At 39.1% G+C, this 72,089-nt stretch overlaps 2 protein-coding genes across 2 annotated transcripts; both read right to left on the bottom strand.

The window, feature by feature from the left end:
- Window positions 1-24,532: 24,532 nt before the first annotated feature.
- On the bottom strand, window positions 24,533-25,264 carry LOC138909935 (uncharacterized). The gene has a single exon (XM_070201151.1). It carries the CDS (start codon window positions 25,262-25,264, stop codon window positions 24,533-24,535), a length of 732 nt encoding a protein of 243 aa, XP_070057252.1.
- A 25,120-nt stretch (window positions 25,265-50,384) lies between these two features.
- LOC138909934 (uncharacterized) lies at window positions 50,385-54,731 on the bottom strand. The gene is made up of 7 exons (XM_070201150.1): window positions 54,591-54,731; window positions 53,420-53,804; window positions 53,144-53,318; window positions 51,874-51,958; window positions 51,501-51,738; window positions 50,686-51,149; window positions 50,385-50,612 (listed from the first exon to the last, which is right to left on the bottom strand). The coding sequence occupies exons 1-7, from the start codon at window positions 54,729-54,731 to the stop codon at window positions 50,385-50,387; spliced, it is 1,716 nt and encodes a 571-aa protein (XP_070057251.1).
- Between the last annotated feature and the right edge of the window lie 17,358 nt (window positions 54,732-72,089).

Here is a 72,089-nt window from a genome sequence, read left to right as displayed (position 1 = left end):
CCATGTGATGGGAGTAGTTGACTTTGAATTTAAAATCTCCGCACGATGAGAGTATTCCCATGCGATGAGATTATTTTACTTTGAATGTAAAATGCCTATAAGCTGCACAAATAAAATGTTAAAACATTCAAGATAAAGCAGAGAAGTAAATGAGCATGCCCAAGAGATACTCTTGACTGTAGAACTAATTTATGGTCGTCAACCGGTGGAACGTGTAGAGAAATTGAATGGTCCATTCTTCAAATGGCGAAGTTGGCGACAAGGTTTGCAACTATCTACTAGGAATATCTAATGTGGCAGAGTGACAGTGATTTATGTACAAAGTGCTCCAATTGGCGGGGCGACCAATGCAATCTATACAAAGTGCTCCAGTTAGCGAAGCGGATGGTTTGCCATATATAGGGCTTTGATTGGCGAAGTTGATAATTTTCTATATACAAGGCTCTGATCGGTGGGGCCGACAACTTAACATGTACAAGATGCTGCGATTGGCACAACACGCGATTTAATATGTACAGGGCGCTTCGATTGCGTCGAAGACTTGACTCCGGAATACCATCAAAGAGTTCGAAGTTAGTCCTTAACTATTTGAGAAAACTGAATTGAATAATAAAGGTGAGATAGGGGCTCATGAAATTGTAGTGGGGCCATTATTGACTCCGGTATGCTCTGGTATCCTTTGGTTCCTGTCAATCCTGTGCTCAAAGAAAACTCATAGTGTGGGAGGCATTGATTTTTGTTGATCATAGACCTGGCCTTGCCCCGGATCTAGTGGGTTATACCACGAAGTTCGGTAGGTGGAAGAGTAGAATTTCTAAAAAGCTATTTTTAAAAATTGTTTATGCTTATGGCAAACATCGTTGTTCTTGATTATGACATGTTAAGAAGTCCTTTCTGATGCGAGTATCATTTCTGGATGGCTCTGTCCTGTTGATGACGATTTCCTAGCTATTCCCCTAATGATGTAGCTTCTTGCCATCGAAATCAAGTCCTAATCTAAACAATGCATTACAAAGGCTTTCCTATGGTTATAACCGAACCTTTTCAGGTTGCCTACGTATTTAAGAGAAATCGGGTCTGAACATAGTTCGGGGATAATAAAATGAGGAGATGAAATGGGATGGAATGAAAAGAAATGACCGATCCTGACTCAAGAAGCCTACGTATCCAAATGTAATCAGGTCAAAACATAGTTCGATTACAATAGATACAAAGTGGTAAATTTTGAAATGATATGGATGAGTCTCTCTCGGACTACCTACGTATCCAAATGGAATCAAGCCAAAATATAGTTTTATTATAATGGATGACTGAATCCGATGTGATTTCCTACGTATTCCTACCAAAGGAAATCTAGTCGTGGCGTAGTTCCAAATACATGTAAAATGACATTTGGATTTTCTATTACAAGAGGGGGATCGGACCCTATGTGGGTTGCTTACGTATCCCACTATGGGAATTTAGGTCAGGCGTAGTTCTGTTACAACAAAACCCTAATTCTATTGTCTTTAAATGTAGTATCTCTTGACTGCGTCTGATTTGATAGGCTTCGTGCTGACTCTGTCATCCATTTCTACTAGGATTAATTCTTCTCCCGATAATACTCGATGGACCACATAAGTACCTTTCCAATTTGGCGCGAACTTCCCTTTGGCCTCTTCTTGATGGGGGAATATCTTTTTCAAATCCAGTTGCCCCGGTGTGAACTGCCGAGGTTTCACCTTTCTATTGAATGCGTTAGCCATCCTATTTTAATATAGTTGACCATGGCACACTGTGTTCATTCTATTTTCATCAATGAGCATGAGTTGTTCTTGCCTGACACGTATTCATTCTGCATCATCTATCTTCTTGGATAATTCTCATAGATGGTATCTTGACTTATGTGGGTATCACAACTTCTGTGACATATAATAACATGTATGGTATTTTCCGAGTAGATGTCCTTATGGTAATGTTGTAACCAAGTAAGGCAAATGATAGCTTCTCGTGCAATTGCATGTGATTGTCCACTATGTTCTGCAAGATCCTCTTGATGTTTTTGTTGGCTGCTTCAACTGCTCCATTCAATTGTGGCCTATAGACTGTGGAATTACGGTGGAAGATTTTTAACTTCTCACAAATATCCCTCATGACATCGCTATTGAGATTGGTTGCATTGTCAATTATGATCGACTCTGGAATCCCGAATCTGCAGACTATGATGTTACGGACGAAATCAGCCACACATTCTTTATGACAGCCTTGTATGTGGAAGCCTCGACCCATTTGGTGAAGTAATCGATAGCTACCAAGGTGAAGCGATACTCATTCGATGTAGCGGGTTCTATAGGTTCAATCATATCCATACCCCAAGCGGCAAACGGTCAAGGAGAACCCATTACGTTTAACTCATTCGGCAGAACGCAGGTGAAATCCTTGTGAATCTGACACTGGTGACACTTCTGCACATAGCGAATGCTATCACTTTCCATGGTCATCAAAAAGTATCCGGCGCTCAATATCTTCTTGGCTAAGGTGAAACCGTTCATGTGAGGCCCACACGTTCCTGTATGTATTTCTTCTAATAACCTAGTTGCTTCAGCAGTATCTACACAGCTTAACAGATCCAAATCCGGGGTCCTCCTATATAGTACATCCCCGTTAAGGAAAAAGTGATTGGCTAGTCTTCTTAATGCTCACTTCTAACCATTAGTGGCACTTTTTGGGTATTTTCTTATTTCGAGGAACCTTTTGATGTTATGGTATCAAGGCTTACCATCTAGCTCTTCATCCACATGGAAACAATATGCATGTTGATCTTGAATCTCTATCTCAAAATGGTTGATGTAATTCTTGTCCTAGTGCGGAATCATGGATTACAAGGTTGTGAGAGCATCGAAAAACTCATTCTAGATTATGGGAACATATTTGTACTCGATCTTGGTGAACTGCTTACACAAATCTTTCATGCAATGTAAGTATTGAAAGATCTTGACATTATTAATGGTCCATTCACCCTGAACTTGGTGTATCAGCAAATCAGAGTCTCCTATGACCAAAAGTTCCTTGAAGTTCATGTAGACTTCCATTCTAATCCCGAGAATGCATGCCTCATACTCAGACATATTATTTGTGCAAGGGAACCTTATCTTAGCTGAAGTCGGATAATGTTGTAACGACTCAGAAAGTAGGGCTGCCCCAATTCCTACTCCCTTGATATTTGCCGCTCAACCGAAAAACACTCTCCACCCTGGATATGACTCTGAAATGTCCTCCCCAGCAAACACACTTCTTCATCTGGGAAATATGTGGTAAGTGGCTCGTAATCCTTGTCCACCGAGTTTTCTGCAAGATGATCGTCCACTGCCTGTACTTTGATGGCTTTCTACATCATGTACACGATATCGAACTCACTAAGAAGAATCTTCCATTTAGCTAATTTTCCCGTAGGCATCGGCTTTTGTACGATATACTTGAGCAGGTCAAGTTGGGATATCAAATACATAGTATATGTCGATAGGTAATGTCTTTACTTCTGAGCGATCTAGGTCAAAGAGAAAATGGTTCGTTCCAACAAGGTATATCTGGCTTCATACGGTGTAAAACTTATCGCTCATGTAGTAAATAGCCTGCTTCTTCTTTCCAGTCTCATTGTGTTGTCTCAACACACATCCGAATGCATTATCCAAGATGGACAAGTATAGTAGCATCGGCTTCCCAGGTTCAGGAGGAACTAACATTGGCGGACTCGACAAATACTCCTTGATCCTATCAAAAGCTTTATGACATTCCTCTGTCCACTTCATAGCGGCATCTTTCTTCAACAACTTGAAAATGGGTTCACATATTACTGTTGATTGGGCTATGAACCTGCTGATGTAATTCAATCTTCAAAGGAAGCTCATCACGCCCTTCTTGCTTTTGGGTGAAGCTGTGAAGGCAAGTCTTGAATTGCCTTGATGTTTGAGGGGTCCAGCTCTATTCCTTTTCTACTGACGATGAAACTTAACAGTTTTCATGTGAGAATTCCAAATGCACACTTTGCAGGATTCAACTTTAAATTATACCTTCACAACCGCTCGAAGAACTTCTTTAAGCCATTCAAGTGATCCGCACTATTCTGAGACTTGATGATGACATCACCCACATATACCCCAATCTCCTTATGGGTCATGTCATGAAAGAGGGTCGTCATGGCCCTCATATAGGTAGCACCGGTGTTCTTGAGACTGAACGGCATGACCATGTAACAATAAACTCCCCATGGTGTGGTGAATGTTGTCTTTTATGCGTCCTCTTCGTGCATCAGGATCTGGTGATATCCTGTGAAACAATCCACGAATGATTGCAATTCATGTTTCACGTAGTTGTCAATAAGGATATGGATGTTTCATAGAGGAAAGTCATCCTTGGGGCTGGTTTTATTGAGATCTTGGTAGTCCACACACATCCAGATCTTCCCATCCTTCTTCGATACCGGTACGATGTTAACAACCATGTAGAATAATTGGTGACCCTCACCACATTCGCGTCTATCTATTTGGTGACTTCTTCTTTTATCCATAGACTCAAATCTGGTTTGAATTTTTTGGGTTTCTATTTGATTGGTGGTCTGGCGGGATCGGTGAGAAATCGATGCGTGATGATGTCGGTACTTAATACTGACATGTCTTCGTATGACCAAGCAAATACATCGATGTATTTTTGGAGGATCTCTACTAATTCTTCCTTCTGTTCTGCCTTTATATGGATACTGATTCGAGTCTCTTTCACATCTTATTCGCTTCCTAAATTAATCACTTTCGTCTCTTCGACGTTAGGCTTTTTCTGGATTTCTAACTGCTCGATCTCTTGCGGGTAGTTCTCAGGCATAATACTCTCATTTTACTCTTCATTGTCCGAATCGTTTTGCTCAAGAGTTTTGTTACATGTCATAATCGCGGAGCACGGGTTTTTATCAATTCGATTACTGAAAAGAAAAAATTGAGTATAAATAAAGATGAAGATGAATTCGCGATGATTTCCAAAAAATAATTCTTTTTATTTCATCAAAAGGACGTTTCAGCATTATAAAGAGGCAATTTGACAAAAAAGTATATGCATGGTTCCGGTCTCAATTGACCATGCATTTTTTAAATATTACTAAAATTCCACACTACCAAGACTCACAGCTAATCAGAGATGGACTAGTGGTCTAGTTCTGCAAGGTCTCTCCTGGTTCGGCATAACGACTGGTCGATGTCTTAGTATCAGCATTCCCGCAACATTCCTAGATCATGGCCATGAATAATCTTCCCATCTCGTCGATGATATTGTCTTCTGGTAATGAGCTTTGACCCGGGCCCAGAACACGCTCTAGTACGAAAACCTTCTTCCTAGGGATATTGTTATAGGATCTTCCGGTTGCAGGTTGATACCCTAAGCCAGCGGTACCTTTCTTCCCTCTGAGTTAAATTGGCTCTGTTATCCAATCTGATCGAGCCCCCAGCCCGGTTCTTGGTTGGTACCCATACTTCATCATTTCTCGCATTGCCATCTTTGAATGATATGCTGACTACATATTGTGATTCTGTTCATTCTTCTCCATTTTTGTTGCTTGCATGATCTTGATTTAATGGAAGGTGACCCCGTCCAATCCTTCTATAAAAGGAACCGCATGCTCCAAGTAAGCTGATCAGCTCACACTCGAATTTCATACACTGATAGAGAGTGGAAGGAACTTCCCCTGCCATATGTATCCAGGGCCTTCCCAGTAGCAGATTGCATGAAGACAAAATATCCCACACTTGAAACAATATCGGGAATTCAACTGGTCCAATCTATAAGGGTAGGTAAATCTCTCCTATGACATCCTTCTATGACCCATCAAAAGCCCTTACCCTCACATGGCTCTCTTTCACTTTCCTCAAATGAATGCCTAATTCCCGTAGGGTAGAGAATGGGAAAAGTTTTACTCCAGATCCCCCATCGACCAGTACTCGAGATACGACTTTGTTTCCACACTTGATCGTGATGTGCAGAGCCTTGTTGTGATCCATCCCCTCCACTGGAAGTTAATCTCTCCGAAAGGAAATTTTGTTTGCCTCGACCATCTTCCTAATGGTTGCTGCTAGTGTCTTACTGGTGGTATTGCTCGACACACTTACCCCGCTTAGAGATTTTACGAGAGCATCCCTCTGATTGTCCGAGCTCATCAACAAATCCATAATTGATATGTGGGAAGGGGTCTTCCTCAATTTTTCTTCTATGGTGTAATCTTTAACCGACATCCTTCTCTAAAATTCTGCTACTTCCACGTTGATTATTTTTCTCCTCTAATTCTGCTCCATATACGGATTCCCTAGGTTCACCTCTTCTTGAGCGTAACACCTTCCTGGCCTATTGTCCCATAAGAAGTTGGGTGTCTACCTTCTTTCCCTTCTCCTTCGACTCGTAAGTCCATGGAACTGTTTTATCTTTTCAACTCCTCCCATCTCTAATGGCGATGGTGGGACATTGTTGGTATGTCTGAACCATCACGGATGGTTTTAGCTGCACTGTGATTAATAGAGTTTTCCGAGGTGGTGTTCTTGCAGCTTCGGCATTTCCAATAGTAACAATAGTCCTTTTCAAGTCATAGTCCACGTCAAATGTAATCATGTTCGCTCCTTGGTTTTTGTGGTTTGGTAGTGTGCTACAGTTTACATTTGGTGGGGCTGGGGTGCATTGGCTAGCTCCACTCTTAATCAAGAGTTCGATCTCATTCTTAAATCTATAACAATCCTCGATGTCATGCCCAGGAACACCTGGATCATAGGCACAGCGAGTTGCTTGCATCGAAATACTTGGAGGGTTGTTCGGGGATTCTTCCTTCCACCGGGTATATTAGTGATGCTCTTTACAACCTTTCAAAAGATTGTTCTAAAGGCTCTGTAATTGGGGTAAAGTTTCTGGGGTTCCTTTCTACAAAGTTTGGGCATGGCCTAGGTGTATAGGAGGGTCTGTTTTGGTGGGTGGTGGTTTGGACGGGAGCATATGGTCGTGGTGGGTTTGGATGTATATTGGCTCGGGGCGGGTGGTAGTGGGGTTCATCATTGTAGTATGGTTGGGCATTATATATTGGGGTATAAGTGGGTTGGTGTGGAGGATGAGTGTTTGTGGGGTAGGAGTTGGTTCGACGATGAGGACTCGACTGATAGTAGGGGACGATCACCGTCACTTCTTCTTTTTTCTTCTTCCTACTGCCGATGCAACCAGATTGTATAGCTTTGCTAGCAACTTATAGCATGGCCATTGACTGTATCTTTCCTGACTTGATACCTTCTTCCAAGAAATCTCCCATTTTGACCAGCTCAGGAAATTTCTCATCCATTATACCCATCATCTTTTTGAAATAAGTTCCCTCTTGAGCACAGATAAAATACTTAGTCAGCTCGTTATCATACAATGGGGGTTATGCCCATAGCAGCTTCCAATCTCCAGCTATGAGTGTATTCTTAAAATGATTCAAATGGCTTCTTTTGTAGATTCACCAAAGCAAATCTGTCTGGGGTGATCTCAGTGTTAAACCTGAAGTGATTCATGAAATCTTCAGCCATGCCCTACTACTCCTTCCAGTTCCTAAGGTCTTGCCTGGTATAACAAATAAGTGCTTCCCCAGCTAGACTTCATATATACAGTTTCATTCTTCACATTTCGTTTCTCTCCACTACGACCAACTTGTCACAGTATGTCCTCAAGTGAGCGTGGAGGTCGCCTGTTCCATCAAAAAATTTGAAACTTTGGCGGTTTGTACCCTGTGGGAATGTCAACATCGGGGTGTATGCATAGGTCCTCATAATCAAAGCTCTCACTCCCTCGAGCAACTTGGAGGTTCTTCACCTATTTCCTCAATTCTTGTAGTTTTTCCGACACGGACTCCTCTTTTTTCCATGTTGCTTCTCTCTCCATTTCGGCATATTAGTCTAACTCATAGGGCGCTCTGACTGTGACAGACGCAGAACAAGTAGGCTTAGAAGCATAATATACAAGTGGAACATACCGCTCATGTTTGATGGTGAGTGCTGCAAGTATATACTGTGTGTAGTTGTTAGTAAAAGTGACATTTTCGCGAGGAGGGGTGTGAACCAAATTAGTTGTGGCTAGTGGATTTTGTGGCGCTTAGACATAGTTTGGAATATAGGGTGTGTGTATGGGAGGGTTTAATGGATTTGTGAGGATTATTGGTGGTTTGACTTGAGTTATGGTGGGGTTTATGGCGATAGTTTTTAGGGTTTTAGTAGGTAGTCAGGTTGATGAAGGGAAATGGTCTAGGATTAAATCTAGGGAAGGGAATCGGGGTGTTTGTTGAAGCGTCATCATGGCCAGATGTGCCAACTCCCGGATCTGTTGTACCTCTTCTCCCAATAAATCCATCTCATGTTCCATTCGGGCAACATGCTCGTCATTTCGGGTATCGTCCTTTCCGCCAGATCCCCCTGGGCTTTCGGCTACCACTAGAGAATTTTTGGATGGGTCGTCTATTGCAGTCATCTTACCCTTGGATCTCAAATTGTACGGTGGCTCATCCAGTTTATATACCAACACAAATCAACCTCTGTTTCGAGGAAATAAAACAATAAAGCGAGAAAATAAAGAAAAGTACAAGTCAGTTTTAGGGATTGTACAAATATAAGCACATAGAGAAGTTAGTTCACTTATTCAGACAAGTGTGTTTCCTAAGATACTTAAGTACCTCAATTTGTCAAGGTTAGGCCTATATCGCGTTCATTTGACAAGCAATCAAATTTTGACATATTTAGTTCCGGAGAAAACTTTAATTTCATTGATAGGATTTGTGGGTTACAATAAAGCTTTATCATTGATACTAGACGGGGACAAGTGTTAATGGATACAACATGATTCTCAAAGGTTTACAAAATATTGCATGGGATTATAGATCGCCCTTAGGGAATGAAAAGGTACAAGAAGGGAAAATAAACCAACAACTTAATAATTGTCCCCGGGGTCTCCTCCCAAGCTTTCTTCTTTCGGCTCTTCCTCACGGTTCTTTCAACCTCCTCCTCATCCTCGTCATTGTTGTACTCTAGTTCCTCCTCTAGTTGTGTCTTTGAATCGATCTGTATATATTCCATTACCTGGTTGTCTTTATCCAATGGTGGCAGCATGTGGTCGATCGATCCCGAAACTACTTGTTGATACATGGCAGTGGTGATGAGATAGTAGGGTAGGATCTTGTGGTATATCTGCAGAGCTACTGTTGAATCCTCCAATTCGGTTAATCCCTCTCTACTGGGACTGGCAAACTCGTCTTCTTCGTTAATCCATACAAAGCACTCAGGCGTGCACCAGGGATTTTGTCCCATTCCCAGTCGTTCCACTCATCTTGGAGCCTCCTTAGCCTCGGGATTGGAATTTACCTATTGTAATCATCCTCGTACAAAGATTTCCTTGACAAGAGAGGCCCGTCTTGAATCAAACCAAATTGCCTCTGAACCCTCAGTGAACTCAAATAGGAATGTTTCCAATTGATGAATTCTCCATCAGATAGATCAAAAGTTCACGACACTCCTCCTGGCCATGCGGTGTAGTCCAAAGCCTCATCATTTCATTATGGTTATGGATTATGTTACTAATGCCAACAAAGTAGTCAATGGTTGCCTCCCTCAAAAAGAAGTTCTTTGTAGCCCATATCTGTAGTAGCAAGTTACAGCCTCTAAAGAAATCATATCCTCTTGAGCATGCCGATGGTGCTCGAAAGGTCTTCGCCAGTATCATAGGAACGAGGGTGACCTACAAATTTCCTAGATAATTAGCCAAACCAGGGGCAGCAGGTTGATGTTGATTTGTCCCTTTCTCTATGGGAAAACCAGAAGTCTGAACAGTGCTAAAGAAAAGGTTAAGGGGCAGAGGTTCTCCCATAATTCTTGCTCACACTGAAATTCCTCAAGATGCCACTGTAGCTCTCCCGGTGCCCAAAAATGTCAAATAGCTAGTCTAGACTCACCCATCCATCCTCGATGTTTCTCATGTTTCTATTGCTTGTCAAACCCAGTGCATGAAGGAACATGTGATCTGGCATGATGACTGGCAGTATCGGTTTCCGTCCTACTAATGGTAACTCTGTGAAGCTGGTAACCTCCTTTAGTATTGGCATCAACTCACAATCAACAAATTTGAAGACCACATTGGTTGGGTCCCAAAACTCTATCAGCAACCTAGTGAGTACTTTGTCAACTTGTATATTCATCAGGGTGGTTAGTTCTCCCAAGTTTGTCCTGATCTCATTCCCGTGCTCCCATCAAATGTTCCTCCACCACTATGTGAGGTGCACCCATGACCATGTTAATCTCCAGGACGGTGCGGTTGATTTCCATCTAAAGGGGTGAAAGGTTTGGTAAGTATTTGCTCCAGATCTTTAGGGTCTTATCTAGATTGGTTCATTGTTCCATAGAAAGCATGTCGTTGGGTGCATACCCGCTGACATTAAGGTGGCTTTCTAATCATGAGTTAATACCAAGGATTAACCCACCTAAGGTTTATGTAGCATGACCTATGTTTGCCAAGAGTAGAGCGTTTCCTAGTTTTGGAGTTGGACTGAATAACTGTGAGATATTATATCAGTTGGCCTGACAAATTCATTCTATGAAACTTGAGAGTTTTGAAAGAAGGTTCGAAGAGGTGTAAAAGACAACCCTAGCATTCCATTGTGTGTGATTGTGTATGGCCAAAACTCGATAGGAAAGATGTGATGATAATGTATAAAGTAGTAACAAATAATTGTGGTAAAGAAGTAATATAAGTAAACAGGTAAGCATGTTGTAAAGTGTATACAAATAGAATAAAGAGAGTAAGCATATATTTACAGGTTAAGCATAATTAAATCAGAACATAACATCCCCCAAGTTCAAGTCTAGCCTTAGTCTGCTATGGACAGAACCTAAGTGTAAACATCCCCAGCAGAGTCGCCATGTTATTGCACCTTATTTTGTATTAGTCAAAATAAAATTCAACTAATGGTTTTTCTGAAGTTGATAAAAGAGAGTCGCCACCTAATATTTTAAGGTATATTAGGGTATCTATAGGTTTGTGAGATTATTATCCTAATAGTCTGCTAACCAGTGAGATTTGGGTAAGGGTTCTAGTATTCTAAGGGGAAGGTGTTAGGCATCCCTTAAAATCCACCTTAGATGGCTCCTCAAACTTAGGCTAGGTTTGAGGAAAGAAATGTCTATATTCTGCTTAGTTAGTGTTTACTGTCTGTGAAAATATTCTATGTCTTATCTGAAAATTCACTATTTTTAAGAAAGTTTTGTATATACTTTGAAAAGAAAAGATGTTATCTGTTTTTGAATTGACAGTTTTGGAAAATAGGAAATCATCTTTTAAAATATATGTATATTTATTTAGTGGAAGACTAGATATGCTTTTGTCTTTGAGGAAGATCTTGTATTTAAAACTCTTTGTTCTTAAAGTAGTTGAGTGTGTGCTTTAAAAGGAAAGGTTGTTACTTATTTGTAACCTAGTTGAGTAAGAGATTATTTTAAAAATATACTTTAAGTTGAAATGAGTATACCTTATTTGAAAATCAGTTGCAACAGGAATGCCTTGTGTTTTCAAAACTTATGAGGTTCATCATTTTGTAAACTTGGTTGCGTTTGTCTTTTACTTCTTGAAGACAGCTTCTTAAATTATTTTCAAAGAGAGTTCACTTTTGCTTTTGAATCTACAAAAGATTAAACTTATTGGAAATCGTTAGTGATCACAAGATAAGAACTTTTTGTTTGTTGAAAATATAAGTTTGAAATTAGTGGTAAAACATTAAAGGAACTAAAGTGAGCGAAATTACTAATTTAGCTTTTTTACCTAAGAACCTTAGTTTGCCTATGCTCCTAGACAATCAAAGTATCAACATATATCAACATCAACGTTAGTCATTTAGAGATACATATATAAAATGGCAAACAACAAAGAATATTATTTAAAATAAAGGAAAGAAAGAAGCTCGACACTTTAACAGTTGGGCTGCTAAGCTGGTCGGGCCCAACAGCAAATGCACAAGCAGTGAATTCAACAGGACAAAGCGACCCAAAATATGGAATTTGGCTTGAGCTCCAAGTGGGCTCGACGTGCCCAATTCGAATCATGCATACAAAAGAACGGAGAATAATTAGTGTCTATCAATGTAGAATGAAATAAATATAATTACAAATAATGATAACAAAGAACTAAGGAATATGGTGAGGCCAATTTTATTTGTGTCAATCCTATTTGGATTAATGAAAGTTAGTGACTAACGTCTTAGAGTAAATCCTCATTCGCATAAATAATCATCCTTTGTGAACCCCTGATACATTAGAGTTCATAAAGGTCTCATGGACTCCGAGCAGTGCTTGTGTCAAGGAGGGGTGCCATAACCATAAATAAGTTTTCACATCCAAATACCCTCAGTCCCTTACTATTAATCTTCCTCACATGTTTAAAATAAAATAAAAGGGTATACTCGATAATTTCATATAGCCAATATACAAATAGTAGGTGTAAGAGTCATAGTAAACCTTTCAGGGGTTTAGGCACAAAATAATCAACAACTTTAGGTAAAAGAATTTTGTAATCAGAACACAGAAGTAGTTCAGGGCACAACATTGACTTAAGAGGATTTATATCAAAGTACAAGGCATTATAGTAGGCATGGAGTCACTGTTGGGATATAATCAAACGAAATTATAGAGCACGGGTAATTGATTTCACATAGACATGCCTCATTACTCATATCTTTAGGCTCATAAGTGTTAACATGCAAGTATTATACAGAGATGAGCATCACGTATTAGTTTTTATTGGCTCCCTTATAAGGTTAATGCTTCATAATGTTTCTAAGTAGGTTTAGATTATAAGGACAGTTCACAGATACTTTAAAAAAGCTTCAGCACAGCCAAGAGCGGGCATATGTCTCATTAAGATCTCATCATTTTAACACTTAGGCTAATAACTTTCATTTAGAATTCCTAAATGGCATGCCAACCAATCAGGGCAACAGGGGCATCAATCAAGAAAGAGTTAATCTTAGTCTTGTTTAATCCTAATGGATAGATTATCTAGTTGAAACAACACATAAGTCATCAGAATTTCGAGTTATCGGACTCCATCAGCTTTAGGCTAAGTCCTCTATAGGTAGTGATGATAACTGGCATAAGATAAAGGGTGAGGGCATTCACTTCAACTTGATAATGAAAAAATGTCACAATATACTAACATTTGGAGATGCAAACAGGTTCACTAGCAAAACTTAGTGCATGATTTTGTGTATAAGTCATTGTACTATCATGGCTCAGCCTAACAGTTAGAGTCATTTAAGCAAGGATGGATCACTAGGAACAGTCTCTTATGGAGGATCGCTCACTGAACTTAAACCAATACAACATCATAGAAAGATCAGGATTATTATAGGTTACACACAAATACAAGTATAAATCTCTTCAAGCTAAGGTCATAAAATACTCTATGGGCACAACAGCAGTGACATAATAGGTATGAATTCAAGAATAGAAGTTAAGAAGAGTTATTTAATTAACCTAACAAAAGGAGTTCCATGTAACATTCATCACAGAACTCAAACAATCATGAGACGGCATTCATTACGGGGGTCAATCTCAACAAACCACATTCAGTCGTAAGATCAAGATTTCTAACATACTAACAGGGTTTATCATATAGTTGTTTTAGTTCCAATCATCACAAGAAGCACACAAAAATTATTATGTCGTGGTAGCATGAACAGGCTGCTAACTACAACCCAAATAAATCAACATGAGGATATAAGCAATGACATAATCATGTCCTTGGGACTAAGTCAAAACGACTTAGGATCACTGATATCAAGATGACTTAGTGTTGGCAAACATTAATAGTATTTTCATGAGAAGTTTAAAAAGTCTAATTTTATTTCATCTTTGTTCTTCACATAACCAGTTACTTGGCTATCAGATCACATACAATATTATCAGCATAGGATCTAGATCAATTAATCATGAAGCTTAATAGGGTCTAAGGGTAACAATAGTAAAGATTCATGGATCATTAAATGTGCAGAACATGCAGGTTATCAACAACCAATTTATCAGTTATGACCATCAAAGTAGACAGGTTAAATACAAGACATGCGATGCAGGGAGAACCCTTCATGAGACTAGGATATGGCAACACAATATCACACACAAGAGGGTCAAGATAATCCCATTACTGGAGGTTTACAATACCAAGAAGATTTCAAGAACATGATTCAATTAGCTTTGCTGACATGATAATGCTCAAAGGATTGTTGTTTAACTAAAAGAGGTGAGTTATGCACAAAATCAACATAAAAGTTAACTCAGCTTAATTATATAGACTTAGTGAGATTAATCATAAGAATATCAATCAATATAGAGTCATTATACTAATCAGATAATTAAAGATAGGGCTCAATATCACATATTTGATAACAGCTTTAACACAACATAACTTAATCAGAAAACTCCTAATTCGACAGTGAAAATAGCATGCAAAGAAAGGAAATAACAAATATAACCTTACATTACTAATATCTAATATAAGCAATAGACAATCAACTAGGGAATCATTAAGAACACAGAACTATATAATTAATTCAAGGTAAAGAAAGGGGTCAGTATGTACTGACCTTTTGTAGGGTAGCAAATCAAGTAGGAGTAGGACGATAGCAGTTTAGGGATCCAAACCAATAACAATCAACTCAAATAGATTGAACTCGCACATATAAGGAAGAGAAAAGAAATTAGAGTTGAATTACTAGAATATTACCAAAGGCTCGTACTTTCTTTTAGTGTTAGGTGTGTATTGATATCTACTCGTGTCTGTTAGGTATGAGCATTTAAGGCCATATGTATAGTGGCCTTCAATGCCTTAGGGTTCCGGTAAGTTCAAATTAGATAGTGGAAAGTGATGAACAATGAATGATGATAGCAACATGGTTTAAATTAGAGAAGAATAGAGGGGAACATCAGCATGGGATTTACCTGGGCACGAGGAGATGAGGAGTCGATCGTTGAAGCTCTTGGACCGATGTTCGAACCATAATATGAAGAGGTCACTGCGTTTGAACTCTGGACAATGAATAACAATGATGAAATCAGAGATACTCGCCATGCATGCTCCGATTCGACGGAATAAGGGAAGGATTGATGGATTCTCAAGTTGCATGGTTTAGGTCTATGTTCTGATTTGGGCGTTTTGAATCAAAAGTGACGAAAGGGGAAAGTTCAGGCAGGATTTGCGGCTAGAAGGGATAGAGGAGATGATTTAGATTTGATTGGGGTGACCTTGCACTAATTGTTTGTAAGGTTTTTCGGATTGATTGTATTGCAGGATTGAGAGAATAGGGAAAGAAAGAGGAAAGGGTGGTGGCGGGTCAAGCGGATGAATGATTAAGGTTGGAAGGTGTTTGGTTAGTTTAATGTGAATGGTGAAATGTGAGTTGTTGGATCTATCGATCAACGACTCCGATTTTATGGAACATAAAATGTTTTGTTATGAAAATAAGATGGCGGTTGGATCATTGTAATCCAACGGCTGAGATGAGGTCTGGCTAGAATTTTAAAGAAAAAGAAAAATGGAGATCAAATGTGGACCGTTAATGAGATAGACTAACAATCCAGATCCTTTTGTGCTTCTTTTGTGAGTGTGGATGAGGGGTGATGTGGCGCGATGCCATTGGCTCAGACGAGATGGCACGGATTGCCAACTTGGATAATAAGTGTGGGTCTGGATCGGGTCTGTGGTATTCAAGCTTGTGCATTTGGGCCAAAACAGCTAGTATTTGATTTAAAGTGTGGTCACATTGTATTTGATTAACCAATTGCAATTGTAGCCTTTTGAGCTTTTAACCCCCTTAAAAGTTAGCTTAATTATACTTAATTAATCTTAATTAAATTTAATAAAATATAATCATCAAATATATTACTAATTATTGTAACTAATTAATTATTAATTATAATATTTCATTTATTGCATTATGAAGCTAATTTTGGCTAATTAAAATAATAAATATAATATAATTATAGATTAAAGACTAATTATTAAATTAAGTAAAACGTGTTTATTAAGATATAAAAGTCATTTTAACAGTTTAAAATAATAAGTGAAATATAATTTGTGAATATTTAATACCAAATTGCTATTATTTATTATTTATAAGTATTATATTATTTATATTTTAACAAAATAGGTGTTATTGATTTGGAAAACCTTTTACTACATTTATTGCCAATTAATAAGCGCAAATAATTTAATTTTAAAGGTGAGGGTAAAAATTGGTCGCCAATGTGAGCGGCTAGAATACTACAAATATAGTCTGAACTGAAATACAATTGTTCAAAACAAGATAAACAGTAAAACAAGATAAGGAAGCGGACTTCAGGGATTGCGAACGTTGTGTAGCACTACCTCAAGTCTCCTAGATAGATCTAATCCGAGAAGTCTCCTATATGCGTTGTTAAGACCAACACCGGGATCTGCACAAGAAGTGCAAAAGTATAGTATGAGTACAACCGACCTCATGTACTTCGTAAGTGCCGGGCCTAACCTCGACGAAGTAGTGACGAGACTATAATAAGACACTCACTATAAACTTGTACGAATAATAAATAAAAAGCAACAAAAATATAGAGAAAAGGGATAAACTCATAACAATGGAAGAAGAAAGTCAACTAACAGAGGGCCCTAGAAAAACATCATCTTGTAACCTCATATACAATACCGAAAATGGAACATCACAGCTACATCCAAATGCAACACATCATTTTCTGTTGTGGTGCGCAACACGATCCTAATACCAAAACAATAACTCCTGCAGCGAGCAACCCGATGCCAATAGCATTTCAATATATGTTATGACGTGCAACCCAATCTCAATATTATATCAATATCTATTGCGGTGTGAAACCTGATCCTAATATCATATCAATATATGTTGCAGCTCGCAACCCATTCCCATTATCAATTTGTTATCATTAACAACTCAACATAACAAATTCTAAAATCCCAACACAAAAGGTACTAAAGCGTACGAAACACTAAGGGAATATAAGTACAAAAAAAGAACAACTAACATCTCATATTCACTAATCTCAACCAATTATTAACGCAAGAATAACCAAGGGCTAACACAAAATATAATAAAGCGCAACACGTAAGGTAAAGGCATGATATAGTGAAGATGTTCAATTAATACAAGTGAGAGCTTGTAGTAGGTAAGCAGATATTGATCAAAGAATGAATAAACGGAAACACATAACAAGTAAATGAAAGATAACAAGCAAGGCATAAATAACAAGTAATGACATGTAACATTCAAATCATGTAACGAGATACAACATGAGATAAATGATGACATAAGGTTAAATATCACACCCCCATGCTTTAACCCATGACATCCCATATATACTCGTCACCTTGCATATACGCCATCCCTCCCACCTCCAACATAATTCATGTAGCAAATAAACCAAACATATCCTAATTACCTCAAGTCAAAGTTAAACATGACACTTGCCTCCTTCTGAAATAAAATCAACAATCAACCACAGCATTTCCCTTAGAACAAGCCTCCAAAGCAACCGAGTCTGAAAAATTATAAATCAAACAATCAAAAATAAGCTTTAGAAATAACCCACAAATAAAAAAGGTTCAATTTTGATCATATTTGAAAAGTCAACAAAAGTTAACCCCGTGCTCGCTTGGTCAAAACCCGAGATTCGGACCAAATTCCGATTACGCATTCACCCCCGAGCCCGGTTAAGTAATTTATTTCGAAATCCATCCTCAATTTAAGGTCTAAATCTCAATTTTACAAAAATCCTAATTTTTACCCAAAACCCCTAATTTCTACCTTGAAATTCATAGATTTGATGAAGAAATTCTTGGAAAAGTAATGGGAATTTATGGAAAATGAATTAGAGTTGCTTACCAATGAATTTGGGAAGAAAAAGTACTCAAAAATCACCTCAATGAAGTCTAGGGTTGAGAAAAGCAGTAAAATGAGCTAAGTCCTGTTTTCCCAACTTTTACCCAGCTCCAGGTATAGCAATTGCGAACAATAGTCCGCAAATGCGAACTGTGCCATAGTCCCTCAGATGTCGCAAATGCGACAAAAGCTTTGCATTTGCGATAGCCCCCATGTTCGCAAATGCGATCCAAGCTTCGCAATTACGAAGCTGTCCTAAACACTTAGGGGTCACAAATACGATCATGATGCACGCAAATGCGAAGGTCCAACCTCCGCAAAAGCGAATCTATCCTGGCAAATGCGAAGACACCCAGCCCAAGCCCATTTTGCAAATGCGATGCATTGACCGCAAAAGCAATGCTCGTATTTGCTAGTAGGACCTCGTAAATGCGAGATCTGTAGATCCACACCAGTAACACTTGATACTTAACCATTCCAAAATTTTCTAAAACGCATCTGAACTCCCCCGAGTCCCTCGGGATCCAATCCGAACATTCGCACAAGTATATTAATACTATACAAACTCGCTCGCTAACTCAAATCATCAAATATCAAGAATCGATCATCAAAACTTAAAATTTCAACTTTGAAACTCATTTTTTCAACATTTCACATAATGCGTCGAAATGCGCTCGGGTTACCAAGGACCCGAACCAAACATGCGCACAAGTCCAAAAATATCATATGAGCCTACCGGAATCATCAAAATATTGATTCGAGGTCCTTTACTAAGAACGTTGACCGTGGTCAACCCAAACCTTATTTTAAGTAAAAATCAATTTTGTTTCTTTAAAATTTCACATAAAAGCTTTCCGAAAAATGACACGGACAATGCACGCAAGTCATATAATATCAAATGAAGCTAAGAGAGGTCTCGAAATAAAGAAATAAAGGCTAATACTCAAAATGACCTATCGGGTCGTCACAAACAATTAATCATATACTACACATCTAAATATTTCTAGACGAAAAATATTTGATTCCTTCTAGATGAACCAATATTGAGGGGAGATTTTATAATAGCTTGTTGGCTTGACGCGTACTGTCACAACCCAAAATCTCATCTAAGGGTCATGATGGCACCTAGTACCTATGACTAGGTAAGTTTATCACAAATGAGATCAACAGGCAATAACAACTTGGATATTAATTAAAACTGAGAAAATACAGAAACATAGCCAACACGGAAATACAATAGTCATAAATCACAAAAACCTGGTAATCCTAAGTCATAAGCTCTATAGAGAGTACACAAGAAATCTCAAAATACAACACTGTTTGGAATAAAATAAACATTGGTAAGGAACAATAGTAGGTGACTCCGAGGCGTGCGAGCGGAACATCAGGTATACCTTGAAGTTTCCACATCTCTAGCTTGACTCTCTAGTGACCAGCACGATCTGAGGTACCTAGATATGCACAAAATATATAGAAATGTAGTATGACTACACCATAATTGGTACCCAGTAAGTATCAAGACTAATCTCGGTGGAGTAGTGACGAGGTTCAAATTAAGACACTCACTAGTCAAAATAACATGTGCAAGATATCAACATAAAATGGGCAACAAAAAGCATAACAGAAAAAATATTAACCACCTCGAAGAATATGTAATAACAACACAATGAGGAATAATCCACCTTTGCCAAAATAATATCAATGGGACCGGGGCACGTAATAACATATCAAATTCCACCAACAACTCATAAAACTCAAGGAAAAGTTATTTAATGAAAATAAGAATTTGATCAAAACATCAACCCTTAGTTCCAACACATGAACAATAACAAGAATCACCCCCGATATATCTCATAACAATCCCCGACAAGCCACCATTATGTCTCCTCATGCACATTAATAATGGAATGCCACCATTATGTCGCCGCATGCACATAAATAGCCACCCTTATCTTGCCGCATGCGCATTCAAAATGGAATGATACCCTTATGTCACCGCATGTGCACGTCATTCACAACACAACAATCAACCCGCACAACACGTACTCAAGGGCCACAATGTCACCAAAACAACAATACCAAAGTCACAACTAGATATAGCCCATAACTCAAAAATAATATAAACAAAAATCATAACAATAACATAAGAGTACGGGGAGTGAACAACAATAAAACATTTTTCACATAACAAACAACCCCAATTCAAGGCATATTAATAGCCTAAGGTGTAATGCGGTCAATTACCACACATACGCCCATATACATATTCGTCACCTTATGTACACATTGTTTCACATAGCACAAATAATATAAATTAGACCAAATCTTAAGGGGAAAGTCTCCCACACAAAATTAAGCAAGATACTTACCTCAAACAAGCTAAGTCAATACTCTAAGAAGCCCTTCCCGCGTGAATCAACCTCCCGACGGCCCGAATATAATAAAACAACTTAATAATATCAATAAAAGCCATAGGAAACAAGCCCAAATGATAAAGCTAAGATTTTGGTTTAATTATGTAAAGTCAACCTCGGTCCAGCACTCCGGAACCTGACCAAACACACAAATTTCGAACACCCAATTCAATACGAGTCCAAATATATGTGTTTCATCAAATTCCGACCTCAAATCGACCTTTAAATCATCAATTTTACTTTAGAAATGTTTTTACTAAAATCCCCAATTTCTTCACTTAGATTTATCAATCTATCACTAAAATCAAGCTTGGGATCATGAATAAATAACAAATCCGAGTTAAAAATACTTACCCCAATCCAAATTATGAAAATCCCCTCCAAAAGAAAAAATAATCTGAGCTCTATAACTCAAAATGTGATAAAATACCCAAAACCCTCGAAATAGAGTACTTAAGTGATCTGTCTAGGTATATACATTGCGATCGGGAATGCAAAATTCTTCGCCCAGATGCTAACCCTTCTATGCGAATGCGAGGCCACCTTCGAGAACATGATGCCCAACCTGCTAGGCCTACGCGAACCCGGCCTCATACACGCGATTGCGATGAACAAATGCGTGCCTTTTCCCAACCGGCCTTCCTCTAAGCGAACGTGAAGGCCATTGCCTTACAAACCATTTTGCCAAAGCCTGAACATCCAAAGCTAACAATCTCTCCCCAACCAAAATAAAAGCAAGACTCCCCATGCTCTCAGCCTTTTGCTCTAACTACCTTTGTTTCCTTGAGTTCAGATCCTTTTGCTTTAATAGGTGTTGTAGACTTTTGTGATCCGTGAACACTTCACATGACACGCCGTACAGATAGTGCCTCCAAATCTTCAGTGCATGAACAATGGCTGCCAACTCCAAATCGTGCACTAGGTAGTGCTTCTCATAGGGCTTCAACTGACACGAAGCATAATCAATCACTCTGCCCTCCTACATCAACACACCAACCCTTGAAACATCACAATAGACTGTATACGAACTCGATGTTGAAGGCAAAACCAGAACGGGAGCTATAGTCAAGGCAGTCTTGAGCTTCTTAAAGCACTCCTCACACTCGTAGGAACACCAGAATGAGTCATGATTTTCGGTCAATCTAGTCAATGGGGCTGCTATAGATGAAAACATGTCACGCCCCAAACTCGGGGAGCGCAACCGGCACTCAACCGAGAGAACCCGGCCGAGCAAGCCTATTAGATTTCCTTCTACCCAAACTCATCCATGAATAAAGAGGAGATGTACTCCATTAATCATTCACTGAAAAGATTTTATTAACAACTTTCTTTTTATTCTCATTAGCAGCTTCATTCATAATTTCCAAAATATTAGGAGTTTATAGAATTAATAAAAAATATGATTTCCAAATACCAATATTTCTAGTTCAATTACCCAACATCAACCACAACCCACAACCTGTCTACCTAGCCTCTAAGTACAATAGAAGAGTAATATGGAAATGCCGACAACAAGGCCCCGACTATATCTCAAAATACAGTACATTAGAAACAAAAGATACATGACCTCGAAATAAAGTGGGACTCACCAAATCAGCTAAAAAGAATGTACTGCTATCACTGATCAATGTCGCCTGTTGTAGAACCACCTGCATCCATTAAAGATACAACGCCCCCAGCAAAAGGGACGTTAGTACTGTCGAATAGCACTGGTATGTATAGCTAAAAATCCTCTTTCAAAATAGAATGCCCATACAAGAAAAGGCAACACATAAAAATAACAAGTCACAATCAACGATATCCAAACGTCCAGTTAAAATATAATAATTTTCAAAATACGAACTTCATATGTAATTTTGGTTGGGAGATCATTAGCACCGATATACCATTGTTCACAATACCAATGTTCACAATACCTATGTTCACAATACCAATGTTCATAATACCAGTGTTCACAATACCAATGTTCACACTACCAATGTTCACAATACCAATGCCACCGTACTTTTAGCACGGAGTTCGATCACGACCCGATCGGCTAGGCTATCTCATTAAAGAATCAACCACAATTACTATCAATACCAATACCACCGTAAATTTAGTACGGAGTCTGATCACAACCCGATCGGCTAGGCTATCTCTTTAGAGAATCAACCACAATTACTATCAATATCAATACTACCATAAATTTAGTACGGAGTCCGATCACGACCCGACCGGCTAGGCCATCTCATTAGAGACATCAACCACAATTACTATCAATACCAATACCACTATAAATTTAGTACGGAGTCCGATCACGACCCGATCGGCTAGGCCATCTCATTAGAGACATCAACAAAATCTCAATTTCAATTAAGAGGAATTATTTTATCACATCAATCCCATCCTAAATAAGGATAATAATTCACAAAAAATAACATAGGTGCAAATATATTTATGTTATCATCTTTCACATTGTATAAATCTCCACTAGTATTTTTAGTCATTCACAACGACAATATTTCCTTGGCTCTTTTGGCCATTCACAAGATTCTTTATTCAAGGCACGGTGGCCATATTTGATATTCCACACTTTCATTTCTTCCCTTTCATGTATCATCATCATAAATATCAACATACATATAATATTCTGGAAATCACAACTTTAAATTTATTAGAAATGAACAATTTAATCACAATAGATTTCTTTCCGAGAAATGGAGTAATATAATATGCAATTGATGCGCATGTTAAAATCATCAACAAGTAACACATCATTTATTCTTGAAATACTTTTTCCTAAAAAGGATAATACATCATTTCCCACAAACCTTATTAGTACAAGCATGTACAAATAATATTCTTATACCCAAGAATCATATTCCAATTCAACCTTCTTTTACCCAAATTCGAAATTGAAAACTAAGGTATGGAACCTTACCTCTTAGATGAAGACCTTGTGGGTTTTCCTTGTTAATCTTCCAAGATCTGAGCAAGACTTGATGAATAATTAGCCTAGGGTTTCCTCTCTCTCTAAAACACTCTCCCTTCTCTCTAAAACATCAGATGTTTGCTCAAACATGACCCAAAGTGTGTATTTACCGAAGTAGGGTCAGGCTTTAAAACCCCAAAAATGGAGCTCCGGAACAGGTTCTGCGGTCGCATATGCGACCGCATAATGGATATGCGGACCGCATATCGGTCGCATAATTATAGACCAAAACGATCAAAAATATATCCGTGTATGCGGTCACTATGCGGTCTGCATAACTGTTATGCGATCACATAATGCACTGCATAACAGTTATGCGGTCGCATAGTCGACCGCATAATTGCCCTTAGACTGGCCCTTCTCCTGCTCACTTCTGCGGTGCGGCCTGCAGAGTGATTATGCGGTCGTATAATGGAAGATTTTATACCATCCTCAAACACGTAAGCCTACTCCGGCACCATGAAACCTTGAATTCACTTGCGAAATTTACGGGGCTTTACACTGAAATACTTCAAAATTTTCCAAGGTATTACAAAACCCCTCCACAAAACAGCGATAATACCCAACCAACCCAAGAAAACTCTGGATCTCAATGGTGGTAGAAGGTCGGGGTCAACTTTGAACTACCTCAGTCTTCTTCGAATCTACCTTAATCCCCTCACTAGACACCACGTGGCCCAAGAATGCCACCGAACCAAGCCAAAACTCGCACTTGGAGAATTTAGCAAATCATTTCTTCTCCCTCAAACTTTGGAGCACGATCCTCAAATGCAGTTCATGATCCTCCCGGCTGCGAGAGTACACCAATATATCATCAAAAAGCACAATAGCAAAGGAATCAAGATATGGCTGAAACACGATGTTCATGAAGTGCATGAAAGCTATTGGGGTATTGGTCATCCCAAAAGACATCACCAAGAACCTATAGTGACCATAGCGAGTCCTGAAAGCCGTATTTGAAATATTTGATGCCTGGATCTTCAACTGATGGTACCACGATCTCAAGTCAATCTTCAAGAATACCCTATCACCATGGAGCTGATAAAATAAATCATCAATACACGTCAGTAGTTACTCATTCTTGATTGTAACCTTCTTGTAGTCAATGCACATCCTCATAGAACTGTCCTTCTTCTTCACAAGTATAACTGGAGCACCCCAAGATGAGACATCCGGTCTAATGAAACCCTTATCAAGCAACTCCTAAAGTTTTTTCGTTAATTCCTTCAACTCCACGAGTGCCATGCGATATGGTGGAATAGAGATGGGCTGAGTGCACGGCACCAAATCAATATCAAAATCAATATCCCTATCGAGTGGCATGCCCAGTAGGTCTACTGGAAACTCTCTCACTATAGGAACTAACTCAATGGTAGGAGTATCAGTAATAACATCCCTCATAAAGGCTAAGTATGACAAGTACCCCTTCTCAGCCATCCGTTGTGCCTTCAAAAAAGACACCACCCTCCAAGGAACATCACCCAATGAACCCCTCCACTCCAACATCGGCAACCTCGGTATAGCCAACATCATGGTCTTAGTGTGACAATCAAGAATAGCGTGATTAGGTGACAACCAATCCATGTCCAAATTCACATCAAAATTCACCATATTGAGTAATAGAAGGTCAACCCCAGTCTTATAAACCCCAATAGTGACCAACCAAGAATGATAGACCCGGTCTACCGCAATAGAATTCCCAATAGGAATAGACACATAAACAGGAGTACTTAAAGAATCACGATACATATCCAAATTTGAAGCAAAATAGGATGGCACATACGAATAAGTGGAACCCGGATCAAATAAAACTGATATATCTCTGTGACAGACCGGAACAATATCTATGATGACAGCATGCAGTTGCCTCAGTCCTACCGGGGAAAGCATAACAACGGGCCTGGCATCCCCATCTTGGATGCCCTCTACCCGCATGTCCTCCACCCCTAGCTGGTTGTGCAAGTGGAGTAGCAGCTAGAGCAGAAACCATAGTTGAGTACCCTGTAGAGGTCCACACCTCTAAAGTCTAGGACAATCCCTCACCATGTGCCAAGTATCACCACACTCGAAACAACCTCTCTATTGATGTAGTTGCTGGTATTGAGTCTGACTCGGGTGGCTAGAATAACTGTTGTAGGAACCCCATGCAGGAGGTGCACTGGGAGATGGCTGTCCAAAATGAGTACTCTGAGGTCCCTGACTAGCTAGAGCACTACGAGTAACCTGAAGTGTAGACTGAACTAGTTGGTTGACAAAACTTCTGCCATGACGAGTTGTAGCTGAAGAATGTGAACTGCTATATATTCCAAAGCCTCGAGGCCTCGAGGCCTCTTGCCCTCCCCATACACCCTCTCCTGGCCACGAATATGCTCCAACCTTCTAGTAATCTCCACAACCTGATGAAATGGAGTATCAGTCTCCAACTCCCGTGCCATCCCAAATCTGAGACCATAACCGAGTCCCTCAATAAATATGCAGACTCTCTCTCTAATAGTGGAAACCAAACCAGGTGCATGATGAGATAACTCAGCAAACCTCGTGGCATACTCAGACACAGTCATAGTCCCCTAGCGCAACTGCTTGAACTTAATGCACAATGCATTTCTGAGGGTTTGTGGAACAAACTACCACAAAAAGAGATCGGTGGATTAAGCCCAAGTAAGTGGCACTGTGCTAGCTGGCCTACTTTCCTCATATGCCTACTAGCATCTATATGATGGCCCTATCAGCTGGAAAGTAGTAAGGTCGACCTCGCTCAACTCCACTATGCCCATGGTGTGCAGAATACGGTGACACTGGTCTAGGAAACCATGTGCAGCCTTAGAAGGACCACCGCTAAAATAATGAGGATGGTACTTATAGAACTTCTCTATCCTCTTCTTCTCCTCCTCTGTTGCAACTGGCCTGAGATCGGGTTGTTCCGTAATCACGGGCTGCATCGGCATAACACTCGGAGCTTAATTAAGATAAGCTTGTTGCTCTGGAGTATGAATGACGGGAGTCTGAGCTCTTCCCCCAGCGTGAGAAGTAGTTGGTACAATCGGAATCAATCACGTCTAGGCCATGGCACCAAATATACTCAGGAGGCGCGCTAAGGTCTCCTGAAGTCCAGGGGTAGCAAGAGGCGCCTCGGGTGACTGCTCCATAAACGGAGCTACTAGTGGCTCCTCAGGTGCTGCTATGGCAAGTTCTCTAGTTGTAGAATGTGCCCCACCTCATCCTCTACCATCATCAATAACTGAAGCTCGTGTCCTCACCATCTGTGAGAGAATAAAAAGACAAAGGCTCAAATTTCGAAATCAAAAATCTGCAAGATAAGGAATGAAAGAAGTGAAATTTCCTAACAGTTCTGTAGCCTCTCAAAGATAATTACAGATGTCTCTGTATCGATCCGCAAGAATTTAATAACCTTATTTATGACTCATAAAACCTTGAACCTAAAGCTTTTATACCAACTTGTCAGGACCAAAAATCCCACCTTATGGGTCGTGAGGGCACCTAGTACCTAAGACTAGGTAAGCGTATCACAAAATGAGATCGATAAGAAATAACAACTTGAATATTAATTAAAATAGAGAAAATACTGAAACAAAGCTAATACAGAAAAACAACAGTCATAGATTTTTAAAAAATGGTAGTACTGAGTTATAATCTCTACAAAGAGTATACACGAAATCTTAAAATACAACACTATTTGGAATAAAATAAGCATCGATAACGAACAATAGTAGGTGACCCCGAGGACTGCGAGTGGAATAGCGGTTATACCTTGAAGTCTTCACAGCTCTGGTTCGACTCTCTAGTTGTAATGACCAGACCGGTCATTTTGTGATTTAACATCCCGTTCGGTAGATCGAGGTCATGAGTAGTTCCATATGATGTATTATGACTTGTGTGTATGGTCGATTTCAGTTTTTGAGTAATTCGGGATTGATTTAGAAGAATGATTCTCATTTTAGAAGTTTTAAATTGGAAGAGTTGACCAATTTTGATTATTTCGTATTTGATCTCTGATCAGTATTTTGATTGTTTCGTTAGGTATCTTCCCGGAATTCATATTTTGTACTTAGGTATCTGCCCGAAATTGAATTAGAAAGTTCCTAGGTTAATTTGATATGTTTTGCCGAAAGCTGGCAATTTGAAGGCTTAGAAATTTCTTATGTTTGACCGTAGGTTGACATTATGGCTATCGGTTTGGATTTTTGTTTTGAGACTTGGAATAGGTCTATTTTGTCATTTGGAACTTGTTTACAAAATTTGGTGTCATTCCGAGTTGGTTTGATAGGAATCAGACGATTGGTTGTGATTCTAGTGATTCTTGAGTTCATTGTGAAATTTCATGTGTTTTAATGTCTGATTCATGGTTTCGGATGTTATTTTGGTGATTTGATCATACGAGCGAGCTAGTATGATATTTACGTACATGTTTGGATGGATGGTATGGAGCTCCGGGGGCTCAGGTGTGTTTCGGACATGTTTCGGAGTGTTTGAGTGAGTTTTGGTTTTACTGGTTTTGGGGCTGATGCATCAGGTCTCGCAAATACGAGATCTTGTTCGCATTTGCGAAATATGAATTTGCAAGGTGGATTGGGGGACTGCATTTGCGATTGGGATTCCTAGGCAGGGAAGGACATATTTGAGATCAGTTGATGGCGTTTGCGAGGGGAGGACTTCGCAAATGCGAAGTCTGTGCCGCATTTGCGACATCCCTTGAGTTCAGCAGGTATCACTTTTGAAATGTATTCTTCGCATTTGCAAGATTCGCAAATAGTCGCATTTGCGACTTCTACTGCTGAACATAAGGGTATAATTGCAGGACTTAACTTCATTTATCACATTCTAAATTATAAGAATCTAAGAGAATTTTTAGGGGATTATGACTATGTTTTGAAAAATGAAATTTGAGATTTGAGACTCGAATTAGAATCGAGTTTGAAAACAAAACACATATATGGACTCGTGAGGTTTGGGTAGTAGAGATCTACCCTTGGACTCGGGTTTTGACGGGGCGAACCCGGGGTTGACTTTTGTTGACTTTTGGGAAATTATGTAAAGATCTTAACTTTAATTATCGGAATAGATTTATCTTGTATTGTTTGATGATATTAAGTCATTTTTTGTTAGATTTGAGCCGTGCGGAAGCGCATTTTAAAGAAAAGGCTATTTTTGAGTGTTGATTTGACTTAATTGAGGTATGTATCTTGCCTAGCTTTGTGTGGAGGAACATCCCCACAGGATTGGTCTAATTGCACTACTTGCATTATGTGAAAGACGTGTAGATGAGGTGACGAGCATTTACATGGGCATATATGTGGTATTTGACCGGTTCAGACTCTTAGGTCTTTAATATGCCTTTAATTAAATTTGTTGTTACATTGTTGATTTATTTCCCGTTTCATTTTGTGGTTGTTAAAATTCTGGTACACATTGTTGTGGAGCCGTGGCTACATATCGTGGTGATATTGGTATTGTTGATGTGGAAATATAGTGGCATATGTGCATTTCTTGTGTGGACTGATCATTGTTATGCGGAGCATAAGGGTGGCATTTCATTGCTGTTGATTGTGCGGAGAGATGCGGCTATTTTGATATTGTATGGGATGAGTGATACGAGTGGCTATTGATATATTGTCTAGGTGGAGCGATATGGGTGGCTATTGATATATTGTCTGGGCGAAGCAATACGGGTGGCTATTGTGAGTTATGAGACTAAGATGGACTTTCTGTTAATTAATATGGTAGGTTTTGATGTGATTTCTGGATGGTTTGGCCATGACTTGTGATATAGGTGCTCTACAGGTATGGCGAGTCTATTACGTATTGCAATTTTGTTCCGCGAAATTAAGTGAGTGAAACATTTTAGGTTGGTGTGATTTCTATTCTACTTGTGATTCGGAGTTGATGATGATATCCTTGGCTTTTCATGGGGATCACTATGTTTGGACCGGGCTACGTGCCACGGTGGAGTTAAGTTGGGATGAGATTCTTGTTGATTAGTTTGCATATTTTGTTTCTCCATTGCGTAATGGATTCGTAGGATGGTATTGATGGGGAGTTGTATCTGTTGGACTTATTTGATAGTTCTCTCATATGTTTCTCTTTTCATATTCAGTCATATTCGAGTTGTGCTTGTGGGGTTCGGATTCCGATAGTATGTGTCTAGGTGGCGATTGGTGTAGCTTTTTGGTAGTGTGAGTGGTTATGATCTTTGCATGTTTCTTATATCATTATTAGTATTGTGAAGGTTTGGAACAAGGATATAGTTGTTACGAGGCTATTTACCAGTACCGAGTTTGGTAATGGGCAGCTATTGTGGTCGGAGTTGTTGTTATGTGCATGTGGTCGATGTGTTACGTCGTGTGGTTATACCTTGTGGATGTATGCATGAGTTGTTTTAGCTAGTTGAGGTTGATAAAATGTGTATATGTGAGAATCGAGTCTTTGGGGGATAATTGGATGTAAATATTTGGTTCTAAGTCTTATCGGTGAGGGTGGGAAGGATAATCTTCAGTAGAGATGGTGTTGTCAAGCTCATATGGATTGGGGTGATGTGGGACCACCCATGTGGATGTGTATGGTATATTTATAAAGTGATTTGATGACTTTGGAATGACTCTTGGCACGTTCGAGGACGAACATTTATTTAAGAGGGGGAGAATGTAATGACCCGACCGGTTGTTTTGAGCTTTAGTGTCTTGTTCAATAGATTGAGGTCTTGAGTAGTTTAACATGATGTATTGTGACTTATGTGTATGGTCGGTTTCTGTTTTCGAGCGATTCAGGATTAATTTGAAAGAATGATTCTCAATTTAGAAGCTTTAAGTTTGAAGCGTTGACCAAGTTTGAATATTTCGTATTTGATCTCCGATAGTAGTTTTGATGGTTCCGTTATTTGCCCAGAATTGACTTCGGAGGTTCCTAGGTTGATTTGACTTATTTTGCCAAAAGTTGGCAATTTGAAGGTTTAGAAATTCCTTAGGTTTGACCATAGGTTAACTTTATGGCTATCGGGATCAGATTTTGGTTTCGGAATTTGGAATAGGTCTGTTTTGTCATTTCGAACTTGTCTGCAAAATTTCGTGCCATTCTGAGTTGGTTTGATAGGAATCGGATGCTTGATTGTGATTCCAGTGATTCTTGAGTTCATTGTGAAATTTCATATGTTTTGATGTCCGATTCGTGGTTCCGGGTGTTATTTTGGTGATTTGATCGCACGAGTGAGTTCATATGATGCTTATGTACCTGTGTGGATGTTTGGTGTTGAGCCCCGGGGGCTTGGGTAAGTTGCAGATGCATTTCGGAGTATTTGAGTGAGTTTCAGTTTTGTTGGTTTTTCGGCTAATGCTTCATGTCTCGCAAATGCGAGATCTTTTTCACATTTGTGAACCGCCCATTTGTGAGGTGGATAATCGCATTTTTGAGGTAGGGTGGGGGACTGTAGAGTTTGCTTTTGCGAACATAGGATCGCATTTGTGATTGGGACTCCTGGAGAGGGAAGGTCGCATTTGCGATTAATTGTTCACTTCTGCGGAAGGGGAGGACATTGCAAATGCGAAGTCTGTGTTGCATTTGCGACATCCCCTGAGTTTAGTAGGTATCGCTTTTGCGATGTATTCTTTGCATTTGAGGGATTCGCATTTGCTAAACCCGGGTTCCATTTGCGACTTCTGCAGCTGAACATAAGGGTTGAATTTCGGGACTTAGCTTCGTTTATCACATTTTAGAATCCTACACTCGGTGGGAGGCAATTTTGAGGAGAAATTTTCATACCAAACCATTGGGTAAGTGATTTTAATTCAATTTCAATTATATTACATGATATTTTATGAGATTTAACATCTAAATCATGAGAATCTAAGAGAATCTTTGGGGGATTTTGGCTATGTATTGAAAAATAAAATTTGAGATTTAAGAGTTGAATTAGACTCGGATTTGAAAACAAAACACATATACAGACTCGTGGGGTTATGGGTAGTCGGGATCTACCCTTGGAATCTGGCTTTGACTTGGGGGTCCTGGGTTGACTTTTGTTGATTTTTAGGGAATTGTTAAAAGACCTTAACTTTAATTATCGGAATTGATTTCTTTTGCATTGTCTGATGATATTGAGTTGTTATTTTGTTAGATTTGAGCCATGTGGGGGTGAATTTTAAAGGAAATGCTATTTTTGAGTGTTGATTTGGCCTAATTGAGGTAAATATCTTGCCTAACTTTGTGTGGGGGAACTTCTCCGTAGGACCGGTCTAATTGCACTACTTGCATTATGTGAAAGACGTGTATATGAGGTGACGAGCGTGTACACGGGCTTACATGTGGTATTTAACCAGTTTAGACTCTTAGGCCTTTAATATGCGTTTGATTGAATTTTTTGTTATATGGAACACCTTTCATTTTTGATTTATTTCCCGTTTCATCTTGTGGTTGTTAAAATTCTGATACACATTGTTGTGGAGCCGTGGGCTACGTATCGTGGTGAAATTGGTATTGTTGCTGTAAAAATATTGTGGCATATGTGGATTTGTTGTGTGGATTGATTGTTGTTATGTGGAGCATAAGGGTGGCATTTCAATGCTATTGACTGTGCAGAGCGATACAAATGGCTATTGTGATATCATCTGGACGGAGTGATACGGGTGGCTATTAATATATTGTCTGGGCAGCGTGATACGTGTGGCTATTGATATATTATCTAAGTGGAGCGATACGGGTGACTATTATGATAATGTCAACGTGGTGAGATAAGGCTAGTTATTTGGGGATGTTATGTGATGTCCTGGAGTTTGTTGTTGATGGAACGGAAGTATTTATGTTGTTGAATTTGACTTCTTTGTGTGTGTCATGCATATTACGTGATTTGTTGTGTTGTTTTTAATATGCTACTCGGTGTCTCTGATATTACTTGATGAATTGAGCTGTGGTAGTACCCTTGAACATGCATACATCGAACATGTCATTTATACCAGTATGGGAGTATGAAACATGATGATCATTGATCATGTACATATATTCTCATATATCTGCTTTCTCTGTTGTATGGTTTAGACTCGTATCCCATGACCACGTCGGGCGGAGTTTGATATTGAACCTGTGACCACGTCGGGCTGGTTGTGATGTTGGAACGTGAGTTGTCCGTACAGTATGTGCGTTGTCTGTGCGGTTGTGACTTATATTGTGGGTCTTGCCATGCGAGGGTGATTGGCAATGTGGGCACGAGGTGCAATGAATATAAGATTTGTGATTTGTGACTTGAGATTTATGATTATGAGGTGTGGTGCCTGGAGATGACTCTTGTTATAAATTCTGTGTCGGGACGGTTTGATGATTAGTATTGTCATTCTTTTTCCTTAATTGCTTTCACGTGTAATTTATCTGTGCTTTGATTATCTTATTGTTTTTATCACATGATTACTCTTTGTTGCCACTAAATTATTTGCTCTCTGTTTCTAGATATGGATATTTCTAAAAGTCTTGACTTGAACCTCGTCACTACTTCACCGAGGTTAGTCTTGATACTTACTCGTGGTATACTCATACTACACTTCTATATATTTTTGTGTAGATACAGGTGTTGGAAGCAGTGGTCCCAGGCAGTGTTAGCTTCTTGATCGCAAGGATTCAAGGTAGAGCTGCTCGATCACCGTAATCCTTTGGATTCCTTTCCTTTTAATTGTAGAGTCAATTCTCTATTCGAACAGTGTTGTAAGTTTGTTTTGAGATAATTCTATGTATTCGGTAAGAGTTCGTGACTCAGCACTACTAATCTTGGGAAGATTTTTGTGATTACTGCCGCGTAGGCTTGTATCACCTTTATTTTAATATTTATATTGAACCCTGTTTTTATTATGTCATGTTTAATTGGTTTAAATGTGGTAAATGATCGGCCTACATAGTTTTAAGGACTAGGTACCATCACGGTCCTTAAGATGGGATTTTGGGTCGTGACACTAGTGACCAGCAAGATCTGAGGTACCTAGATCTGCATAAAAATGTGCAGAAGCGTAGTATGAGTACACCACAATTGGTATCCAATAACTATCAACACTAACCTCAGTGAAGTGGGGACAAGGTTCAAGTTAAGACACTAACTAGTCCAAATAACATGTGCAAGATATCAACATAAAAGGGGTAACAAAAAGTGTAACAGAACAAATATTAACTACCTCGAAGAATATGTAACAACAACTCAGTAGAATAATCCACCTTTGCCAACATAATATCAATGGGATCAGGGCACGTCATAACATGTCAAATTCCACCAACAACACATAAAACTCAAGGGAAAGTCATTTAATGAAAATAAGAATTTGATCAAAACATCAACCCTCAGTTCCAACACATGAATAATAACAAGAATCGCCCTTGATATATCACATAACAATTCACGACAACCCACCCTTATAAAGCTGCATGCAGATTAATAATGGAATGCCACCCTTATGTCGCCGCATGCACATAAATAGCCGCCCTTATCTCGCCGCATGCACCTTAACAATGGAATGACACACTTATGTTCCAGCACGCGTATCTCATTCACGACACAACAATCAACCCGCACAACACGTGCCCAAGTGCCACAATGTCACCAAAACAATAATACCAAAGTCACGACAAGATATAGCCCACAGCTCAAAAACAATATGTACAACAATCATAACAATAACATAAAAGTACGGGGGGTGAATCAACTTTCCAACTTTCACCAAATAGAATCAAATCAACCTAGGAACCTCCAAATCTGAACCTATGCCTAAGTCCAAAATCACCATATAAAGTTGTTGGAACCATCAAAACATCATTCCGGAGTCACCTACATAAAATTCAAACTCCGATCAACTCTTACACCTTAAGCCTCCAACCAAGGGACTAGGTGTCCCAAATTAATCCAAAACCTCCCCGAAACTAAACGAACCATTCCTGCAAGTCATGTAACTAACTATACACATATGTAAAGTATAAAATAGGGGAAATGGGGATAAAATAAGTTAAACAACCATTCAAATCGTTACATGTACAATTGCTGCTACATATTAAATAGCATATCTCATACTGTAATTGGGAGCTTTGTTATCATAAGAAATGGTTTAGCTATTAATTGGAGTCATTCAAAAATAATTATGCTAAATCAACTTGGACATAAACCAACATTATCAAGACAATTCTTGATTGCATTATCTAAAATTATGCTCCTTATCAAATTATTCGAGAAAGTAACCTCGCAATTTCAAATTGCATGTTGATAACAAATAATACATGTGACAATCTCCTAGATGCATCTATCAAAATGAGCTTCATAATTTTTTTTATGAAGGACATTATTTTGCCTTGGTCATCATTATACCATCAATATGATGCATCATAACTCAAACCCAATGTCTTATCCTTATAAAGGTGTGTTGAAGCTATAATGTATTGGGACTTAAACCCAATATTTTATTTATACATTGTGACTCGAACTCAATGTCTTAAAACATCTTTCAAAATATTACTACTTCCCGAGCAAATCTGAGGTATGTAACATTTCTATCTAGCATGTCGTCATGAGCTTGTTGAAGTAATACCACTTCTTGTATCATATTTAGCTAGTGAACTTTGACGAGATCAAGACTGTCTACTACTGTAAATATTTAATTTAATATTTCAAAATTGACCAACAGAAAATTACCACATATAAGCATAGCTGTGTCACGACCCCAATTTCCCTTCGTAGGATGTCGTGATGGCACCTATTCTCCACAGCTAAGTAAGCCTAATATTTTATAACAATTGAACAGATGTAATGAACAAAATACTAAATACCAGTCTAATAAACTCATATAAACCTCTGAAAAAAAGAATCCCAACCATACAATTCCCAAGAACTGTGGAACTGAGTCATAAGATCTATAGAATAAACTAAAATATCTAATAAATCACTGTTTGAAAGAAAATACAACAGTAAATGAAAAAAAAAGGGAAGCTGACTCTGAGACCTGCGGACGCCGAGCAGGCATACCTTGAAGTCTCCGATAAAGACAGCTAGTAGGTAATCTCTAATGACCGGCACGAGCAGACGTACCTGGATCTGCACAAAAATATGCAGACGTGTAGTATGAGTACACCACAACAGTACCTAGTAAGTATCAAGTCTAACCATAGTAGAGTAGTTACGAGGCCAGGTCAAGATACCTACTAAGGTATAAATAAGCAGTATGGTAATGTAATAAGGATAAATAATGGAAGCAAGAAATAACTGATTCGAAACAAAATAATAACCTGAACAAATACCGGAACTAAACATGGGAATACATAAAAGAAGCAACTGAAGAAAACCCAAGTGATCATATACGGACAACATTTGCTAAAACAAATAAGAATGAAACAACAAGAAATGTTCCCACCAAAACTCTTTGCATCATAAAATAAACAGCAAGAATCACAATAACGTACCGCCTCATGTATAATAAAATCTCAACCGAGGTACCGCCTCGTATAATCAAGAATCACAAGCGAGATACAGCCTCGTATTCAGATCTCTCAATTTCAATCACAATTTTTCCTTATACCGCCGCGTGAGCCTTACATTTGAAATAAGTTTTGAAAATAATTTTCTCGAAATAGCTACACGCACTTTAGCCCACTTTATGACACCGCGTGGTTTTACGTAGTTCCCTTACAAGCAACATGCACTTAAGTCCCACCTTATACCACCGCATGCACATCAACCTCAAGCCTTATACCGCGGCATGCGCGTTAATATCACATTACAATAACAATTCACACCATAAGTGCCCATATATCACAATTTACCAAGAATCCACAACATCAATGTTTCCACAACAATAGCCCACGGCTCCACCACAACGGGTACAAGAATATCAATAACAACAATGAACGTAAAATGGTCAAAATAAATATGTTTCAACAATAACAATTTCGCCTCAACGTGATAATGGCTTTCACCACTTCAACACCAATAACTCAACAATGAGAGACAATGCATAACCACAATGTTAAATAAGAATAACTCACAATGGAAGAGATAATATGTAGCAATAACTTCGAATAATGGGAGTCAACATTGAAAGAGATAACATGAACAATAACTTCAAGTAATGATAATCAACAATGAAAGAGGTAACATAAACAATAACTTCAATTAATGATAATCAACATCGAAAGAGATAACACATATAATGACTTTAAATAATAATAATCAATAATGAAGAGATAGCATGTGACAATAAAAGAGGCAACAAGTTTAACTAAAGCATGAGAGCAAATTATCAGTTAGGAGGTAGAACATTTTTTAACTAAATCATGTAAGGCATGTAAGGATAGACTAACACAAGTAAGAATAGATCGACTAAGATAATTAGAACATGATATGGCATTCAATTAAAGCATGGAAATTGTCTAAGTAGCCTAAACCTGTCAAATACCATGTACAACCCGTGTACCTACTCGTCACCTTGCGTATACGGATTTCACTTAGCACAAATTAAATCAATAATACCAATCATAAGGGGTAGTTTTTCCACACGAAGTTAGGCAAGACACTAACCTCAACTAGGCTAATCAATACTCGAAAATAGCCTTTCCCTTAAAATTTACCTCCAAACAGCTCAAATCTAACCAAAATCGATTTAATATCATCAAACAATACTAGGAAATTCAATTGCAATAGATAAAGCTAAGATCTTTACACCTTTCCCAAAATGTCAACAAAAATCAAGCTGGGGCCCGCCTGGTCAAAACTCGGGTCCAATGGTAGATTCCGTCGACCCATGACCCCACGAGTTTATATATGTGATTAGTTTCAAAATCTGAGTCCAAATCGACTCTCAAAACTCAATTTCTTATTTTTCGAAAACTTGACAAACTTTCACAAATTTTCACTTTGATTCACATGATTTTGATGTTAAAATCTTAGATATGTCGGTGGAATATGATTAGAAATAGGTTAGAATCACTTACCCAAGGTTTGTAGGTGAACATTCCCTCTCCAAATCGCCTCCTACCGAGTCTAGGGTTCAAAAATGAGAGAATAAGTCCAAAAATGCCGTCTCCCAGCCCTTTAACCAGCTGCAGAAGTCGCATTTGCGACATAGGGTTCGTATTTGTGAACCCTCGCAATGCGGACTAGGACTCGCATTTGCGAACCCCGACAACCAAAGTCAACATCGCAATTGCGATGAAAGCTTAACAATTGCGAACTGGAGGGCAATCCTAAAAGCGTTCAATTATTCGCAAATACGAACTATGCTATAATCCTGTGGACTTCGCAAATGCGAAGGGGAGGTCACATTTGCGACAACTGTCCCTCGCATGTCACCTTCGCAAATGTGACACTGGTGTTCGCATTTGCGACACCAGAGCACCACACACCACATTTTCTGCATTTTCAGTCCAAAACACTCCGGAGCATGTCTGAAACTCATCCAAGCCCTCAAGGCTCCAAACCAAACAATCACACAAGCCTAAAAATATCATATGAACTCTTTCGCATGATCATAACACAAAGAATAATATTTAAAACTACGAATTGAACTCTAAAACGCATGAATTTCAAAAAGAAATTTTCAAGAATTTCTAGAATTACAACTAAACGTCTGAATCATATCAAATCAACTCCAAATGACACCAAATTTTGCAGACAAGTTCTAAATACCATAATGGACCTATTCCAAGTCCCAAAATCAAATTTCGATTTCGATAGCTAAAAGTCAACCTACTGTTAAACTTTTCAATTTCAAATTGCCAAATTTCAGCAAATCAACATAAATCAACTTACGGACTTTCAAAATCAATTTCGGGCATACTCCCAAGTCCGAAATCATGATAAGAAGCTATCGGAGTCATACAAATATAGTTGTGGGGTCGTTTTCATAAAAGTCAAAATTTGGTCAACATTTTTTAATTTAAACTTCTAAGTAAAAAATCAAGAGTCCAAACCAACTCAAAAGCTTCCCATAACGAAACTAACCAACCCCGCAAGTCATAAAATCATAAACACATATGTGTGAAGCAATAAAAAAGGGTAACGGGGCGCAATTACATAAACCGACCGATCGGGTCGTTACAAGCTGATAATCATTTTATAAAATAAAAGTTAGACTAGTTTCGTTCTGTTTTGTCAATTATATTTCACACCCTAGATATATGTTAACCTATTGCAGTATCATTCCATTACTTTTGCGAATAACATAAATGCTGTTAAACGGAAGAGTTAACACAAAATAAGAAGCAAAGTGATTATCTACTATACTTGAAACAATTGAAAAACCTATCTTTGAATAATTTTCAAAGAGAAGGGCTAATAAGTTTAGCACTCCCATTTAACCGATGCAATCTATGTATGCCAAAGTTATAAGGTGAAGGAAATTGATATAAGAAAACCAACTTTTACGGTTGAACTACTATTTGCCTTGTTAAGTTTCCGTAACTTATTATTCCTTACTATTCAAGGTAATACAAATGTAAAATTCTTTTAATAGGGAAAATAAAGAAGCCACTAATGTATCTTACGTTTTGCCCATAATAAAAATAAGCAAACATAAAGAATTAGGTAGTAAAGCACCCAAAGACGTAGATATAACAAATTCTTCTTTTGTAACTACACCAGTATAGATAGCTCTAAAGAAAGCACACTAACCTTTGCTATACTCTCAACAGTGCCAATTGGATCCATTAAGATTTATAGACTTTCTTTCATCATCCTTTCTTAAGTAGGACATATTTGTAGACGGATGAAACACAGTTTATTAAAGCTCGGGCTGATAACGTGTTATGAAATAATATGAAACGAAGTAAAATAAGAGGAACTTAGAAAGAGATAATTAATAAACTATTACGACTCAAAATTTACCTAGTCGTGATGGAACCTAACCCAACCCTCTAGGTAAGACAAACAATATAAGTTACAACTAAACCGAGAAATCAACAATATATATAAAAGGAACCACAATCGAATTCGATACAACTACCCGAAGGACCGGTAGTACAAGTCATGAGCCACTATAAGTTAGATTTATAAAGTGATGTAAAAAATAAATAAAATATATGTTTGAAGTTTACATAAACAGAACTTAAATCCTAAACTACCATGAACAACATGTAGCTTGAATCTGGAATGCGTGTACGTCTTTAATGCAAGGCTTCGTCTTCCACAACTACGCAACTCCAAGATCTGCACGCAAGATGCAGAAGTGTAGTATGATTACAATCGACCATATGTACTCAATAAGTATCTTGACTAACCTCGGTAAAGTAGTGACGAGGTTTTAAGTTAAAGATACTCACTTACTATGAACCTGTGCAGATAATAAGCAGGAAAAATGAGGTGAGAGATATGACGAATAATGGTAAGAGCATCAACTGGAGAGTTATGGATTAAGCTAGCAAGAATGGCAAACAATACATAACCTCATAACCATTTCTATGAAGGAAACATTAATCATGAAGTACGCGCAAGGATCATAATAAAACATCACAAACAAATACCATCCCAATTTCAATTAATACTGTTGCGACGTGCAACCCGATCCCAATAGCAATCAACATTATTGCAGCATACAACCCGATTCCAATATCAATTAATACTATTGCGGTGTGCAACCCGATCCCAATATCAATTAACATATATATTCCATTCATATGAAATCGTTCAACAACGACCAACCACGGGAAAGTTCACAACATAACACAAAGAAAATGAACACGCGGAATTCAACAAGGGAATACAAACTCAAACCAAGCAAGATGAGCAATACACCATCCTAGAGCTAGTCTCTCACATATAAGGAAATATCTTACACAAGGAATTTCACACAATCAATCTAAAAGTCACCCAACCCAGCTAAGCAAAGAATAGTTAAACATGAAACGAGGAAGGATGTATGTCAGGTAAAACCATGTATCAACCAGAGGTGGGTAATAAGTGAAATCATATAACAAATGGAGGCATAAATAAAATAAGACATATAGCAAGGGAAGGCGGGTATTAAGTGAAGGCATGTATCAGGTCAAGACATCTATTAAGAAAATCACGTAATAAATAAAGGCATGTAATATGTACGGGCTAATACTATATAAAGGCATGACATCGAAGAGGACATGTAGCAAAAGTAAATCACGTAAAAGCATAGAAGTAACAATAACATACAAGGTAAAATCATGGCCATAACAGTAACAGGCCAAATGTAAAATACAGAGGTAACTACATAAGGAACACAAACGGGAAAGTAACATACAAAAAAGCAAACATTAATAGAAACCAAGGTAGAGAGCATGTAAGTGTTCAACGAGCGAGTAATCATAAAAAAATCCAACTCCCATTCTTCTCGCACGGTAACAACCAACCGGCCAATCGTACTCCACACGGCACAACAATACTCAACATGCCAGCATCATATCAATCACACGGAAATACCCATCATGCCAAACATAATCCTAAGGCCCCGATAGTCATCTCTTATTATGGATAAAGAAGCTCAAGTAACATGACAATAACATGTTTAGATATAGGTTTGTGATACTACGATCAAGTTAAGTATGCAAACGAATCTCAAAAATACCACATTAAATCCTTTTTAGGATGTCATATATTCTAATGATATCCGACACAGTTAATTGAGTTTATTAGTCATCGAATTAAATGAAGCATAAGTTAAGGGATTGCCAAGTTCAACAAAGGCACAAAGAAGCATATAATTTTTCCTCCCAGGCATGGAAACCCTGGCATATGTATATACACCCATCACCTCGTATATGCATCACCCCCTGCATATATCAAACAGTATCATTTAGCAGGAAAACTTTCTCCAATAAAGCTAGGCAAGAAAATTACCTCATTCCGTAACACAATCAACAATCAACAACGACTTTCCCTTTAAAACAAGCTTCCAAACCAATCGAATCTAGCGAAATATTGTTCAAACAATTCAAGAAGCTTTAGAAACTACCCCCGAATGAAAAAAGTTTGATTTTGATCATAATTGAAAAGGTCAACAAAAAGTGAACCTGGGCCCACATTGTCAAAGTTCGCGATTCGGATCAAATCCCAATTACCCATTCACCCCCGAGCCAAGATATATGATTTGTTTTGAAATCTAACCTCAATTTGAAATCTAAATCTAAATTTTACAAAATTCCTAAATTCTACCCAAAACTCACAATTTTTAATTTGACATTCATACATTTGATGTTAAAATTCATGAAACAATAATTGAAATTGATTGTAAATAAGTTAAAGTTTCTTATCAATGAATTTGGGAAGAAATTCCTCTTCAAAAATTGCCTCTATGGAGTCTAGGGTAGACCAATGGTGTAAAATGAGTTAAGTCCCGAAATCCCTACATTTTACCTATCTGCAGATATCGCAATTGCGAACTCTTGTTCGCAATTACAATGCTTGCAAATGCGAACCACTGATCGCAAAAGCGAACAGAGTGTCTGAGCCATGGAGATGTCGCAAATGCGACTCCAGGAACCTCCGCAAATTCGACTCCTTCAATGCAAATGCGAAGCAGCCCCCAGCCCTCCAAAGTCCCAAAAGCGACAGGACCATCGCAAATGCGAAGTCCTCCTCCCACGCAAATGCGATATTAGCTTCACAAAAGTGAAGTTGTCCCAGCCCAGCCCCATATCGCAAATGTGATCTTAGCATCGCAAATGCGAATCTCGCATTTGCGAACGGGTCTTCGCAAATGCGAGACTTGCAGGTCAGTTGCACTTGAAATCCTTCTAAGCCAAAAAATTAGTCTACTAAGCATCAAAAACTCACCTGAGCCCCTCGGGTTCCGATCCGAACATTCACACAAGTGTAATAACATTATACAAACTCGCTCGCTACCTCAAATATTCAAAATAACATCAAATATCAAGAATCGATCACCAAAATTCACATTTAAATTTTTTTTTCGAAATTGACATGGACCACACACACAAGTCATAAATCATCAAATATAGCTATAAAAAGTCTCGGAACTCGGAAAGGAAAGCTAGTACTCAAAACGATTGGTCGGGTCGTTATATTCTCCCCCCACTTAAACATACGTTCGTCCTCAAACGTGCCAAGAGTTGCTCCTAAGCCGTCAATTAGTGGGATGAACTCATCATACCCTTACCCATGAGTGATCCTATGAACATGACCCCCACTAAAGATTCTTCCTTCGACCTGAGCCCACAAGGCATGGAACCAAATTCCAACATCCGGAACCCCTATAAGCTCTGGGCCTTGCATATATACACTGTATCAATCTCAATAAGTTGCATCAAGCTGGAAATACACTGCCAACATCAAACACACAATGTTCCACATAACTCATGTACTTACGGTAATAACTTCCGACCACTATAGTTTCTCATTACCAAACCTGGTACCTGTAATATACTTCAGAGCAAATGAAACCTCGTTCCGGATCTTTGCAACGCTGCTAATGATAAAAGAAACATGCAGAAACTCATAACTACCCATGAAATCAACAAGCCGAGGAGCTCCCTCATCTGACAAGGACCATTGCCAAATTACGAGTGAAAATATGGTATTATTCTTCCAAACATTCCTTATCCCAATACGAGGAGTGCAACTCCCAGGTCCAAAACCCTCGTCTCACCCAGTACAAGAAGCCTAACCGACAAGTCACACCAAAAGCCACATGGAACCTCACACAACGCGATCCGTACGCCCAACAAGTAATAACTCAGATATATCCAAAAAAGAAATAAAAACAAGGTACGAGGACTATCTAAGAAGTGCAACTGATATAACAACAAAAACATAATTTCATAAACTCATGCCATAAAGGGAAAACAAAACACATAAAATAAATACAAGGAAGGGTATCCTACACAACTCCGTTGTGGCATGCAACCTGATCCCAAACATATCAATTCACATAGGGATACCTATCGATCCATAATGCTCGTGCTCACTAAGCACATGTGCGTCAACATCAAGCACGGTAGAGTGCAAAAATATAAATATGGGGAGGTAAATAGGCATAATACAATACAGAAAAAGGCAAGCACAACTGAGGTGCAATAAGCAAACCAATATCACGAGAGTCATCTCGCCCATATATCGCCACAAGGCCTAAACGGGATTACAACATACGTGCAAATAATCAAGTAGCCCCACAACATATCATAGCATAAGAGAGAAACACACAACATAATCCAGGGCACGAATAACATCCATTTTTCTAATGATATACCTACAGTAACGGTTAAGTAAGAGTAAGAAAACCCGATCTGATATAGAACATACATTCTCATTAGGCCTACAAATAACCCCCAAACCAATTCCGATCATTCCCAAACATGTATATAACCTTCCAAAAGTACATAGAAACCCATACATAACACATACCCTCATCTATCCAATTTTACCATATCTTCATAGTCCATAACCAAGGAATAACCTGCCTACGAGAACATCCCATCTCTAAACCTCATGAATACCGGAATCTCCATATCTGATCCCAACTACACTACTCAAATGGATGATACATCACTCATACACCATCATATTACAAAATTACCCACATAAATCTTCTGCGCCATGCAAAAAAAAATGAACCTCAGCAACCCAAAACCAGGTGATCAACATAACACTTGTCAAGCATCTGCAAGTCAAAATAGAATACAACTTCTAAAATGCACACTCTTCTCAACAGACATCCAATAGCTCCAACATTCTCTTAAACATCTGAAATCGCTTGTGCCTTCTATAACTCATGACCTTTCCTTCAAAACTATATCGCAACCTTGTACTCGTAACTTTCAATCCCACACGGCGCACCACCCTTATCATGCTAACTCGTGCAAATACAAAAATCTCGTAATGAAACCTGAATCACAAGTAGGTTGAACACCTCATCAACTGGGAACCTTCCATTTAACTCAATCCAGGAGGACATCAACACACCCGACACACCTTCTATACCCGTAGAAGACAAAAACCCCAAAATGTGGACATAATCAAGTCATTAGAACTAATTTTCCCCTGACTCAACCGAGTCACGCAGACTGTCAAACTCGAAAGTAACTCAATCTGAATTTCTCGCTTTGAAGGGACCTCCGCGAATCCAGAGTCGTTTCTTGCATCTCTCTAATAGTGCCATGTATAGTCCATATTGATATAAAATTACTGTAGATCCAAACCCCATCCACTACTGACTTTAATCCATAGCTCTACACAAATACAAAAATCCTTAAATACCATATGTGAATCTCGAACTCATTAGAACCTTCTCGATTGTAACGACCCGAACGGTTATTTTGAGAGAATTATCCCCGAACCCCTATTTATTTCTCCCTCTATTTTATTTTTGGGTTTTGTGACTTGCCAAGAGGATTTATCTTTGGTTTCGGAGTAAAATGGGACACATCATCCTTAAAAATGAGAGTTTAAGTCGTAGGATTTAACCGTAGTTCGAACTGTGTGAAGACGACCCAGGAATGGAGTTCTGATGGTTCCAATAGCTCCGTAGAGTGATTTTAATCTTAGAACCGTGTTCAGATATCGAATTAGAGGTCTGTAGGTCATTTTTGCGATAATGGCGAAAGTTGGAAAATGGGATGATTTTTGGGAAGTTTGACCGGGAGTGGACTTTTTGATATCGGGGTCGAATTCCAATTCCAGAAGTTGGAATAGGTCTGTAATGTCAATTATGACTTGTGTACAAAATTTGAAGTCAATCGGACTTGATTTGATAGGTTTCGGCGTCGGATGTAGAAGTTTGAAACTTGAAGTTCGTTAGGCTTGAATCGATGTGTAATTCGTGTTTTTAGCACTGTTTGATGTGATTTAAGGGTACGAATAAGTTTGTGTGATGTTTTAGGACTTTTTGGTATCTTTGGTTGAGGTCCTGGGGGCCTCGAGTGAGTTTCGGATGGTTAACGGATCAAATTTGGACTTGTGAGAATGGCTGATGGCACCAGTTCTTGTGTAATCGCACCTGCGCAAGTTTGACTGCAGGTGCGAGCCCGCAGAAGTGAGCAATAGGATGTAGATGTGAGGCTAGGGGAATTAGCCAGTGGACACAGGTGCGGTGTGAAGGCTGCAGAAGCGGAGTTGCTTCTGTGGAAGAATGATCGCAGAAGCGGACGAGTGCTTCGGGAGGCCTGTCCGCAGAAGCGGACGTATGGGCGCAGATGCGCACCTGCAGAAGCGAGATTTGGACCGTAGAAGCGGAAGTCTCGCAGGTGCAGAAGGGACGACCACAGGAGCGAGGGAACCGCTGATGCAGGTAAGTTGTCGCTTCTACAACACCGCAGATGCGGCTATGTATCCGCAAAAGCAAAAATGCTGGACAGAACACTTAAATGTAAGGTTTCACAATTTTTGCAGATTTCAAACATTTTGAGCTCGGGTCTTGGCGATTTTTGAGAGCATTTTGAGCGGTTTCTTGAGGTAGGTACCTTGTGTTTATTTTTTATAAATAATCTTGTTTCCCCATTGATTTTCTCACCTAGTTAGCATGTATTTAAGGTGGAATTTGGGAGTTGAGGCTAGGGATTTGGAGAGTTTGATTTGAGGATTTGAGTGGCGACTTGGTGTCGGATTTTGGTAATTTTGGTGTGGGTGAATTTGATATCGAATGGGTGTTCGTATTTTTGTGACTTTTACCCGATTCCGAGACGTGGGCCAAGGGTAATATTTTGATTCTTTGCTTAAGTTGTAGTTTCAGTATTTAAATTAGTTTCTTGTAGTTGTATTCATGATATGTAATTGCTTTTGGCTAGATTTGGGCCATTCGGAGTCGGAAAATTGAGGGAAAGGCATTCTTACCGATTGATTGAGAGATATTTGAAGTAAGTGACTTGTCTAACTTTGTCTGGGGGAAATCCCCTTAGGATTTGGTACTGTTGTTACACTTTGTGATATGTGAGCACGGTGTACGCGAGGTGACGAGTGCGTACATATGATAATTATGGAAATTTCAGTTCTTGCTGTGTTGTCTTATTTTAAATTCCTTAACTAAGTTGCCTTAGCTTATGTAGTGATCATGTTTAGCCTAGTATCGCATGTCTATATGCCTTAACTCCTACTTGCAAATTGTGCAACATGCTTAGTTGAATTACCTGCTTCCCTTGATTTGAATTAAATCTTTAACTGTAAGATTTTTTGCTATAAATTCGTTGTTCCTTCGATTTGGTTATCTGCTGCATATTTACTTTGGGACTACGACGCATTTACTCGGGAGATCCCCCTGTACTTCATATTTACTTTGGGACTACGAGGCGGATCCTCGGGAGATCCCCTGTACTGCATATTTACTTTTGGACTACGAGGCAGTTTCTCGGGAGACCCCTCTATACCGCATATTTACTTTGGGACTACGAGGCGGTTCCTCGGGTGCTCCCCATGTACTGCATATTTACTTTGGGACTACGAGGCGGTTCCTCGGGAATTCCCCCTGTATTGCATATTTACTTTGGGACTACGAGGCAGTTCCTCAGGAGATCCCCCTGTACTGCATATTTACTTTTGGACTACGAGGCGTTTACTTGGGAGATCCCCCTGTCTTGCATATTTACATTTGGGACTACGAGGCGGTACCTCGGGAGTGCCCCTGCTGTTATCTTTCTTAAACTTCTTATTGTTTAAAATCTCAGTCATTTCTAAATATTATTATATCTTCTGCCTTACTTTTATTTTAAACTAGTAGGGCCTCGACCTGACCTCGTCCCTACTGTACCGAGGTTAGGCTTGGCACTTACTGGGTACCGTTGTGGTGTACTCATGCTACACTTTTGCACATCTTTTTGTGCAGATCCAGGTACTGCTTACCAAACCAGATATCAGTGAGCTAGCCTATACGCGGACACTTCAAGGTACATCTGCCAGCGTCCGCAGACCTCGGAGTCCCCCTCTATCCTTGTTATGTTGTTTTTCCTTATTCTCTTTAAACTCTGATGTATAGAGATATATAGTATTTCTCTTAGAAGCTTGTGTCTTATTTCCACTGGGTTATGGGAGTTGTAATTATTGATTTGCAGTTTTACATTTATTTCATGTTGAGAATTGGGCTTCAGTTTTATATTATGTTATTCCGCAAATTTATTAGGCTTACCTAGTCTTAGTGACTAGGTGCCATCACGACATCCTAAGGAGGGTAAATTGGGGTCGTGACATCGATAGTCATTCACCTTACTCTAATCTCAACTACACAAACAATACGCGCTAAATAACCCGCACTTCACCAGTACATGAATAACCAAAAAAGGCAACCAAGCAATTCCTTTTTCTTGCACACTAAATCCATAATGAATATCAAATATGAATCATCCCAACACTTTATATTCCGATAAAGGTGTAGTACATCATACATACAACCTATCCCTCTGTCATACCCCAAACTAGGGGAGGCACGACTAGCACTCGATACTGCATTCGATCGAGTTAGCCACTAAGCATACTAGCTAACTAGACTGGGGGCCCAACAGATCGGGCAGCACAACATCTGAAATACTAAGCCTGGACCGTAAGGTTATGACATGAATAACAATAAGTCATATAAACATAGGTAGACAAGCCAAAATAATAAAATACTAGCTGGCTGAAGAGGCCGCGACTGAAGACATACATGCCTACACACCTATATATACATGTCAAGCCTATGGGCTGGAGACTAAAAGCAGCAAAAAGAAACCCAGAATATTGTGTCCCTAATAGCCTCTAAGAGTGTCATAAGCACTGTCGGGATAAGGCCCAAACTATACCCAAATTGTACAACCAAAGTAACCATCCTATGAAAGCTCCAGGAAGAGGTGGAGCTTACCAACTCACAGCTGAACCCCGAAATCCTAGCGGAGGGGTCGATCAGAGTCCCTACCTGTACCTGCACGCACGAAACAAAAATGCAGTGTCCCCAGGCAACGGGACATCAGTAAGAATAAAAATGTACTGGTATCTAAGGCAGAAAGTAGAATCATACATAGCTGATGTAAAAAGGTAATAAAGATACCACCTGACACTGAAACTCTGATAGCCTCCATGGCCGACATCTGACCTCATAGTAATAAAATATGCATGGTATGCTCGTGTAATCGTATGTCGTGAATACATATATATTGATGTAAATGCATGACATACCCAACCAAATGCAAGCAATGGCGATCTCTCCCGGTAGCTAACCGGTATCATATTGCCAACCTGTGGCCATCTGTACAATATATATAGTATTTCGGGCAAATAGGCCCCTTATCTCCGATTATAGCTCGAAGTCCATGCATAATATGTCATGTATGATATGAACTTTGAATGCACATAATAGGCCATAACAAGAACTTAGCCAACCTTGGCTCATTGGTACTCTTATTCTCATAATCTCATAATCACCTTCGTATCGCATACAAATGTCTCGTGGAACCTCATATCTTTTTTAATAAGTTTGAAAACTTAACTTTAACAAGGAAGAAGGACTGATCGCAAATACTAAATGCCTTTATTTTTAAGTCACACAACCCAAAGACGAATAAGAATTCATATATATGGACATATATTTAAGAAAGCCGACAAAATGACATATATAGATGTCGAATACCCTTTTTAACCGAACGAGTGGAATATCAACCTAATAGCATCATGAAAATACTTCAGTTACGATACCAATGCCTTTCACAGAAGGTCTTTCTTTCAACAGAATAGTAAAATATCACATTTGGCGTCTAAGGAATTTCCCAAAATTCGTGCTAAAAGGAAGGACGAAGCTTAGCCTTAATATACCTCTCCAACGAACGTCCGAATGCCTGTAGTTCCTTCTTGAAAGTTGTTCCTTACGTCCTAAGCTTCGAAACCATTATATATATGCAGCTTATACACACTTATAAACAGTTCATAAATGAGTTTAAATCGGCAGATTTTCCATATGACCCTAACTCGATGAAACGCCCGTAGAACTTTGTAAAAACGATCATAAAAGAGTCCCAAGATGATTACCTTGGCAAACCAATATAAATCCTAAAGAACCAGTAACAACATCAATTTCCTATCTTCCAAAAATAGCTCCAAACACAGCTAATAGAAGGGGAAAACGATTGCAAAGCGTAGAGATTGTGCTTCTAGGCACGGAGGCAAACTTTAACGATAGAAATCGTTAAAAACGCACCTTAATCACTCAAGAACACCATGAAACCCTCTCCGAAGCTTTCTCACTGTTTTGGGACGAAGATGAAATATTTTGGGGTCTTAAAAGTCGGATTTTCCGACTTATACCACTTGTTTGACCCGACCCGGTTCGCGACCCGATTTTAGCCCGGACAGTCCACGGTAAAACAGTCATAACCTTTTACTCCAATGTTGGTTTGATGTGAAATTTCTTTGGTTGCAAACTAGACTCGTAGACCTTCGATTTGGTAGGTTGTGGGTCCCATAACTATTTATATATTGGGAAAAATGATCTGATACATTTGACCCAAAGTTTAGAAAATTTATTAGAGAAATTTACGATAACTTTTGCCGACCTTTATTTCGCAACTTGCTTGACTCCAAAACTTAACATGTGACCAGTGTGATATTATAATACCTCATAACACATTATTCTTAGCATATTATACACTCTTAGTCTTATCCCACAGGTGCAAGTTAACTTAAACCTTCCGAACGCGCGGGGTGCTACCCGAGCCATTTCTTTAACCATGAACCTTTGTTTAAGGGATTCCTTTGACTTAAAGCTTTAGTTTAGTTCCTTGATATTACCACACATTTTCAGTCTTATTCTCCCAATATGCTATACCCAATCATATATACCTAATATAACCATGCCACATTACGTATATTACGTAAGAGAAGAGAGAAACACCTGGGGTCTCACAGTCTCCCCCCTTAAGAACATTCGTCCGCAAATGGGTCAAGTCAATTCTTTGGTTTCATTTCTTGTCCGCTAATACGTTATTTGCGAGGCTATATTTGTTACATTTGCAAAGCATAAATCAAATTATGAAGATTCCAACTACTATGCTTCGTATAGCTATCTCGCAATAAGTAATTTAAATTGCACTTTCAAGTCATTTAAAATCCAATTAAGTTGCTGTAAAGAAATAATTGGCAATTATTTAAATGCGACTCACCTTAAGTCGTAAATAGGTGGGGGTACTTCTTCCTCATTTCCTCCTCAGCTTCCAAGGTCATTTCCTCGATGTTGTTATTTCGCCATAACACTTTCACGGAAGCCATTTCTTTAGTTCGAAGCTTCCTTACCTGCCGATCTAAAATAACTACTGGTACCTCTACATAAGATAAGTCTTCAGGAATGTGAATATCCTCAATGGGCGTAATACGTGAAGGATCTCCAATGCACTTCCGCAACATAGATACATGAAATACAATGGACTGCTTCCAATTCTAAAGGCAAATCAAGTTTGTACGCCACCCTACCAATCCTTCGAATAATCTTATACGGTCCAACATACCCGGGGCTGAGCTTCCCCTTCTTTCCAAATCGCATGACGCCCTTCATAGGCGATACTTTCAGGAAAACCCAATCTTCTACATCAAACTCTAAGTCTCGTCGTCGAACATCTGCATAAGACTTTTGCCGACTTTGTGCTGTACGCAGCCGGTCTCTAATAAGTTTTACCTTTTCCATTGCTTGCTGGACTAAGTTAGGACCTAGCAACTCTGCTTCCCCGACCTCGAACCAACCGATCAGCGACCTACACTTCCGCCCGTATATTGCTTCGTAAGGAGCCATCTGAATACTAGCTTGGAAGCTGTTATTATAAGCAAACTCGATAAGAGGTAGATGATCATCCCAACTTCCTTTAAAATCTAGCACGCAAGCACGTAACATATCCTCAACTGTATGAATAGTACGCTCTGCCTGTCCATCAGTTTGCGGATGAAAAGCGGTGCTAAGATTTACCTGCGTGCCTAGACCCTTCTGAAAAGATTTCCAAAAATATGTTGTAAATTGAGCCCCTCGATCAGAGATAATAGATAATGGCACTCCGTGAAGGCGAACAATCTCTCGAATATAAAGCTTGGCATAATCCTCGGCTGAATATGTCGTCCTAACTGGCAGGAAATGAGCAGATTTTGTAAGCCTATCAATAATTACCCAAATAGAATCATACCTCTGTGGAGTGCGAGGCAAACCAGTGATGAAGTCCATATTTATCATGTCCCATTTCCATAATGGAAGCTCAATACACTGAGTTAGGCCTCCAGGCCTCTGATGTTCGGCTTTAACTTGCTGGTAGTTGGGACATTGGGCTACCATCTCCGCGATATCTTTTTTCATTCCATTCCACCAATAGATCTGTCGAAGGTCCCGATGCATCTTTGTCGCTCCGGGATGAACTGCATATCTAGAATAATGGGCCTCCAAAAGAATCTTGGCACGGAGCTCTCCTACTGACGGTACACATAAGCGGCCCTGGTATCTAAGGACTCCATCTCCAGTTAGCTCAAATAAAGGTTGTCGCTGCTATGGAATACTTTTCCTCAGTTTTATAAGCTCAGGATCCTCGTGTTGTCGCTCTTTCACTTCAGTAACAAAAGAAGATTTTGCCGTATTCTGAACGAGAATGCGTCCACCCTCTACATCTACCAAACGCACCTGCAAACTAGCTAGCTGGCATAGATATTTGGTCATCTTGACCTTATCAGCTTCAACATGCCTTAGACTGCCCATGGACTTCCGGCTAAGGGCATCAGCAACAATATTAGCTTTGCCGGGATGATATAAAATATCAACATCATAGTCCTTTAGTAATTCTAGCCATCTTCTTTGTCGTAGGTTCAGCTCCCTCTGTTTAAATAAATACTGAAGGCTCTGGTGGTCGGTGAAAACATCAATATGAACCCCATATAGATAATGCCGCCAAATCTTTAGGGCAAATACAACTGCGGCTAACTCAAGATCGTGCGTAGGATAGTTCTGTTCATGTTTTCGCAACTGTCTGGAGGCGTACGCGATAACCTTACCATGCTGCATAAGAACACAACCTAGGCCAATTCTCGAGGCATCACAATATACAACATAACCCTCGGTGCCATCCGGAAGAGTCAAGACAGGTTCCATAGTAAGCCTTTTCTTTAGTTCCTGAAAACTTTTTTCACATGTCTCAGTCCACTAAAACTTAGCTCCCTTATGTGTCAGTTTCATCAATGGTGCAGAGATAGAGGAAAATCCCTCCACAAACCTTCGGTAATACCCTGCCAAGCCTAAAAAGCTACGAACCTCTGTCGGATTCAAGGGCCTCGGCCAAGTCATCACAACTTCAATCTTTTGGCCATCAACCTTGATACCATCGTCGGTAATAACATGACCAAGAAAAGCTACAGAAGTTAGCCAAAATTTACATTTAGAGAATTTAGCATATAACCTGTAGTCCTGGAGAGTCTGCAATATAGCTCGCAAGTGGTCCGCATGCTCGGCTTCCGATCATGAATATATCAAGATGTCGTCAATAAACACAATCACAAATTCATCCAAGAATGGTTTGAATACCCGGTTCATAAGATCCATAAAGGCTACTGGGGCATTTGTAAGCCCGAAAGACATGACAAGGAATTCAAAATGGCCATACCTCGTCCTAAATGCTATTTTTGGGATATCAATATCCCTGACTCGTAGCTGATGATAACCGGATTGCAAGTCAATCTTCGAAAAGCATTTGGCACCTTGTAACTGGTCGAACAAGTCATCAATCCGTGGAAGAGGATACTAATTCTTGATAGTGACTTTATTTAGTTGCCTGTAGTCAATGCACATCCGCAAGGACCCATCTTTTTTTCGAACATAGAGCACCGGAGCACCCCATGGGGATGTACTTGACCTAATAAAGCCTTTATCGAGCAAGTCCTTCAGTTGTTCCTTCAATTACCTTAGCTCTGCAGGAGCCATTCTGTAGGGAGGAATGGATATAGGCTGCGCATCAGGAAGCAAATCTATAGCGAAATCAATTTCCCTTTTGGGGGGAATTCCTGGAAGCTCGTCAGGGAATACCGTCGGGAATTCATTCACAATCGGAACTGACTGAAGAGTCGCTGGCTCCTTATCTATATCCCTAACATGAACCAGATGGTATATACAACCTTTAGCAATAAACTTTCGAGCCCTAAGGTATGAAATAAACTTACCTTGGGCGTGGCTGTATTACCTTTCCATTCAAGGACAGGCTCACCAGGAAAATGAAATCGGACCATCTTTGCACGACAATCAATATTAGCATAACAAGCTGCCAACCAATCCATACCCATAATGACATCGAAGTCTAGCATAACCAATTCAACTAAATCAACAGAGGTTGGATGGTCATTAATTAACACTGTATAATCTCGATAGACATGATTAGCTACAATAGAGTCGCCAACTGGCGTAGACACCACAACTGGCTGTGGCAACAACTCAGATCTCATGTCAAGCTTACCAGCAATAAATGGAGTAATATATGAAAATGTAGAGCCGGGATCCATCAATGCATAAATGGCATGAGAATGTATTGTCAATATACCTGTGACAACATCTGGGGATGCCTCTGAATCCTGTCAGCCTGTGAGTGCATAAAAGCGGTTCTGGCCACCACTAGAACCTGAGGTGTCTCCTCCACCTCTCCCCCTACTACGGCCCTGAGTAGACTGTGGACCTGGTCGGGGAGCACGGACTGAGGGCGAAGAGGCTGCTGTGAATCCTAAAGGCTGAGCTGGTGTACCTCTGCCTAACCCCGGGCACCGGCTAATATAATGTCTTGTCTGCCCACAATGAAAAAATGCACTCGAACCCTGTCTACATTGCCCGGTGTGCAGCTTACCGCACTGAGTACATGGAGGAGTAAGCTGTCTCATCTGTGCAGAACGCTCCTGTCGACGGCCCTCAAGCTGGCCTGAGCTCTGCCCCGGTCCTAACTAAATATAACGATCAAACCACTGGCCTTGCATCTGTGGTGGGAAACTACCTGCTGACCGAGGTGGATATCGATGGAGTGGGGGCCTAAAATCAACTCGTGGCTCCCTATAAGACCCCATAGTACGAGCCCTCTTACTCTGCTCCCTATCCCTGCGAGTATCACGAATCCGACGGGAAAGGTCCTCTGTAGTCTGAGCGAAAGCCTGTATGCGGGAAATATCTACATCATCCGATAGGGATGCAACCCTACAGTCTCTAATCAGATGATCCCCCAAACCATCCACATAATGATGAACTCTAGCCCTCATGGTACGTACTATATCTGGTGCATACCTTGCCAAAGAATTAAACTTATGGCTATAATCCCTCATACTCATATCCCCCTACTTTAGGCTAAGAAACTGGTCAAGACGGGCCTCTCGAACCTCCCGTGGCAAATAATGGGCTAAAAAAGCCTCAGAGAAGTCCTCCCACTCTGTTGGCGGAGCATCAGGTCCTCTAGATCTCTCCCATGCATCATACCATAGGACGGCTACATCACGTAGTAAAAAAGAAGCCAACTCCATAGCCTCGGTGACGGAGGCATGCATCACCCTCAATACTCTATACATATGGTCTATAAAGTCCTGGGGATCCTCAGTTGAACTAGATCCTGTAAATAATGGAGGGGCCAAGTGAAGAAACTCTCGTACCGTCGAGCTTCCTATCCAATCTCTCCGGGCATCTGCTCATGACTCTAGCTGTCGCTCATGAATAGAAATCATCCTAGTTAGCAACTGAACAGCCTCCCTCATCCCCTGCTCCCCAGTCTCTGATGGGGGAACAATAGGTGCTGGAGGTCCTGTGTCTCTAGCTGCCTCAAGAACCAATGGAACTGGTGAGGCTGGGGGTACTGCATCTCCCTGGGCTCCAACAAGTGCTGGGGAAGCTAAAACTAGGGGTACTGGAGACTCACTGTGAGCCTCTAAGGGAAATCTATCCCTCTGACCCGGTGGGGAACGACTGGTACCTTCTCCCGGATCCATATATATCTCTCGCTGTGCCATCTCCTGAGCGTAGGTAGTCTATTAGATAGGAAACACAAAGCATGATTTAGATTTCATATGTTCTTATAACTTCGCTCTACAGCACGATCTATTAATTGAAAGAAATGTAACCATTCCCAAATGCCTCATAGCCTCCTAATTATAAGTGTGGTGCACAACACATACAAAAGCAAGACTCTACTAGACCCGGCTTGTGGACTCCCTGGGATACGACTTGCTCTGATACCAAGTTTGTCACGTCCCAAACTAGGGGAGGCACGACTGGCACTCGATACTGTATTCGATCGAGTTAGCCACTAAACATACTAGCTAACTAGACTGGGGGCCCAACAGATCGGGCAGCACAACATTTGAAATACTAAGCCTGGACCGTAAGGTTATGACATGAATAACAATAAGCCATATAAACATAGGTAGACAAGCCAAAATAATAAAATACTAGCTGGCTGACGAGGCCGCGACTGAAGACATACATGCCTACACACCTATATATACATGTCAAGCCTATGGGCTGGAGACTGAAAGCAGCAAAAAGAAACCCAGAATATTATGTCCACAATAGCCTCTAAGAGTGTCATAAGCACTGTCGGGATAAGGCCCAAACTATACCCAAATTGTACAACAAAAGTAACCATCCTATGAAAGCTCCAGGAAGAGGTGGAGCTTACCAACTCACAGCTGAACCCCAAAATCCTAGCGGAGGGGTCGATCAGAGTCCCAACCTGGACCTGCACGCACGAAACAATAATGCAGTGTCCCCAGGCAATGGGACATCAGTACGAATAAAAATGTACTGGTATCTAAGGCAGAAAGTAGAATCATACATAGCTGATGTAAAAAGGTAATAAAGATACCACCTGACACTGAAACTCTGATAGCCTCCATGGCCGACATCCGACCTCATAGTAATAAAATATGCATGGTATGCTCGTGTAATCGTATGTTGTGAACACATATATATTGATGTAAATGCATGACATACCCAACCAAATGCTAGCAATGGCGGTCTCTCCCGGTAGCTAACCGGTATCATATTGCCAACCTGTGGCCATCTGTACAATATATATAGTCTTTCGGGCAAATAGGCCCCTTACCTCCGATTATAGCTCGAAGTCCATGCATAATATGTCATGTATGATATGAACTTTGAATGCACATAATAGGCCATAACAAGAACTTAGCCAACCTTGGCTCATTGGTACTCTTATTCTCATAATCTCATAATCACCTTCGTATCGCATACAAATGTCTCGTGGAACCTCATATCTTTTTTAATAAGTTTGAAAACTTAACTCGACTTTTAGAAAGATAACTTAACTCTGAATATGTTCATAAAAAGCTTAAGGTGCTTCACTTAGTCCTTATACCTGATTTCTTGATAATTAGTAAAAGAAAGTATTCAAAAAAAAATCAAATATTTTAGTAGTTTAAACATAAAAATTATATTTGAGAATTTTGAAATCGACGTGTCACTTTAGAGATTTTAAAATACACTTTAACAAGGAAGAAGGACTGATCGTAAATACTAAATGCCTTTATTTTTAAGTCACACAACCCAAAGACGAATAAGAATTCATATATATGGACATATATTTAAGAAAGCCGACAAAATGACATATATAGATGTCGAATACCCTTTTTAACCGAACGAGTAGAATATCAACCTAATAGCATCATGAAAATACTTCAGCTACGATACCAATGCCTTTCACAGAAGGTCTTTCTAGCAACAGAATAGTAAAATATCACATTTGGCGTTTTAGGAATTTCCCAAAATTCGTGCTAAAAGGAAGGACGAAGCTTAGCCTTAACATACCTCTTCAACGAACGTCCGAATGCCTGTAGTTCCTTCACGAAAGTTGTTCCTTACGTCCTAAGCTTCGAAACCATTATATATATGCAGCTTATATGCACCTATAAATAGTTCATAAATGAGTTTAAATCGGCAGATTTGCCATATGACCCTAACTTGACGAAACGCCCGTAGAACTTTGTAAAAACGATCATAAAAGAGTCTCAAGATGATTACCTTGGCAAACCAAGTATAAATCCTGAAGAACCAGCAAGAACAACAATTTCCTATCTTCCAAAAATAGCTCCAAACACAGCTAATAGAAGGGGGGAAACGATTGCAAAGCGTAGAGATTGCGCTTTTAGGCACGGGGGCAAACTTTAACGATAGAAATCGTTAAAAACGCACCTTAATCACTCAAGAACACCATGAAACCCTCTCTGAAGCTTTCTCGCTATTTTGGGACGAAGATGAAATGTTTTGGGGTCTTAAAATTCGGAATTTCCGACTTATACCACTTGTTTGACCCGACCCGGTTCGCGACCCGATTTCAGCACAGACAGTCCGCGGTAAAACAGTCATAACTTTTTTACTACAATGTCGGTTTGATGTGAGATTTCTTTGGTTGCAAACTAGACTCGTAGACCTTCGATTTGGTAGATTGTGGGTCCCATAACTCTTTATATATTGGGAAAAATGATCTGATACATTTGACCCAAAGTTTAGAAAATTTATTAGAGAAATTTACGATAACTTTTGCCGACCTTTATTTCGCAACTTGCTTGACTCCAAAACTTAACATGTGACCAGTATGATATTATAATACCTCGTAACACATTATTCTTAGCATATTATACACTCTTAGTGTTATCCCACAGGTTCAAGTTAACTTAAACCTTCCGAACGCGCGGGGTGCTACCCGAGCCATTTCTTTAACCATGAACCTTTGTTTAGGGATTTCTTTGACTTAAAGCTTTAGTTTAGTTCCTTGATATTACCACACATTTTCAGTCTTATTCTCCCAATGTGCTATACCCAATCATAAATACCTAATATAACCACGCCACATTATGTATATTACGTAAGAGAAGAGAGAAACACCTGGGGTCTCACACCCTCGCTCGAAATCGTCCTCGATGAAATCTTTCTCAAGTCATAGCCAATCCACGAGCACATCCTAGTCCAAGAGATAATATACGTATGACCATGAAATCTGATCGTTGATAGCAGACTCCCCCACTTGTATCGAAGCCATTGAATACATAACATGTAACCCATAGTGCCCTTCCTTCATAGTTTCCCCATTCCCGCGTTATCAATCAGTTGAATGCTTCATAAACTTATGTAACTCTAGTGCATACCCATCCTTGTGATAGTCAAGCCAACTTCCTCAACTACTCCAAATGATAAGATAAGCACCCCACTGAATAGAAGCCTCATACAAAACGTACGACCTCAAATCTTTAAGACGAAGATAACCCACTGGCTTACTCAAATCAACACCTTCCCATGACCCCACAATAGTCACAACAACTAGGAAACTGATTAATTCTCTCGAGTCTACACTCGTTGACAAGACATAAGAATCATTTTCTTTCCCCAAATGAACAACCGAGAGATCTACTAATCGCATTAGTATCTAAGCCTGGACAACACATCACGATAGTAATCAAGCATCCACAGCCCTTCGTAGCCCATCCACAACATCATAAGTAGTCGATGCACAATGATACTTGGTGCTCAACACCACATACAACGAATAGGAAGAATCAATATTGCAGGTTTCAAGCTGAAACAAGGTCGCACGATAAGGAAAGAAAGAATGAAAGTTTCCTAAATGCCCTATAGCCTCTCGAAGATAGGTATGGACGTCATCATACCGATGCGCAAGACTCTATTGGACACTTGCTCATGACTCGTAGAGCCTATGAACCTAGTGCTCTGATACCAACTTATCACGACCCAAATTCCACCTAATCGTGATAGCACCTAACCCAACCTACTAGGTAAGCCAAACAATATAAGTTACAACTAAACTAAGAAATCAACAAATATATATAATAGAAATCATAATCGAATTTGACACAACTACCCCAAATACTGATAGTATAAGTCATGAGCCACTATGATTTAGATTTACCAAACTAATATGAAGAATAAATACAATATCTGTTTGAAGTTTACATAAACAAAACTTAAATCCTACCTACCATGAACAATAGGTAGCTTGAATCCGGAACGCGGGTACATCTTCAATGCAAGGCTTCGTCTTCCACAGCTATGCGACTCCAAGATCTGCACGCAAGGTACAGAAGCATAGTATGAGTACAACTGATCCCATGTACTCAGTATGTATCTTGACTAACCTCAGTGAAGTAGTGACGAGGTTTTAAGATAAAGATAATCACTTACTATGTACCTGTGCAGATAATAAGCAGGAAAAACATGACAAGAGATATGTCGAATAATGGTAAGAGCATCAACTGGAGAGTTATGGACCAAGTTAGTAGACATGGCAAAAAATACATAACCTCGTATCCATTTCTACGAAGGTAACATTAATCATGAAGTACGCACAAGGATCATGTTAGATAGTTATGTAAATAACCCTAGCCCTACAAAGAATAGGAGCAGAATATGTATTGTATACAGTTATAAATAGGGCTATTGTAAAAACATAATAGAGTATATCAATAATATATATTTTTCACGTGATTTCTCACATGGCATCAGAGCATCGGTGAGAAATGATCGTGGTGCATCATTCCAGCGACATCCGAGAAGAAAGAACTCAGTCACCGTGTAATTTTTCGGTGACCTTAGTGACTGATTTGCGTCATCTCATGTTTGATGAATATTGTGAACAAACCAACACCGCCATTAGACTCAGAAAACTCTGGCAACCAAACCCCACTCATATTTTCCGGCAACAGACGGCTTACGCGCCTCCACGTGCCGGTCAAATCTGTGACTCTACCTGTGCGTCTGTCCCACGCACCGGGGCATATGTGCTTCTCCGGCCATTTTTTGGCCGAGCTTCTTTAGGAAAACTTGTTCACAAGGCAATTCCGACCTTATCCATCCAGTTTACACCTAATTTCGATGATTGTTTTTCGACGATTTATTGGCAGTTTCCAGTGACTGTTCCAGTGGCTGGTTACTTTTTCTAGCAAGCCACAAATTGTGGAAGCTACAGTGGTGCTAGACCTCTCTTCAATCTAAACCATACAACCTTTAGTCAAGAATTTTAGATATTTATTTTAGAAAAATGGGATCTAATATTATGAATAGTTGGATAACTTCTCTACTGGATTATATTGAGTTCCTTCAGTATAAATCATGTAAACAGACATCTTTAGATATAGCTTCTGTTGTTCAAACAGGTAGTAGCGTGTCTTGTGTCTCCCAATCTTCAACCTCCGAATCTTGGGTCATTGATTTTGGTGTATTTGATCATATTTCTAGTAATAAATCTCTTTTCACTACTATTTCATATCCTCAATCTCTTCCAACAGTCACAATGGCCAACGGGTGTCAAACCGTGGCAACTAGAATCGGTCAAGCAAGTCCACTTCCTTCCTTACCTTTAGATTCAATTTTTTATGTTCCCAGTAGTCCTTTTAATCTCATAGATGTTAGTCGCTTAGTAAAAATCACTTAAATGCTCTATTTTATTTCTTGATGACCTTGTTTTTATTCAGGAACACAGTACGGGATGGATCATTGGTACCGGGCGTGAATCAAATGGACTTTATTACCTTTTCTTTGAAAAATCACATGGACTCACATCTTGTCTTCCTTCAACAACTTTTCCTATTACTGATTCACCAAATTTAATACATAAACAATTAGGACATCTCAGTTTGTCAAAACTTCAGTACCTGGTTTATCTCACTTGTCCACTCTAGAGTGTGAGTCATGTTAGTTTGGTAAGCATACTTGCTCATTCATATGTTTGGGGTCCTAGCCGGGTTAGTTCTACCTTGGGATTTCACTACTTTGTCAGTTTCATTGATGATTATTCCAGGTGCACTTGGATATTTTTGATGAAAAATCGATCTGATTTATTTTTTATTTTCCAGACCTTTCATACTAAAATTCAAAATCAATTTGGGTTTTCTATCTGCACATTTCATAGTGATAATGCCTAGAGTATTTGTCTTTTCCATTTCAGCAGTTTACGAACTCTCATGGGATTATTCATCAAATATCTTGTTCATACACATCTCAACCAAATGGGGTAACTGAAAGAAAGAATAGACATCTTATTGAAACTACTTGTACCCTACTTATATAATCTCATGTTACGTTGCATTTTTGGGGGAATGCAGTTATTACATATTGCTATCTTATAAATCGTATGCCATCCTTAGCTATCCAATATCAAGTTCCATTCTCTATCTTGTTTCCCCACTCATCTTTGTTCTCTCCTCCACCTCGTGTCTTGGGAGCACGTGTTTTGATCATAACCTTACTCTAGAAAAAGATAAGTTAGCTCCTCGTACTCTTAAGTGCGTATAGGTTACTCGAGAATGCAAAAGGGATATCTATGTTATTCCCTGACCTCCAGCGGTACCACATGTATGATGATGTTACCTTCTTTGAAACCCAATCATACTTCACAGGTTCAGGTAATCACTTAGATATTTCTGAGGTGCTACCAGTTCCATCTTTTGGAGATTCAGTCACTATCTCCCATTCATCTTTCTCTACAACTCCAGCTCCACCACCTATAGCTCTAGTTCCACCACCTAGTCCAGTTCAACCTTCTACAACTCCACCACTCCTGACTTATCATCATCATTCATGCCCTGCATCAGGCCCAGCTGATTCACGTCACGCACCTGACCCTGCTAATATTGCGAACATGTCTCCTTTTAGTCAACCGATTGCACTACGGAAATGTATACAGTCCACACTTAGTCCTAATTCCCATTATGTCGGTTTACGTTACCATCGTGTGTTATCACCCCCATTATGCATTTGTATCATCTTTGTCCTCTATTTCTATCCCTAAGTCTACAGGTGAAGCATTGTATCATCCAAGATGGAGATAGGCTGCGATTGACGATATATCTGCTTTACATATGAGTGGTACTTGGGAGCTTGTACCTCTTCCTTCGGGTAAATCTATTGTTGGTTGTCGTTGGATATATGAATTCAAAGTTAGTCTAGATGGCTAGGTTGATCAACTTAAGTCTCATCTTGTTACCAAAAGGTATACTCAGATATTTGGGCTCGATTACTATGATACTTTCTCTCTCGTGGCTAAAATAGCATCAGTCCACCTTTTTCTATTCATGGTTGTTGTTTGCCATTGGCCTCTCTATCAATTAGACATTAACAATGTTTTTCTTCACAATGACCTTGAGGATGAGGTTTATATGGAGCAACCACCTAGTTTTGTTGCTCAGGGGGAGTCTAGTGGCCTTGTATGTCGGTTGCATCGGTCCCTCTAAGGTCTAAAGTAATCTCCTCGAACCTAGTTTGGTAAGTTCAACACAGTTATTTAGGAGTTTGGCATGACTCATAGTGAAGCTGATCACTCTGTGTTTTATCGCCACTATGCTTCAAATCTCTGTATTTATCTGGTGGTTTATGTTGATGATATTGTTATTACCGACAATGATCAAGATGGTATTACTAATTTGAAGCAACATCTCTTTCAGCACTTTCAGACTAAGGATTTGGGCAGATTAAAGTATTTTTTGGGTATTGAGGTCGCTCAGTCTAGCTCAGGTATTGTGATCTCACAACGGAAGTATGCCTTAGACATTCTTGAAGAGACAAGAATGACAGGATGTAGACCTATTGACACTCCTATGGATCCGAATTCTAAACTTCTACCAAGACAGGGGAGTCTCTGAAGCGATCCTGCAAGATATAGGCGGCTAGTCGGTAAATTGTTAGCTCTCAGTGACTAGACCTGACATTTCCTTTCTTGTAAATGTGGTGAGTCAGTTTATAGATTCTCCATGTGATATTCATTGCGATGCAGGTATCCGCATTCTTTAATATATTAAATCAGCTCTAGGCAAAGGGTTATTGTTTGAAGATCGAGGCCATGAGCAAATTCTTGGATACTCAGATGCTGACTGGGCATGATCACCTTCTAATGGATGTTCTACGTCTGGATATTGTGTTTTAGTAGGAGGTAATTTAGTGTCTTGGAAGAGCAAGAAACAGAATGTGGTTGCTCAGTCTAGTGTAGAAGCAGAATATTAAGCAATGGTTGTGGTAACATATGAGCTAGTGTGGATCAAACATTTACTCAAGGAGTTGAAATTTGGTAAGATCGGAAAAATGGAACTAGTGTGTGATAATCAAGCTGCCCTTCATATTGCATCAAATTCAGTATTCCATGAGAGAAATAAATACATTAAGATTAATTGTCACTTCGTTAGAGAAAAGATAAAGTTTGTGAAGTCGAATGATCAGCTTGTAGATATTTTTACCAAGTCTCTCACTGGTCCTCGTATTAGTTACATATGTAACAATCTCAGTACATATGATTTGTATGCACCATCTTGAGGGGGAGTATTAGATAGTTATGTAAATAACCCTAGTCCCACATAGAATAGGAGCAGAATATGTATTTTATATTGTTATAAATAGGGCTATTGTAAACACTTAATATAGTACATCAATAATATATTTTTCTCATGTGCTTTCTCAAAGATCATAACCAAACATCACTAAAATGTACCGTTATAGCGTGCAACCCGATCCCAATCTCAGATAACACTATTTCAACGTGCAACCCGATCCCAATATCAATTAACAATGTTGCAGCGTGCAACCCGATCCCAATATCAATTAATACTATTGTGGTATGCAACCCGATCCTAATATCAATTAACACTATTGTTGCATGCAACTTGATCCCAATATCAACTAACATATATATATCGTTCATATGAAATCGTTCAACAATGACCAAGCACAAAAAAGTTCAAGCCGTAACACTAAGAAAACAAGTACGCAGAATTAAACTAGGGAATACAAACTCAAACCAAGTAAGATGAACAACACAACATCCTAGATCTAGTCTCTCACATATAAGGAAAAATTATACACACAGCATTTCACACAACCAATCTAAAAGTCACCCAACCCGGCTAAGCAAAGAAGTGTAGAACATGAAACGAGGAAGGATGTACATCAGGTAAAACCAGGTATCAAGTAGAAGTGGGTAATAAGTGAAATCATATAAAAAGTGGAGGCATAAATCAAGTAAGGCATATAGCAAGGGAAGGCGAGTAGTAAGTGAAGGCATGTATTAGGTCAAGACATCTTTTAAGCAAATCACGTAACAAATAGTGGCATGTAACATGTACGGGCTAATACTAAGTAAAGGCATAACGTCGAAGAGGACATGTAGCAAAAGTAAATCACGTAAAAGCATAGGAGTAACAGTAACATGCAAGGTAAAATCATGGCCATAACAGTAACAGGCCAAATGGAAAATGTATAGGTAACTACATAAGGAACACAAACGGGAAATTAACATACAAAATAGCAAACATTAATAGAAACCAAGGTAGAGAGCATGTAAGTGTTCAACGAACAAGTAATCATAACAATAATCCAATTCCCATTATTCTCATACGGCAACAACCAATCAGCCATCTTATGCCATACCGCACGGAAATACCCTTTGTGCCAACATCATATCAACCGCAGAGAAATACGCATCGTGCCAACATAGCCCTAAGACCCCCATCATCATCTCTTACTATGGATAAAGAAGCTCAAGTAACATTACAATAACATGTATAGATATAGGTTCGTGATACTACGATCAAATTAAGTATGCAAACAAATCTCAAAAATAGCAAATTAAATCCTTTTTAAGATGTTATATATTCTAATTATTTCTAACATGGTTAATTCATTTTATTAGTCATCGAATTAAATGAAGCATTGTTAAGGGATGACCAAGTTCAATAAAGGCACAAAGAAGCACATAATTTTGCCTCCCGAGCATAGAAATCCTGGCACATGCATATACGCTCGTCACCTCGTATATGCATTACTCCCGCATGTAGCAAACAATATCATTTAGTAGGAAAAAATTTTTCAACAAAGCCAGGTAGGACACTTACCTCATTCCGGAACACAATCAACAATCAATCATGACTTTTCCTTTAAAATTAGCCTCCATACCAATCGAATCTAGCAAAATAATATTCAATCAATTCAAAACAAGCTTTAGAAACTACCCACGAATGAAAAAGGTTTGGTTTATATCATTATTTAAAAAGTCAACCCCGGTCCACTTGGTCGAAATTCGAGATTCGGATAAAATCCCGATTATCCACTCACCCCCCGAGTCCGGATATGTGATTAGTTTCGAAATCTGACCTCAATTTGAGATCTATATCTCAAATTTACAAAATTCCTAAATTCTACCCAAAACCCCCCAATTTCTACTTTGAAATTCATAGATTTGATGTTAAAATTCATGAAAATGTAATTGAAATTGATTTAAAAAATAAGTTAAAGTTGTTTACCAATAGATTTGGGAAGCAATTCCTCTTCAAAAATCGCCTCTAGGGTTGAAAAATTGTATAAAATGAGCTAAGTCCCGAAATTCAAACATTTTACTCAACTACAAATATTGGAATTGCGAACTCTTGTTTGCAATTACGATGCTCGCAAATGCAAACCACTGATCGCAAAAGCGAACAGTGTCTAAGCCATGCAAATGTTGCAAATGCGAAAATGGTCGCAAATCCTAGCATCGCAAATCCAAAGCTCGTATTTGCGAACGGGTCTTCGCAAATGCGAGACCTGCAGGTTAGTTGCACTAGAAATCCTTCTAAGCCAAAACATCAATCCGCTAAGCATCCAAAACTCACCCAAGCCCCTCGGGCTCCAATCCAAACATTCACACAAGTGTGATAACATCATACGAACTCGCTCACTACTTCAAATTATCAAAATAACATCAAATATTAAGAATCGATCACCAAAACTCAAGATTTTCAACTTTAAAACTCAATTCTCTAATATTTCACATAATGCGCCGTAATGTGCTCGGGTCACCTGGGATCTCAACCAAACATATGTACAAGTCTAATATTAACATACGAACCTATCGAAATCGTCAAAATACCGATCCGAGATCGTTTACCAAAAATGTTGACCGTGGTCAACTCTAGCCATTCTTAAAATACAAAATCACATTTTCTTTAAAAATTTATTTTTTTGAAATTTGACACGGACCACGCACACAAGTCATAAATCATCAAATAGAGTTATGAAAAGTCTCGAAACACAAAAAAAGAAAGTTAGTTCTCAAAACGATCGGTCTGGTAATTACATTCTCCCTCACTTAAACATGCGTTCGTCGTCAAACGTGCCAAGAGTCGCTCCCAAGCCATAAATTAGCTGAATGAACTCATCATACCCATACCTATGAGTGATCCCATGCCACCACGGTCCATATTAAGCCTATGACCACGACCCTGACTGAAGATTCTTCCTTCGACCTAAGCCTAGAGGGCATGGAACCAAATTCCAACATCTGGAGCCCCCTATAAGATCTGATCCTTGCATATATATATATATATATATATATATATATATATATATATTGTATCAATCTCAGCAAGCTGAATCAAGCCATCAATATACTGCCAATATCAAACCACACGATGACTCATAGACTCATGTACTCACGGCAATAACGTTCGACCATAATAGCTACTCATTATCAAACCCGGTACCGACAATATACTTTATACCAAATGAAACCTCGTTTCGGACCTTCCCATAACTGCTAATGATAAAAGAAACATGCAAAAACTCGTAACCACCCATGAAATCAACAAGTCGAGGAGGTCCCTTGTCCGACAAGGATCATTGCCAAATTCCGAGTGAAAATATGGTATTATTCTTCCAAACATTTCTTATCCTAATATGATAGAGAAAATCTCATGTAAAAAAACCTCGTCTCACCCAGTACAAGTAGCCCAACCTAAAAATCACACCAAAAGAAACACGGAACCTCACACAACGCGATCCGTACACCCAATAGCAATAACTCAGATGCATCAAAAAATTATAAGAAAATAAGGTACGGGGACTATCCAACAAGTACAACTGATATAACAACAGAAGCATAATTTCATGAACTCGTCTCATAAAGGGAAAACAAAATAAACTAAATAAACACAAGGAAGGGTATCCTACAAAACTCTGTTGCAGCGTGCAACCCGACTCCAAACATATCATTCCACATAGGAATACTCATCGAGCCATAATGCTCGTGCTTACTAAGCACATGTGCGTCAAAATCAAGCACGATAGAGTGCACAAATATAAATGTGGGGAGATGAATAGATATAATACAGTACAGAAAATGGCAAGCACAACTAAGGTGCAATAAGAAAATCAACATCACGAGAGATATCTCGCCCATATATCGCCACAAGGCCTAAACGGGATTGCAACATCTGTGCGAATAATCAAGTAGATCCACAACCCATCATAGCGTAAAAGAGAAACACACAATATAGTCCAGGGCTCGAATAACATCCATTCTGCCCAATAATAAACCTACAGTAACGGTTGCGTAAGAGTAAGCAAACCCGATATGATATAGAACACACATTCTCATTAGGCCTACAAATAGCCCCCAAACCAATTCTGATCATTCCCAAACATGTATATAACCTTCCAAGAGTCCATAGTAACCGATCCATACCACATACCCTTAGCTATCCAATTCTTAACATATCTTTACAGTCCGTAGCCAAGGAATAGTCTACCAACGAGAATATCTAGTCTCTAAACCTCATAAATACTGGAATCTCCATATCCGATCCCAACTCCACTACTCAAATGGCTGATACATCACTCATACACCATCACCTTACGAAAAATACTCACATAAATCTTTTGCACCACGTAACACTAGTCAAGCATCTACAAGTCAAAACACAATGCGCCTCCTAAAATAAATACTTTTCTCAGGCGATATCCAATAGTGCCAGCATTCTCTTAAACATATGAAATTTTCCATGCCTTCTAAAACTCATGAACTTCCCTTCGAAACTATATCACAACCTTGTACTCGTAACTTTCAATCCTACACGGTGCACCGTCGCTATCATGCTAACTCGTGAAAATACGAAAATCTCATAATCAACTCTAAATCACAAAGTAGGTTGAACACCTCATCAACCGGGAACCTTCTATTTAAGTCAATCCGGGAGGACATCACCACACGCAACACACCTTAAAATCGTAGAAGACATCAACCCCGAACCGTTGCCATAACCATTGAAATTCATCGAAACCAAAATACATAATCAAGTCATCAGAACTGATTTTCCCCTTACTCAACCGATTCATGCAAACTGCCAAACCAAAAAGTAACTCAATCTGAAATGCTCGCTCTGAAGGGACTTTCTACGAATCTGGAGTCATTTCTTGCATCTCTCTAATACTGCCATGTAGAGTCCAAATTGATATAAAAGTACTGTAGATCCAAACACCATCCACTACCGGCCTCAAGCCATAGTCATACACAAATCTAAAAATCCATAAATACCAAATGCGAATCTTGAACTCATCCGAACATTCTCGATAGTCATCCACCTTACTCTAATCTCTATTAGACAGCCAATACGCACCGAATAACCCGCACTTCACCAGCATATGAATAACTAAAAGAAGCAACTAAGCGATTTCTTTTTCTTGCACACTACATCCACAACGAATATCAAATCTGAATCATCCCAAGACCTCTATATTCCCATAAAAATGTAGTACATCATACATCCAACCGATCCCTCGCTCTAAATCATCCTCGATGAAATCTTTCTCAAGTCATAACCAATCCACGAGCACATCCTAGTCCAAGAGCTAATATATGCATGACCATGAAATCCGATCGTCGATAGCAAACTCCCCAACTTGGCTCCAAGCCATAGAATACATCACTTGTAACCCACAGTGCCCTTCCTTTCTCACACTGTCACTCAGTTGAATGCTTCATAAACTTATGTAACTATAGTCATAAAACACTCCAAAGACTCTTGCAAGTGCATACCCATCCTTGTGACAGTCAAGCCAACTTCCTCAAATGCTCCTAAATGATAAGATAAGCACCCCACTGAATAAAAGCCTCATACAAAACACACGATCTCAAATCTTCACGCGTGAGATTACCCACCGGCTAGACTCAAATCAACACCTTCGCATGACCTCACCACGGTCACAAACACTAGGAAATCGATTAATCCCCCTTATTCTACACTCGCCGACAAGATATAAGACTCTTTTCTTTCCCAAAATGAACAATCGAGAGATCTACTAATCACATTAGCATCTAAGTTGGACAACGCATCGCAACGGTAATCAAGCATCCACAGCCCTTCGCCGCCCATCCACAACATCAGAAGTCGTTGGTGCACAATTATACTTGATGCTCCATACCACATACAGACGAATAGGTAGAATCAAAGTTGCAGGTTTCAAGCTAAAACAAGGTCGCACGATAAAGAAAGAAAGAAAGAAAGTTTCCTATATGCCCTGTAGCCTCTCGAAGATAGGTATGGATGTCATCGTACCGATCCGCAAGCTTCTACTAGACACTTGTTCATGACTCGTATAACCTATGAACCTAGTGCACTGATACCAACTTGTCACGACCCAAAATCTAATAAGTCGTGATGGCACCTAACCCAACCCGCTAGGTAATCCAAACAATATAAGTTACAAATAAACCTGAGAAATCGATAATATATACATAATCGAAACCATAACCGAATTTGATACAATTACCCCAAGGACCGGTAGTACAAGTCATGAGCCACTATGATTTAGATTTACAAAATCGATATAAAGAATAAATATAATATATGTTTGAAGTTTAAGTAAACAAAACATAAATCTTAACTACCATGAACAAGAGATAGATTGAATCTGGAACGCGGGTACATCTTCAACGCAAGGCTTCATATTCCACAGCTACGAAGCACCAAGATCTACTCGCAAGGTATATAAGTGTAGTATGAGTACAACTGACCTCGTGTACTTAGTAAGTATCTTGAATAACCTTGGTGAAGTAGTGACGAGGTTTTAAGTTAACGATACTCACTTACTATGTATATGTGCAGATAATAAGTAAGAAAAATAAGCAAGAGATATGTCGAATAATTGTAAGAGCATCAACTGGAGAGTTATGGAGCAAGTTAGCAGAATGGCAAACAATACATTACCTCATAACCATTTCTACGAAGGAAACATTAATCATTAAGTACGTGCAAGGATCATAACCAAACATCACTAACAAATACCATTGCAACGTGCAACCCGATCTCAATCTCGATTAACGCTATTGTGGTGTGCAACCTTATCCCAATATCAATTATCATTATTTCGGCGTACAACCCGATCCCAATATTAATTAACATATATATATATATATATATATATATATATATATATATATATATATATATATATATATATATATATATATATATAGTTCATATAAAATCATTCAACAACGACCAAGCAAGGGAAAGTTCACAACGTAATACCAAGAAACGAACACATGGAATTTAACTAGGGAATATAAACTCAAACCAAGTAAGATGAACAATACAATATCCCAGAGCTAGTCTCCCACATATAAAGACAAAGCTTTCACAAAGCATAACATACAATCAGTCTAAAAGTCACCCAACCAGGCTAAGCAAAGAAGTGTAGAACATGAAATGAGAAAGGATGTACGTCATGTAAAAACAGGTATCAAGTAGAGGTGGATAATAAATGAAATCATGTAACAAGTGGAGGCATGAATCAAGTAAAGGCATATAACAAGGGAAGGAACGTAGTAAGTGAAGGCATATAACAGGTCAAGACATCTAATAAGCAAATCACGTAACAGACAGAGGCATGTAATATGTATGAACTAATAACAAGTAAAGGTATGAATTCGAAGAGGATATATAGCAGAAGTAAATCAAGTAAAACCGTAGGAGAACAGTAACAGACAAGGTAAAAGCATAGCTATAACTGTAACGGGCCAAATAAAAAACACAGAGGTAACTATATAAGGAATACAAACGGGAAAGTAACATACAAAACAACAAACATTTATAGAAACCAAGGTAGAAAGCATGCATTTGTTTAACGATCGAATAATCATAACGAGAATCCAACTCCCATTCTTCTCACACGGCAACAACTAACTGGCCAATCTTATTCCACACCACACGAAAATACCCATCATGCGAAATATAGCCCTAAGAACTCAATCATCATCTATCATTACGGATAAAGAAGCTCAAGTAACATGACAATAACAGGTATACATATAGGTTTGTGATACTACGATCAAGTTAAGTATGCAAACGAATCTCAAAAATAGCACATTAAATCCTTTATAAGATGTCATATATTCTAATGATTTCTAACATAGTTAATTGAGTTTATTAGTCATCGAACTAAATGAAGCATAAGTTAAGGAATCATCAAGTTCAACAAAGGCACAAAGAAGCATATAATTTTTCCTCCCGAGCATGGAAACCCTGTCACATGCATATACGCTCGTCAACCCATATATGCATCAGCCTCGCATGTAGCAAACAATATCATTTAGTTGGAAAAATATTTTCAGCAAAGTTAGACAAGACACTTACCTCATTTCGGAACACAATCAACAATCAGCCACAGCTTTTTCTTTGCAACAAGTCTCCAAACCAATAAAAATCTAGCCAAATATCATTCAAACAATTCAAAACAAGCTTTAGAAATCACCCACGAATGAAAAAGGTTCAATTTTGATCATAATTGAAAAAGTCATCCCAGACATGGTCGAAATCTGAGATTCAGACCAAATTTCGATTACCCATTCACTCTCGAGCCCGTATATATGATTTATTTCAAAATCCAACCTCAATTTGAGGTCTAAATCTCAATTTTATAAAATTACTAAATTCTACCCAATATCCACAATTTCTAATTTAAAATTCATAGATTTGATATTAAAATTCATGAAAAAGTAATTGAAATTGATTGAAATTAGTTAAAGTTGCTTACCAATGAATTTGGGAAGAAATTCCTCT

This window comes from Nicotiana tomentosiformis, chromosome 4 (genome assembly GCF_000390325.3).
Source record: "Nicotiana tomentosiformis chromosome 4, ASM39032v3, whole genome shotgun sequence".
In the NCBI taxonomy this organism is placed as follows: Eukaryota; Viridiplantae; Streptophyta; class Magnoliopsida; order Solanales; family Solanaceae; genus Nicotiana; species Nicotiana tomentosiformis.
This window is presented reverse-complemented; position numbering and strand designations above follow the sequence as displayed.

What these genes read in the sequence shown, in the direction of transcription:
- LOC138909935 (XM_070201151.1), bottom strand. Translation starts at nt 25,264, where the DNA reads ATGCGGGTAGAGGGCATCCAAGATGGGGATGCCAGGCCCGTTGTTATG.
- LOC138909934 (XM_070201150.1), bottom strand. Translation starts at nt 54,731, where the DNA reads ATGGAGTTGGCTTCTTTTTTACTACGTGATGTAGCCGTCCTATGGTAT. An exon ending in TCCCAACTACCAGCAAGTTA is followed by an intron (nt 51,150 to 51,500) that starts AAGCCGAACATC and finishes CTTTTCATCCGC; the next exon opens with AAACTGATGGACAGGCAGAG. An exon ending in TTATTCGAAGGATTGGTAGG is followed by an intron (nt 50,613 to 50,685) that starts GTGGCGTACAAA and finishes ATGTTGCGGAAG; the next exon opens with TGCATTGGAGATCCTTCACG.